This window comes from Anastrepha ludens, chromosome 2, assembly GCF_028408465.1.
Source record: "Anastrepha ludens isolate Willacy chromosome 2, idAnaLude1.1, whole genome shotgun sequence".
Lineage (NCBI taxonomy): Eukaryota > Metazoa > Arthropoda > Insecta > Diptera > Tephritidae > Anastrepha > Anastrepha ludens.
In genome coordinates, this window is record NC_071498.1 from 154,581,695 (window position 1) to 154,653,783 (window position 72,089).

A 72,089-nucleotide genomic window follows, 5' to 3' on the forward strand; every position below is an offset into this window, starting at 1 on the left:
ACAAAAGATAAAGTGCTAATCCGCACTAGAAAGAATTTTCTTTAAACCAATCAAAAAAAACAAAGAATCCATTTGTCTAATATAATTTACATAGTACGACAGGAAATTTGCTGCGAAGCGAATTCCATTCGTTCTACGTAAAATTCTTTGTAATCACCTGCAGCACCACAGAAAGTGCAATGAACAAATTATAACGGTATTAGCTGTAATATCATCTTGGTCTTCAAACTTCGAAAACGAGCAGTCCAACTAACCAAGCAACAGACAAACAAACTAGTTTTGATGTACTTAACTTGCCAGCTAGTCCGCATAATTTGCAATTCCATGCGCATAACAATTCTGACTTTGTAGCATTTGCTTCGTTTTTTTTTCTTTTCACAGTACAACTATGCAGTGCGCTGTGAGTCCATTTGCTCGTACAGCCGGTTTTCCATTAACTCTGCCAACAACAAACACTTTCTTTTCGACAGCTACACAAAAGAGTATTTGCTCACGCACACAAATGAGTTTACAAACATACTTACGTACTTGCTTACTTGCTTTTGCTTACACTTTTTGTATAGGGTTATACAATGCGAGCGTAGATTTTATTTTATAAATAAAATTTTCTTATAAAAAAAAATTTTTTTTTTCGAAATATTTTTTTTTATATCATCTATGATATTTATGGATGCAAAATAATATTCCTTAAACGCCCACCACGACTCCTTCGGAAACACAGAATGCCCACAAGAAAATATTCCAGAACTACTTGGAACAATTTGCGCTGCATACCATTTATTCAGCTCTAAAATCATCCAGAGCCCATTGGCATAGGTCCTACTTTTCTCGTAGTCCTCGAGAAAAAAGTCCAGAGGTGTTAATATGAAAAATCTCGGCGGCCATTTGACCTTTTTCTTTCGTGAAATAATACATCCACGGCACTTCTTTCACAATTGCGTAATTTTTTCATGCGTTGTGAGGCAAGTGATAGGTAAGGTGAGGTAAGGCCGCCCTAGCCGAATGGGTTGGTGCGTGGCTTCCATTCAGCAGTGCGTAGAATCGCAATTCCATTTCATAGAAACAGATTTTTCTAATAGCGATCGCCTCTCGGCAGGCAAAGGCAAACCTCCGAGTGTATTTCGGTCATGAAAAAGCTCCTCATAAGAAACCATCTGCCGTTCGGAGTCGACTTAAAACTATAGGTCCCTCCATTTGTGTAACAACATAAATACGCACACCACAAGTAGGAGAAGGCTCTCGGCCAAACACCTAGCAGAAGTGTACACTCCAATTATTTATTTATTTTATTTCATTTTTTTTATTTTATGGCAAGTGCCATCGCTCTGTTAAAAACTCACATTATAAAAGTTGACCCCATCTAATTTCTTCTCCTTCTTCTTCTTCTTCTTCTTCTTCTTCTTCTTCTTCTTCTTCTTCTTAGCCTCACAGTCCTTGGTGAACCATTGCTTCCTTCACAGCTTCTTGCCATCGATCTCGATTTACAGCAACTTCCCTCCAACATTGCACGCGCATTTTCCTAAGATCAGCTTCCACATCTTCTAGCCACCTTTTCCTCGGGCGCCCACTTTTTCTTTCATCGATTGGGCGAAGATCTAGTGCCTTTCTCGTTGATTGCTCCCTTAGCATTCTAGCTACATGTGCCATCTAAGTCATTGAGACTTAATAAATCTTATTCTAGTTTCTTTCTTAACTATGTCTTGCAATTTCCCATCCAATTTAGGTCATAAAAAATGTGTTACAACAGCGTCACCATTTGCGAAGAACTATTGTCCGATGAAACTGCCAGGCCACGAAATACGTGAAATAGTGAATAATATTTTTTTCTTGAATGCCATGTAAATTTTCAATATCCCAACTGTCGCAATTTTGCTGGTTATTCACTCAGGCACCCGGTTATGTTCACCGAAAAAATGCCATAATACGCGAAATATACTTTTTGCAGAAAGACCACTTTCTCAAAACTCTTGGATCACTTTTACGCATTGTATCGCATAGCCTAAATTTTCTGAAAAAAAAATACAAGTAAATAGAAGCAAAAATTGGCATATCAAAAATAACTGCTGTCAAAGATCTGCATCACCCTTGAATCACCCTATAGTTTGGCTTTGTTAGAAGTGTGCGTTCCATAACGAACTTCATTGACTGCCACTGGCTTACACATACATATCCATGTATTTATGATTGTAAGGAAACTGTCACTCTCTAAGTATGGTAGCTTAGTATTTCGAATGTCAATTTGTCAGGTATTCAAAAGACGACTTACCGTTGAATTTTAATGTGCGCTTGTGAATCATGAAATATTTCACTTTTGCTGTAAAGATACGTTTGCACAATACATACACAAGTATATTACAAATGTGTGGAAGAAGAAGAAGACGTATTTATATTATATATACAAACACACATGCATATCTGCCTTATTATTGTAGAATGGCCACCGGTTGTATATTTGAAAGGCGTGTTTGAAATTTCTTAACAGCCGATAGGTATTTATGGCTGCTAGAAAACCGACTCGCTGCTTACTGTGATTGAAATATTGACAGTTTTCTAAATACAAAAATAGAAAAAGTGAAATACTATATCGTTACATACAAACATATGTTATTAAATTTTTCGGAGACTTTTCAACATATCCAACAACCATGATTTAGTAATCAAATATTCTGTATTTAGTGGCAGTTCTGTTTTCAGTGTGAAATTTCATAATCCTTAATCCATTGCCTAATTCCTAAGGATCTATACAGCTATGTCAGGACCTATTATCGCCTATACATAAGTGGACTCTTCGTCGTGGGAGTCAGGAGGACCTTATCGAGACTACAATGCACTGGGGTGATCTGTTGCACCCGAGCTTTTTCGATTACTTCAGGGGCGGTATTAGATACTCTGGTTAGCTTGATGTTTTTATCCAAAGAGAAGCATTGACGGCCAACTGCAGGCTAAACCACAATGGGTATGGGTACGGCCCCTGTCCGGCATTGGACTAAAGGCATGGATTACGATCCATCGATCCTCTCCGCGCCCCTGAACTCCATGCTATCAGGAGTCGTACTTGAAAAGAGATACAGCGTACTCAGAAAATGAGCCCGGCAAGCACTGTTTTCGCATTTTCACGGATGGTCCCATGACCGAGCACCGTTCCGGCTCTGGTGTTTACGTGGAATCCAGCGAGACAAAACTACACTTTGCTTTTGGAATCTGTATTTCAAGCGGAGGTGTATGCTATTCAAGAAGCGATAAACTTTTTTTTGGAAAACATGTATGTGTCTGCAGCATAAGCAAAGCTGGGATCATGGCCTCTGCCAGCCCTCCAACAACTTCTAGGGTAGTTGAGTTCTGTAAATCCAGGCTGCACTATTTCGGTAGACATAGTATCCTGATGCTAACGTAGGTCCCGGCACACGTGGGTATCGCTGGTACAAGATATCTGTCTCTTTAGCTAGGATACGTTCTGAGGCCAACTTCTTTGGGTTGCAGCCCGTTTTGCTACTCCCTTCTGCAGCCATTAACGCTATAGTTAGCAAGCAGGTTACTTCAACCTACAAGCAAGCTTGGCACGCTGAGAGAGGCCGCAGATGAACAAACCTGATGTTAATTGTCATGTCCGACCGACTAGCGCAGATCCTCCTGTCATAAATCAGAAAGGACTGAAGACAGCTGGTTGGACTAATCACGGGCCACTATCTATGGGCAAGGCGCTCAGCAGACAGTACACTCTGCCCAACACATGGAGAGGAGGATGGGATGCCGGACCACTTTCTGTGTATCTGTACGGCCTTTGCTCTGATCAGGCTTTAAGTCTTTGGCACTAATGTGTTCAGATTTCTTCCGAGGCCGGGCAGATTTAAATGAACAATGGACTTAATGTTGTCTGAGTGCTGTACTAGTTAGTTGTCCCCACAAAAAAAATCTTTTGTTGCATTTAGAAGTAGGAAGAAAAGGGAAGAATATGATCGCCCTCTGCGACAATGATAGTAAAAAAAGAGTAGATATAGTAAGAAAAGTAAATAATAGGTGCAATGGCGAGCAGAACTGGCAAAACGTTTGCGAAATTCATGCATTTTTGATTGCTGTAGAGTAGTTTTTTTTTAAATGCTATCAAATTTTCGAGTCAAGTGTATCATTTATTGAGAAATGAAACGCTTTAATTCAAGTTGACAAAATATTGAAAAATAAAAAACATATTACAAAAATAACAAAAAAGTCTATTAACCCGAATTTGCTTAGCAATAATTTGTATTGCATAGAACTTGATATTAATATTTTGTCCACAGACCTTTAGCCTTATGGATGCTCTTTGTCCGTCCTGTTATGCTATCAAGCATTTCAATAGTTGAGTGTGGAAGTGAGCGAGTGCCAATCCTTCTGAACACTTTTTCATATTCGTCAATGATCTTTGGGTCCGTTTTATCCCACTCGAAATGGTTAATACGGGTCTCCTCAATCAATGGTTAATACGTTTCCAGTCATCAGCACTCCAGGGTTTATACTTGCTGCAAAATCTCAACCGCCTCAACTGGGTAGCAAATGGCGAGTAATTGTATTATTGCATTAAATACGATTTACTACTACTATAATATAGACTATATATACTACATTTAAAATACATTTTATTACTATGTATAATAACAGAAACCAGAAGAGTGAGCAACATTGCTGATTAATTAAGAAGCTGATTTGTTTCTGCAGAAGCGAGAAAGCTGCTTGAATACATAACCTTTTATTATTGAATCATATCCAACTTCTATTCAAATATCATTAAAGGTTTGCCAACGTAGGTTGTTCATTGCAAGTTGGCGGGATTGCCGTACATCGAGTCAGTACTCATGACAGCCATCAGGACCGACCAAATTTTTATTTTTTATTTTTTTTTCATAAGAAAAAAATACGCTTAAGAACTTGTCACTATGTACAGGTTCGCTGGACTCATACCAAATGACTTTATTTTCGGCCAAGATTTGGTGGACTCTTCTTCTGGATGTGTTGAGATCTAAGTGAGTTTTGCTCTTCAGGCAAAACATTTTTCGATTTAAACTGCTAGATGCCAAATTTCCCGCTTACATCTTTAATTCATATTAGAGCATGATTCAATAATTAAAGGTTTGGTCAGTAAGCAGCTTTCTCGTTCCCTCTTGACAAATCAGCTCCCTTAGCAAGACACTGGGTTGCTAGCTTTAGAAATGTTTAGTAAAAGTGGAGGAAAAGTAAAATTTGTAGAAAAAACATTTCATTTTCAAAATGGTCTGCTTACGAGCAACAACCAGCTAAAGACTTTTTATCGGTATGTCAAGGACTATAGTATTTAGTATGACATGGAATACATACCGATTAAGTCAGGACATGATAGAGTAATTGAGGCAATCCGAGATCGATAAAAGGAGAATTTTAAAAGCTTTATTTCTCTTTCAATGGATGGATGAAGTGTCCAGAGGAGGCTTAGCGAAGTACAGTACCAGCATGAAAAATCTCCTCATAAAAATATCTGCCTTTCGGATTCAGTTTAAAACTGTAGGTCCCTCCATTTGTGGAACAACTTCAAGACGCATGTCGCAAATAGGAGGAGGATCTCGGCCAAACCCCTAACAGAATTGTACCCGCCAATTATTTATTTATTTTTAACGAAATGGTTTCATATTGGCGAAACTTTACAATTTCGCGATCGGTTTTAAATTTAAAAATTAATTCACAAAATAAAAACTTGGATTTAGTGAAATAATTTCTTGTTTTAATATCAGATTTAGCAATTTCCGCTAATAACTTCCATTTGTACCATTATTTAAATTCAAATATTAATTAAAATTTATTTTTTAAACCGTTCGTTGTTTGCTTCCATTTAAGTAAAAAAATACTTTTTTGCTACCATTTTTACCAAAACGGATTTAATTTGTTCCCCTTCATTCACCTTCTTAAATACAACCTTTTGTAAGGGAGTGTCAAAAATCGAATGTCACTAGTGAGCAAACCTTTAATAATTGAATCATGATATTAGAGAATCTGCCAAAAAGCTTAATTGTAAGATAACTAATAGAATTTAAAAAAAAAGTTACAAATCTTATTTTTGTATCGATTCCCTATAGCGGCTTTATCGGCAACTTTTGTTCCAGCTTCATTTAAGCCCTGTATCAATCTGCATTCCCCCTCCAATGGTTGGTTGGTTGGTTAGAGTGGTGATTCATCCAGAATCCAACTAGCGCTTCCGCACCATTTTGTTGCCACAACCTCGTTACCAAATTGTTTAACAGTTATTTACAGCAGGACTATATCCAGTCTGTGCGGTTTAGGAACCTTATTAGGTTGTTGACGTCTAAGCCAGACAGCTGCTCGAGACTCTCGAACAGCGGATTGCCCAGGGTTGACATTCTGTCCTTCCATAGGGCAGGGCATTCACAGAGAAAATGGAAGATTGTTTCTTTTTTCTCCGGTTGTTTACAACTATGACAGTATGTGTTGTGAGGGATGCCCATTTTGGCGGCTTGTTCTCCGATAGACCAGAAGCCAGTTATGACTGCCGTAAGTCTACAGGTATCCCGTCGTTTCATGTTTATTAATGTCGACGATTGCTTGAGGTTGTAGGTGGGCCATAACGTTCTGCTGATTTTGCATTTCGTCTGGTCTCTCCATCTACAATCTGCAATTCGAAGGTATTTTAGGGAAATTGCATTCTTGACCGCACCTAGTGGAGTGAATACTGGTACTGCAAGAGCGCTATTCATGGCAGATCCCCCTCTTGCCAGTTCATCAGCTTTTTCGTTACCTTCTATGTTCCGGTGTCCCGGGACCCAAATTAAGGTTACGCTATGGTTTTCACTCAAGTTGGTGAGGCTATTCCTACTTTGCTCCACCACTTTAGAGGTTGTTATAGTCGCATCCAGCTCCTGGATTGCAGCTTGGCTATCCGAAAGAATAGCGATATTGCCCTTAAAAGAGAAATCTGCGATTAGTAACCTACAGGCTTCCCCAATTGCTAGTACTTCCACTTGGAAGACGCTACTGATATTAGGGAGACGCACAGCTTTTTCAATTCCAAGTCTCTGAGAATATATACCAGCTCCGACACCACAATCCATTTTACTGCCATCTGTATAGACTGTGGTATCGAAGTTGTTTAGAGAGAATCCCTTATTCCATTCTTTTTTAGATGGAAATAGTGTGGCAAAATTCCTATTGAACGTTACCATCGGGACGATGTAGTCAGTCCTCACCGAGGTTAACTGAGTTTGTCGCAATAATAGACTAGCGTGACCATAAGTTTTTTCTTTCCAGCGACCTGCTTCATTTAACCTAAATGCACTCATGGTTGCCGTCTTCTTTATATGTAGGTCTATTGGAATAACGTGTGTCAGTGCATTGAGAGCCTCTCTAGGACATGATCTGATTGCACCGACCGTTATTGCACAGGCTGATCTTTGTATTCTGCCGAGTAATTTGGTATTGTACTCTCTCTCTAGAGCTTTCCACCAAACTACCGAGCCATACGTTAAAATTGGTCGTATAACCGCCTTATACAGCCATAATGTATGCTTAGGTTGAAGACCCCATCTTCTTCCAAGCATACGTTTGCAGGCATATAAAGCAATTTCTGCTTTCCTTACCCGTTCTTCGACTTTTAACTTCCAGCTAAGTTTGGAGTCCAGAATTACTCCTAAGTACTTTGCACTGGTTGATAGTGACAGAGTTTGTCCGTTGATATTTGGTAGGGTGAAAGTTGGTACCTTGTATCTGGTGGTAAAAAGCATAAGTTCTGTTTTACGCGGGTTTAAACTTAGCCCACATCCTGTGGCCCAAGAGTTAAGCTCGCCTAACGCCCTTTGGATGATCCCACTGATCGTATTTGGACACAGTCCTGACACCATTAGCACCACATCATCAGCGTACGCCACCACTTTTACCCCACCTCCGTCAAGTTTTATTAAGATTTTGCTGATCACACATAGCCAAAGAAGTGGAGATAATACTCCCCCTTGTGGAGTGCCCCCGTGGACCTTCTTGGTTATGTTGATATTACCCATATTAGCTTTGATGATCCTGGTTTTTAGCATGGAGATGACCCAGTTACTAACGCAACTGTCCACCTCCAGGTCTATCAACGCCCGTTGGATGGCATCTGTGCTAACATTGTTAAAGGCGCATTCGATATCCAAGAATGCCGCCATGGTATAATGCTTGCTCTCTAGAGAGCCCTCTATAGTTCGGATTACCTCGTGAAGCGCTGTCTCCGTAGATTTGCCTTTAAGGTATGCGTGTTGTGCAGTTGATATACCAGAGCTCTCCAAAGAGCTTCTGAGGTGCATATCCAAAAGTCTTTCAAAGGTTTTTAACAGGAAAGACGAAAGACTGATTGGCCTGAAGTCCTTCGCTGATTCATGTCCTCTTCTACCTACTTTTGGTATGAAGACGACCTTGACTAGTTTCCAGCTATCTGGAATATGGCCTAAGTTTAAACACGCTTTAAAAATTTCCTCTAGCCATGGTAGGATACAGTCCAAAGTTTCCTGTAACATCTTTGGAATGATCCCATCTGGCCCGGAGATTTAAAGGGTGAGAAAGATTTGATTGCCCATGCAACTTTTTCTTTGGTAATAATTTCATTTGCAAGATGCTGTGGATTATATTGGCTCCGCCTAATGTTTCCCCTCTCACTTTCGTAAGCGCTGCATCCCGGAAAATGCGTGTTTAGCAGAAGCTCTAGCGATTCCTCTGCTGTAGCAGTCCAAGTTCCATCAGGTTTCTTGACCCAAGAAGCCATTGAGTGGTCTTTGGAAAGAACACGGCTGAGCCTAGCAGAATCCCTGGTGGATTCGATTGACGAGCAAAATTCCCTCCAGCTCTCTTTTTTGGCGGCCCTGATTGCCTTTTTGTACTGTCTCCGACTTTCTCTGTACAATTCCCATTTTCCCGTCGAGTAGCTGAGGTTAAACGTTGATCTAGATTTTTCCCTTAGTTTTAAGAGCTCACTGCTCCACCAAGGAGGGTGAGTTTTTTTGCTAAATTTTATGGGGCAAGACGTTTTGTAGGCCCTACTAAATGCCTTTTCCAGTGTTATGACCCTACTCTCAAGGTTTTCCGTGAGAGTGATTTGAGGGATAGGAATCTCTCCTAACCTATTGTTTACTGCATTTTTGAACCTCTTCCAGTTGGTTCTTAAAGGATTTCGATACGGTAGGGGCGGATCTACCTTAAGATCCAAATCGTAGAGGATCCAACTATGATCAGAAAAGGACCTTTTATTGGATACCCTCCAATTATCTACCCTTACTAAGCTATTTTCAGACAGTAGAGTAAGATCAATCACTTCCTCCCATCCTCTGAAGTACTCCGTACTAGGAAAGGTGAAAGTGGGAGTGTTACCCCTGTTACATACCGATAAGTTAGTATTAATAATAAAATTATATAAAGACTCACCTCGGTCGTTTGTCTCAGAGCTTCCCCACAACGCATGCCTCGCGTTGGCGTCGCATCCGAGTAGCAGGGTTTTGTTTCTGGTTCCTTCAAGCACAAGCCCACAAGCCTCCTCGGGCGGTGCTGGCCGATCATGTGCCATATAGATGGATGCAAGTGTGATGCTGACACCGTCAGCAGCTTCCACCTCAACAGTCGTCACATCCTGTGAACTATATGATGGGATTAAAAATATGTTTAAGTGTTTTTTGGCTACAATACATGATCTAGGATTACCTTGAGTACGCTTATAGTACAGATTGTAGTTTCTTCCAGGGAACCCCTTCACCTCGTTGCTCCGCACCCAGGGTTCCTGGATTAAGGCTATGTCAACGTTCTCCTCCCCTAGGATAACGGTTAGGTTGTCCGTTGCAGTTTGTGAATGCTGCAGGTTGATTTGGACAACCTTTAAAACCATTTTTTATTGGTTTGCTTCCGCAGGTTCGGCGTCATTTAACTGCATGCCAGTCAGCAGTTCGCTGGTGCCGTCAACCTCATCCTGCTCCTCCTCCGGATTCGCAGAACGGAATATCTTCAGCTGGGCCTTCCGTATGCCAAACCGAAGTTTATTTTCCACTTTTTGCAGTGGTTCAAGGCTCTCTTCTGTAATTTGAAGGAGGAACGACACGCTGTGCTTTTGCGGAGCCTCCGCTTTGATGATCGACCAATCGGCCATCGGCACTGCGCGGTTGTGAGCCTGGAGATAGGGAATCAACTGATTGGCTTCAAACTCCATGTTTGGTATCCAGATGCGAGCCCTCGGCCTTCGTGGTATCTCGCTAGCTGGAATGAGCTTGAGCCTCAAGCCATCCCAGCTGTTCTGAATTTCGCCAATCGCTTTTGTCCGGAAATGCAATGAGTACTGGTATTCACATTTGATTACCCGGCAACCGCGAACCACTTCCACCGAGTCGAAACCTGGCGATTGACCCTCCAGGTTCGCCATGACATGGTCGACGATTATGCCTCAATCTCCGACCATTTTTCAAGCACAGGTTTGCCGCGGTTGGAAGTTTCGTCCACCAGTGCCATTTGAGGGTGGTCCCGTGCCACCTCACTGAACTGTTTGGTTAGTTTGGGGACAACCGCACCCTGATCTGAGATCTTGTGCTTCTTTGATGCCCTTTTGTTTTCGTCTTGCGAACGGTTACGTTTTTTGGCCTCTGTCTTTCGGGCGGTTTGGAATGCCAGATATTCGTCCACCACCTTTTGACACCTTGCCTTGTCAGCCTCATCTTTGGGATGAGCTTTACCTTTGGTCTCGTTCTTACGAATCCTGCCAAGGATAGCGAGAGACCTCTGGTAGAGCTTGTACCTTGATGGGCCTTTATTGGCGCGCTTTTGCCCCATGGCTTTAGCGGATGTTGTCGGTTCATTTTTTGTTGTTGGCGTGCTGTGGCCCACAGCTTTACCCTCAACTGCTTCCTGGCTAGAGGCCAGGAGCTCATCCTCCGTGGAAGATCCGATCCCCAGTTTGTCATGGGTGACCGATTGCTTGTCCTGTCGCTTAGTTTGTGTGTCCGTTTGTCTTTCCGTCACTTTGTCCGTCTGTTTCGCGCCGCTATCCGATTTTTGTTTTTTTGTTGGTTTCATTATTCTGGTTCGTACGGTCACCTGCCCCGCCTAAGGGGCTGCGCATGTCGCCATGCGCGGTGACCAAGGAGGAATTAGGGGAAATAGCCGGTCGACCATGGCAGCGCCCCATACCATGGCAAGGCCACCGTTACAACCTGAGGCGGCCTGATATCAGGAGGGCTCCGTTCAAAGACAGCCTTGTTTAGTCCCCCGGCTGCCAAACCCACCCAATAGGCACGGGTCGCATCACACCTTGGGTTGAGGGAGTTTTTTTAACGAAGTGTACGTCTTCGGCCTGTGTGGTTCGCGGGAGACCTACTCTCCTACCTTCCATATCTGGGAGGTGTTCCCCTATCCACCACCTGGGGACGCGCCCTCTAGGGATAAGGGGGCGTCCATAAATTACGTGAGATGTTTAAGGGGGGGAGGGGGTCGAGTCAAATCTCATCTAATCTTACGTTGGAGAGAGGGGGGGTCTCGGCAAATATCACGCAATTTTTTTTCTGATTGAAACAAAAAAATTGTACATGCTTAAGATTTAATCTCAAGCGTAATCGTAGTATGATTAAGATCATTCACTAATTCGTTCGAAAGAAAATAATTTCATTCATACTTCGACGTTATACATTACTACTGTCAAACCACCATATTTGTTTTATACCAAATAGCTCAATTTAATCTGAATTTGCGGTACAGTGTAGCCCGTCGGTTGTTTTCGCGCCACTATGAGCCGAACGCCCTATCACTCAGGTTGACGTTTGACAATTCCGGACTTTAAAGAACATGACGGAAAATCATTTGCTCCATTTCTAATACGCGTACCAATTCAACCGCTGAATGCCTTCATCAGCACGCCTATTGATCTCTATTGCCCAAGTATACGTGATGATTTAGAGAAAATATGCTGCAGTACATGCGATATTTACTTCGCATCTATCACAAGAGCTGCAGAGCACAGGAGAGCAGCTCACATTGCACCAGCTAAGTAAGCGCGTATGTTCCGCAAAGCGCGACCCTCACGGATTATCACAAGACGAGCTAATGAGTTACTGTGCGCAAGCGTCAACGGCTTAGAGTGGCTAGATTAGAACGAAGTTGAAGGAGTACATGATTTTACTGAAAATCATATGAACATGTTGGTCCCAATAGTCTCTCTTGAAACCGCCCATGATTCTCCATGGACTGAATGAGAGTAGATATTCTTTTTTTAATCGCAGTAGTTACGATTTAAGTCTTCTATTGTTAAATTTTTATTACACTTATAACTCTTAGCAATATTGATTACTAGTCTTAACTAGTAAATAAAAGCACGAAGCAAATTTTTTTTCTTTTTACAATAACAATCCAACGCGTTTACATAAGAAACCCACATTTTGAAAAATCTCACGTGAGTTTGGGGGATGGGGGAGGGGGTTGAATAAAATCTCACGACATCTCACCAGGGGGGGAGGGAGGGTCAGAAAATTGAAAAAAACACCTCACGTAATTTATGGACGCCCCCTAACAGGCTCCCCCAATAGGTGCTACACATTTATCATAAAGCTCACTTATTGTGTAAAAATTATATATTGTAGATACATGATTAGTAATGACAAGGGATTTTTGACACTCTTTTATAATGGGTTGCATTTACGAAGGATTGAAAAAGAGTGGAAAAAGTACGCAAAGTAGCTAATTAGTACTGTGATAAAAAATTAAAGAAAAACGTACCCATATAGATTTAAAGCCTATTAAAACAAAAAATTAAGTTGTTTTTTATCATAAAAGTACTGTTTACTAAATTTTTGTTGTCTGAATGGATAAATTAAATTAACTTTTTAATAAATCGATCACGATTATTTTATGATTTTTGTTTTGAAATTTAGAGTCAAATCATAGATTCATACCAGTTAAATAGAATTTCCTTGTGCAGCTTGGCACTGATTTAATTCCTACTGGAGATTAATGCTTAAGTTAATGATAACCGGCTTTAGAAGATTTAGTGCTAAATTAAAAATACTTGAAGTTGGGTCGAAAACTAAGAATAAATATAATATCATTTTCAATTTAAAAGTTGAAAGAAGATTTTATTGAATCAGATTTAGGAGATAGAGGAATTACAGATTAATTCAAATAATGTAAATGTATTAAATATTAGTCATTTCATAATTCTAATTTGACAAACTAATAATATAAATTTAACTAATTTTTAACACACTTTTATTAGCTCGGGTTGTATGTATGTGTGTATGTGTGTGACGGTGCATTATCGTGTATGTAACGGAATCTTTGAGCTTAATTTCCACTGGCTTCTAAAAATCTGATCGACTTGGAATTTTGCACACCTATTAAGGACCGATGACAATGCAATAATTTGAGAAAAGTTTTCCATTATCCTTATTAGGATTGCCAGGATTAATATTTTCTTTTTTTACCTGTGGGCAAAAAGTAAGGTGAATTTGGTTGTAAAATGAAAAATCTTTTTTTATTCTTGTAAATCAATTTCATCCCCTTCAAAATAATCCCCTCTCGATGAAATACACTTATGCCAACGATTTTTCCAATCCCCGAAACATGCCAAATAGTCCATTTCCGGTATAGCCATCAGCACCTTCTTCGATTCAGCTTTTATATCCTCAATCGACTCGAAACGCGTTCCCCGGAGTGGTCTCTTGAATACGGTGGTTGCGGAACGATATGCGTGGAATTTTTGGCGAAATGGTCACGAAGAACGAGTGCAGTGTGAGAAGATGCATTATCGTGATGCAAAAACCAAGAGTTGTTGGCCCATAATTCTGGTCTTTCTGGATGAATTGCTTCACGTAAACGACGCATAACGCTCAAATAATATTCCTTACTAACAGTATGGCCAGGTGGAAGGAATTCATAGTGCACCACACCACGATAATCGAAAAACTGGAATCATGACCTTTATTTTTGAACGACTTTGACGTGCTTTTTTCGGTCTGGCCTCGCCTTTAGCACGATATTCGCTTGATTGGTCGGTTGTTTCAGGGTCGTAAGCATAAATCCAAGTCTCATCTCCCGTAATGATGCATTTGAGCTTGTCCTGATAGTCTGAAAGCATTGTTTCACACACATCAACGTGATGACTTTTATCCAAGAAATTGAGAGTTTTCGGTACCAAACGAGATTTGACTTTTCGTAGGCCCAAATGGTCTTTCAAAATGGTTTTCAGAGATCCTTCTGATATTCCGATCATATCAGTAAGGTCTTTAACAGTCAATCGACGATTTTCGAGCACTAACTCCTTCACTTTATTGACGTGTTGGTCATCTGTTGACGTCGATGGTCGTCCGGAGTGCTCCAAGTCATCAACACGTTTTCGACCCTCTTTGAAGTCTTTGTACCACTTATAAACATTTTGCGACATGGTCGAATCACCAAATGCCTTCTGCAACATTCTTAACGTTTCCGTAGCCGAAATTTCATTCCGCAAACAAAATTTGATGGCACTTCTCTGCTCAATCAAATCAGACATTGTAAAAATCGAAAAATGCACTCTTGGTTGTTTGGTAAACACAAGCGTAAATATATTACTGATAATGACATTCACATGAAAGTTGGCCCAGATTTTATTAACAGTGCTGCCAACTCATGAAAAAATAACTAGAGCGAAATTTTAATCCCGCGACCTTTGACAAATAAATGCACCTTACTTTTTGCCCACAGTAGTAGATTTTCTGTAGAAGAGTAAGAAAGACAGAGCTAACGCGCGGTCTGCGCATGCCTGCACTCTCCGAGTTACTCTTACTGATTTCGGGAGTCTACGACTTACTCTTTCGAATTCGAACTTGCTCGGGCACGCGGCACTGCAGTACGAATAGCAGGCTAAAACCTTTTCAGGGTAGTTGCAGTCTCACTTTGTCTAGTCTTTACACATGCGTAGATACTACAAGTCTCATACACACAAATTTACTCTATTCAGTATTCATATAAGATGAAATAATTTTCATATAAGATGTAATTTTGTTAATTACAATAAAATAATCAAAACATGAATTTTGAAATTATTTTACGGAACAAAATTGTGGCAAATAAAGAAGAAATTTATCATTACCATAATTTCATTTATAAAATTTTATCGATTAAAGTACAATTCACAACAAAAATGAACTAAAAAAACCAAACTGGAACTTTACATCTCGTTTTGATTGTGTCAATATAATCCACGGTCTCCTTTTTCTGTGCTGAGAGTATCTATTCTGTGCCAATGCTGGGATGCTTGATATAGTAAATATTACAATCATTCTATTGGCAACTACCTATGTACAGAAGGTTATGAAAGTGAAGCAAAATGCATCCCACGCTTTTAACTCTAATTTGAATTATTCTATTTGTGTCTTAATTTTTGTTATAGTTCTGTTCTGAGGTAGTTGACTATGACTGATCGTTCGATTTGCTATTACTTCATTGTAGGTCTCTTTGTCATTAAAATTTATTTTCTACTTTTTAGTTCGATTGGCAATAGAAGCGTGTTTTTTAGTTTTTTTAAACTCTTTTTTATTTAGAAATAAGGTAATTCTTTAGTAAAGTAATTGACCGAGATACATACTTTAAGGGGTTATATAGAGACAGGCCGAAAAAAAATTTCCAGAATTTTTTCTGAGAAAACCTTTAAATTTATTGGTCTAAAAATTTCTACACACATTGTGTTATCTCTTAGCTGTATTTTAAGACTAAGTAATAGTAATAATATTTATTTGGAAAGGAGCTACCGCTGATCTCCTATAGCTCCTCTCAAAAAAGGCGTTTTGCGGGGACCACTAAATCTCTGAACTGGATACTCTGAAACTAAAAAATCAAACAGATTTCTTTAAAGTAATGTGAAATGTAGTAATTAATCGAATGAATAAGCAAAATAATTTTTTTTGACAAAATGGCGGTTTCTCAAAAAAAAAAACAAATTCGATTTTTTACCAAAATTTCGACTTTAAATTGTTTATAAAACAATATTTTTCGTTGAGGAAAAGTCTGCCATTAATTACTAAAAATAATATTATATTTAAAAGCTCGTGTTAAAATTTGAGACTAATCGGTGTACCCGTTTCCGAATAATGTGGTTACCGACTTTGGAAAGACCATTTTGAGAAAAACGCATTTAAAATTTAGTAGCATAAATTTCTTAGATAGGATAATTTTTTTTTAACCTACATGGAGTTGTCTATTTCAGGACCATATAATACACCCTCCGCCGCTTCGGCAGCTTTTATTAACTCGAGCTGATGTTGTCTGCGGGTTATTCTTCCATCTCGGGTGCTCTCACACGCTCTGAGATCGGAAATGATTTCCACAGTTTTCGAACCGGCCAGATGTTGGGAGAGACATTCCAAATCAGTTGATCGCAGCGCTCGTTGTTGTTTTGGTTAAAGCCTCCTACACATCATTCCAATAAACTCTCACTGTTGAGATCTGTACAGCCGCACCTTGAGTTTGGTCTGTCCGGGGGATCGTGTTGAGGGTTTTCATCAGTTGAACAATAATGATAATATGTGGTCCAGATAGCATTATACATTTCTTCAACGGAATCACAATTTTGTTCTCGACTTACGTATGTTAAGAGATTTTCCCATTTCTCTATAAGACTTCATTTTTACGAAAAGATTAGAGAAAAAAGTATGAACGAACTCTCAAGGCTTGGCTGCTTATACTGACTCTTAAGCATTTTCTAATTAGGGAACAGAAAAATAAAAATTTACCTTTCAGGCATAAAAAAGCAATGACACACTATTGCCTATGTATCTAAATACATTAGAAAGGAACATTTCCAATGGGCAGGTGCATAAAAGCAACAGCGTTCCAGGTACGCGCTGCATACATTAAGAAAATAAAATTAAAAAAAATCGATTTTTTGAAAATTCTAACTATTTATAACCCCTAAAAATCCAATGCGCACTGATACGAGTGTGTGATTGCATATATCCAATTATGCACTTATTTCCTCTGCACAAATTGATGACAACTAAGATGAAGATTAAAGCAAAAGTCTTTCATATTGTAAATAAATCAGAAATGGAAATAAAACAGCTCCTCGTCGACGTGCTTGAATAGCTCAGCTATTCTTAAATCGTCGGCTACATCCATATTTATATGTACTTACCTGTATACGTGCATGTTAGGGCGGGTCGATTTAAAAATCGCTCATTGCTCTGTGAAAATCGTATTCTAGGGATCAAAATAAGAAACTTTGCCGAAGGAACCATACCTCTAAAACGAATTCTGATGTCCCCCAATTTTGGTCGAACGAAAAATCCAATCGAGTCCAAATGTATGACCGACCCCAACTAACTTTGGACGGCCGATCCACCCATGCCAGTGGCACACTCCCTGGGACTTCCCTGGGGGGTTCCCCATACAATCATTTCAAAATATCACCATTTTTGGCCTTTACATGAGAAAAGAAACTAAAAAGTTCGACCCAAATTGGGGGACATCAGAATTCGTTTTAGAGGTATGGTTCCTTCGGCAAAGTTTCTTATTTTGATCCCTAGAATATGATTTTCACAGAGCAATGGGCGATTTCTTTGCCTCCCCACAAAAGAAACTAAAAAGTTCGACCCAAATTGAGGGGCATCAGAATTCGTTTTAGAGGTATGGGTCCTTCGGCAAAGTTTCTTATTTTGATCCCTAGAATATGATTTTCACAGAGCAATAGGCGATTTTTTTGCCTCCCCACAAATCGACCCGGCCTAGTTCATGTATATAAATTTACTACCCCATCTTAACATTTTTCACTTTCAAAGCTCACTGATTGTGAAAAGTGTTTATTAACGTAGCAATATAAAAACTTTTTCGCATGGCGTTGAATAACAAAGTTGCAATAAATATCAGAATATCGGCAGGTACCAATCGATTTGTATTCAAACGCAAGAAGATAACTTTAATTAGGGAAATTTTGTAAGATACTTCCACTCAATTACTATCCACTTAATTACACTGTTCTATTAAATAACCGGATGTGGGGCACAATAAGCGTTTGGAAAAACAAAGGCTTTGTTTTTGAAAATAGGATCACTTAGAATGATGCTAAGAAATAATCTTCCGCTATAAAATAAAACTTCGAAATAAAACCACGGGAAGCAAGTGCACAGTTATTGTATTATACGGCCGCTCGTCACGCATTCTAAGCTGCGGGTTGAGGCTGGTATATAAAGTACTTATATGTTTATATTTTATCACACTTTGAACTAAGGCACTGCATGCAAACATTCATTAGTGCAAAAGTTTGCATCAGAACAATTAAGAGGGCATAAAACTAACTAAAAGAAGATAATATTCCTCTTAATAAAAACTTTCTATAATACACCTACTTACTTGTATATTAAATCGAATTGAATATCTAAGGGCATTGCACAAACTTTTGAAAGGGCTTCATTTCTGCGTATTTCTGATAGAAAAAATCCTGCTTTACTTAGCTGTGGCAATCCGTAAATTAGATTTGTGGGGGTTGGACAAGTACAAGCACTCAGTGAGGAGACTGTCGTCAGTCAGCAAACGTAATATACACAAATAGCATTTGCTTTTAGCAGCACACCTCATTTATTATAAATAGCCACATACAATTCGCCATTGTAAGGAAGATTGAGATTCGCAGTGATGTGGTAACGAACTTCATAACAACTTTGTGGGTATTTTAACCTTGATAAAGCACAATCAATGAGCATTCAAGTAAATTTCGTTTGGAATTACCTACGGCCACAGAGAAAAATTAGTGAAGAAAACGAAAAAGAAATTTCATTGAAATCGAAAGCAGCCGATTCGCGTAAAGAAAAGAATCTGGGCCATTGAGCCGTGATAAGCAGACATAAACTCACATAAAACCAAACGCAGCAGAATGCCAATTACCTAAAAAGGTTATGGCAGAAGACATAGTTTGCAAATACCGTTTAACAACAACTATGCGAAGAATTTGTGAGTTAACTAACTTGTGCGTGTATGTGTATGTGTATGTAAGTGTAACTGTCATTAAGGAACACCGGCAAATTTTTAATGAACTGTTGACTTTCATGGCCGCAAATGCAGCAATAAATTCAGATAAGCAGTTAAGTGATTGTGTGTATGTGTGTGTGTATGTGTAACTGGCAGCGCACAAATTTATGAACAAGAATTTGGAACAGGCAATTCGTTGCGTCGGGGTGTGGCGGCGCGGAGTGCGCCCGACTTCGGATTTGCGGCGAACGACTAGTGGCCAACAATCATAATTGAATAAAATCACGTACGTGCGCAAGCGAGGAGTATGAGTGTATGCGTGTGACACATATACGCATGATGCATATTAATGATAATAAACTACAACAACAATTTTGCTCAAATAGGACATTTGATACGAAAATATAGTTTTTAAATGTTTGTGTTTTTTTTCTATTTAGTATTTTTTTGGTTTTTTTGTTAAATTGTTGTTGCCACGCATGGGTAAGCGCGATATGAGTTGATGGCTTCCCTTTCATTTGACACAGGAATAACAACAACAACAATAAGCCACACACAAAACCAGCCAGAAGTGACAAGTCAAATGGCCGAAAGTAGAGAAAGACGAGGAAACCAAAGAAGGGCAAAGAAGTCACGCAGACACTGAATTTGGCGCTTGCGGCTAACAAAAGTGCGACACTAGCTATTTTTATTGTTGTTGTTGTTGGCATTCAAGCTCATTTTGGAGAAGAAATTGTATTGCTTTGGGAATGTGTGTCGAAAAAATCGAAGGCAAGCAACGGAAAGTGCGTCCAAAAATCGAAATCGACCGACTGGCAGCAGGCGGCGGGCACTCAGTGCTGGCGGCGGGTGGGTGCTGTCTTAGCATTGCGTAGTGACCAATAGCGTTAGCAAAAAACACTACCAACAATAGCAAGCGCAGTGCTAGTGGTGATTTGAATTTTGCTTATTTGTAATGCAACAGCGCGTACTTGCCGCTTCACCATTATCCAACCCCCGGCCTCCCTCTATCTTCACTCAACACCTTCTTTTCGCCAAGGCAGGTGCGTGGTGTTGTTGCACACGTTGGTGTTTGCATATTTTCTTGCTTTCCGATTTCTAGTAGACCAAATAGGAATTGGAAAAAGTTGGAACTTTTTCGGCTACGCATTGCCTAAGTCGCTGCGACAACATTTCACATACGCCTCGATTTTAATACATTTGAATTCGATTCGCTGCAAATCGATTTGTTAGATTCACCTCGTATAAATACTCGTGCTTGGCACTTAGTCAATCACAAAACAATTTCAACCTTCAAACGGTGTGTGCTGTGTGTGATCAACCCACAATAAAACGGATTAATTAATTAGCCAAACATAAAATTATAAGAATTCAAAACTAAACAAAAACTACGAAAATGTGTTCGAAATTCGTTTGTGTCGTACTCATCGCCTCCTTCGCCTGCTGCGCTGTAGCCTTGCCCTCACAGCAACAGCTGGATAACAGCGAAAAGGATGTTATTGCTTTGATCGATAGAATCGACAGTGCCGAGTCGATGCCACTCTTCGCTGGCCTGCGTGTTGAACGTTCGGAAACTGGTCGCTCATTCGGTGTCTCATCTAATGGCGTTGAATCGGTTGAAGATCGCGTCGAACGCTATCTGGCCACACACGAATTGAACATCGGCCTGACCGGCGATGAGGATGAGGAAACCGAGAGCGAATATGCCGGCCGTGCCATGGAGGGTAAGAAGAAATTAATTGGCAATAAGTAAAAAATACTAAAAATCAGTGATTTGTGGCTTGAAAGGGAGAAGCGAAAGCAAATTATTAATGAAAGTGCAAATTTATGAATTGAAGTGAATTTTAGAAGTGTTGAAATTCATTTAAAGTGCATGAATGTTTTAGAAAAGCGCTATGGACTGTGAAGGAGTAACAGAAAAATCAGTCATTAATATGAAAACAAGGTGTGAAAAATTATGTTTTGATAAAAGATAAATAATATTGCAGCTTTGGTGCATTCTCAACTCATACTATTCAGATACAAACAGGCTGGAAATTAGTTGTGAAATTAAATGAGCGACTTTTTCATAATAGAAAAAAAATATTGTATTCACTCGAAAAAAGCTTATGAATGTCTTTTTAAATTAAGACAAAATAAATAACTTAAAATATAAAACAAAACAATCAACTGTTAAAAAGCCGTTCTTTGGGTCTCTATAAAAAAAATTCAACATTAAATATTGCTTGAATAATTTAAATTTGCTTTGCTACTTAAAAAAAATTATTCATAATTTTTCACTTTGATTTTCAATTCATAAAATAAAACACTTAAATATCTCAGCGTGTTGTTTACAAGACAAAACTAAAGATTAACAAATGTTTATATAATAAAAAGAATATAAAATTTAAAAAAAATATAATATAAAAATATTATAAAAAATATATTTATAAAAAAATTATTTTTTATAAAAAATATAATATAATTTTTTATTGCTTAAGCAAATTTTATTTTTTTTATTACTAAATTATAATTATTAGCAGATTTAGTAATAAAAATATATTACTTTTCTATAAAAAAATATATTATTGTACTTTTCTATATCAAAAGTATAATAATACTTTTACTATAAAAATATTATTTATTATAAAAAGTATAATAATACATTTACTAAAAGTATAATAAAATTTTTTATTTTATTATTATTATTATTATTATTATTATAAAGAGAAACAGATTTCCATATAAATAAAGGATTTAATATAATAAAAAATAATATTATAAAAAATATAATATAAAAATATTAGTTTTTTATAAGAAATAGAATATTATTTTTTATTATTTAGGGAATTTTCTTATTACTAAATTTTAATTACTACTAGATTTAGTGATAAAAAAATACTAGTTATAAAAATATACAATAAAAAAATGCTATTCTAAGAAATTAATATTAATAACAGTAATATGTTTTATAAAAATAATATTTCTTATAAAAAAAAATAGTATTTTTATATTAGATTGTACTTTTTATATAATATTTTTATATTATATTTTTAATAATACTTTTATACTATTTCTTTTTATTATTATAAAATAGCAAAAAAATTAAATTAAGATAATAATATATTTTATATATTTTTTAAATTGTTTTAATATTTTTTATAATATGTTTTTTTTTTTGCTAAATGCTGGCAGTTTACTTTTCTACCTTTGACTTTTATTATTATTATAGTATTTTTCTAACTTAATTCACTTAGACAGTTAAGTAATGAAAAAACTTAAATTAAATAATATTGTACTAATTCAGTAATAAAAAAAAAAATTTTTTTTTTAATAATTTCCTTTTTATTTTTTAATTTTACTTTTACTAGTTCAGTAATAAAAACATTTACTAATACTAGTTCAGTAATAAAAACATAATTATAATTATAATATTTTTAATTTTTATAATTTTGTAACATTTTTTATAATAAATTTTTGTTTTCTAATTTTTTCATTTCACTTTTCTACCTCAAAAAAATCCTACTTCATTTTTTCTATCTAATCATTAATATTCATTAATTTTATGTTATAACTATTATTTCGCCTTACTATTAGCCCGCCTTATAACTATTGGTCTAATTTTGGTTTTTTTTTATTAGTAATATTTTCTTGATTTAATTCACTTAATCAGTATTTGAAAATTGAAATTTTCAAAACAAATATTTTCTCTTTTCATTTTTAAAATATGAGTTTAATTCACTTAGTTAGCATTTTTCCATTTTTCCAAACAGTTTTTACAATTTACAATTTTTTCCAATTTTTAAAAATTCACTTAGGCAGTATTTGAAACGTGAAATATCCACAGCTGATATAATAAACACAATTTTAAATTTAAAAAAATTAAAAATTACTTGAGCTTCGGCACTTTCAAATTTCATGCGTTAATTTCAACTAAATTTAGAATGAGTTTTTAATTAAATTTTGTTTTGTTTTTGTTTTTTTTGAGAAAAATTCAAAAGATTTTAAAATCTTACAAGCTGAAATATAAAATAAACCAAATTTTAAATTTTAGAAGATTAAAAATTACGTGAACTTTGGCACTTTCAAATTGCATGCGGTAATTTCAACTAAAAAGAGAATCCGTTTTTATAAAAAATTTTTTTTTATCTTCATATCTGTTTTCGACTTTTTCACAGTCACAGAAAAATTCCAACTCTCTAAACTTTAACCACTTTCTTTCAATACACATTGAAAATCCTTTTTTCTTCTTCTTCTCTTTTGTAAGTCCAATTTTTTGCATATTTTTCTGTCGTTAACATAGTTCGAGAGTTTCCTTAATACTTATCGAAGCGTATTTAACCACTGATTTATCAGTTTATTGACATTTAAAGTAAAATGCTCTATTCGCTTATCTGTTCCAAATGGAATTGGCGCAAATACATCCAAAAAATTCTATCCCTTAATGATCCAAAAATGTTTAACAACTTTTCTCTCATTAAATTTTTTGTATCTCTTCTGTGAACTCATTAGTTGCCTCCTCTCTAACTTAAACGCTTTTCGCAATCAATGAATTGAACTCGGAATCACACACATTTTAAATAATATTCCACTTACAACATTTTTGCCAAACCTTTCAACCCAACAAATGCATTGCTTTCATACACGCAACTGATCCAATATGACAATGAGAATCTATGCAAGAACCACCACAAAAACTCGGTTACGCGTCGCTATTGTGACATAAATCAATAGTAGAGAGAGGTGAAAAAATGCAATCCAAGAACCGCTATAAATGTCGTCGCCTACTTGACGCCGTAACACTACAACTACAACAAACAAGTTCATTCACCAATGTGGCACCATTTCCAGCATAAAACTCTGTAATAATTTTTATATGCTGAACTTCGACATCACCTTAATTGAGTAATATTCATAACGGTAGTTACGGCATTCTACACCTGCATGTGCAGCTTGACTTTACTGCAGTTCCAAATGCCAATTAAACACATACACACACATAGAACTGTGTGCACACCAAAGCTGTTAGAAAATAGAACGTACGCAATGCCCGACCACAGAATTGTTGCTGTGTGGAGACGCTTTTGTCTGCTGTGGCTAGTGAAAATTATTTGATGGGCCTTATGATGAGGTCTTGTAGCGCAATATGCACGTATATGTACATAAAAACATATCAAGTGTGTGAGTGATCAATGTGCAATTTATTGCTGCACAAATGGCATTCACCTGCTCGCCTGTATGTATGTGTTGCTAATGCAAATGAGCACAAAAACCTCAGCGCCTATGTGCCATACACAGCATCAAATGCCGTTACCTAGCAATGCATTGTTGATTTAGATTAGCCCCTTTTTTGTCTTCTCACTGGCTGAAGACCTAACGATGCTGATTGCAATCATACAGCCAAGCTTATCAGCTTTTGCAGAATAGACACACACACACATACACAAAGGAATTGTAATCTCAATGCAGCTTTTAATTGCGATCTTTGTTTACCTGCTTAGCTTAGGGGTGAGGAGTACGCACAAAATCCCAAGCCAAAAACTTAAACCAGGCAAGAAGAGATAAATCTAATATTTGTGGCTGTTTTCCTAATAAACCCTCAAAGGTTAAACCTCAAGCAGTGATGTGAATTGCTTATACACATTTCGGTATAGAGATTCGAATCACTAAAACCGCTAATTTTTTTTTAAAACCCATGTAATCCATATTGCAGAACTAATTTTATTTGTGGAAAAAGTTAAGTTATAGCGCCATAGAGCCTTTAATACAAAAGCATTTAACGAAAATCTTATCAGCACACAAACACACACATATATCAGAGCAGCGTCCAACTGCAAACAAAATATGGCAAAGGGTTGTTAATAAATTCCACCTTTTTTGTACCCTTACAACAGCTCACTCAGCTTCATTCAACCACACACAAGAACTCGCATTTACGTATCATCATTTCATTTTCCTACTTCACTTACGCTCGAAATCCAATATATTCGTGCGCACACACGCACGCACACATAGATTTGTGCTGATGAGAGCTTAATAATAACTTTCAATCTTGACTGTAAGCAAGTTTTATATACTCGTATACATATTTCCATGTATGTGCCCATGTTTGTATGTGCATTGGCAGCTAACCGCATGGAATTTATATTCTTGGCATGCAAGCATCCTGCTACGCTCAGCTGCTTATCAGCAAGTCCTCTCGAGCTCTTTAGCATTTCGCATATGTGGCCGCAACCACTTTTGCCTTCTGGTTTTTAACATCATTTAAAGTTTTTGCTCATAATAAATAAATAGTTTGGCTGAAAGGAGTTTGAAACTGACGCTATCCGCATAAGTTTTGACTCTTGCCTTTCCAATGCTTTTCTGGCGTAAGTGCTCTGGTGCTTTGTTACGAGTAGTGTAATAGAGGATAGTAATGGCTTCGGGTGCTGACAAGCATATTTATAAGCTTTTAACCCCTGCTTTGGCGCATTCATTGAAGAGAGAGAGCGAAGGCGGAAAGTGGATATTTACGTGGAGTATAGAGATTACATGAGGAGAATTGCTGCTTAACCGCAACCTAAATAAATTTAAATGAAAAATATATTCGAAATTTGTCTGAGTGGAATATTAATATGAGGATGCTAATGGTTTTTTTTTTTCTTTTTTTCTCCTCACAAGAGCTTTCTGATTTTAAACAAAATATCAGAAGAATATTTGAAGAAAAATAGTATGACTCTTTGTGAAGCTTTTAAATAAATAAATAGATTGAAATAAAAAAAATAATAAATTAATAACAATAATTTATAATAAATCAATTAACTTAAAAATAAATTTAAAAAAAAAATATTAGACCTTAAATAATTTAAATTATTAAATAAGAAAACTTTAAATTTAATAAATAAATTTAAATACAAATAGTGAAGCTTAAATAATAATGTTTAATAAAAAAGTTTAAATTTACAATTTTTAAAATAAATCATTTTCATATTTTTTCATAAAGTTTAATAAATAAATAAAAAAAAGTAAAGTTTAAAGTTTTTAAAAAAAATGTTCCATTAATAATTTTTTTTGTGCTGAAATATTAAAGTTTAATAAATAAATAAAAATAAAAATATTATAGCTCACAGTTTTATAAATAAATTATTTTCTTAAAATATTTTTTATGCCCAAATATTAAAATTTTCAAATATTCACGTTTTATAAATAAATAAAAAAAAATAGTAAAGCTTACATATTTTTTAAATAAATTATTTTCATTAACAATTTTCTTTTTGTGCTCAAATATTAAAGTTTATTAAAAATCGAAAAGGTAAAGCTTGCAATTTTTTAAATAAATTATTTTCATTAAGAATTTTTTTTGTGCTGAAATATTAAAGTTAAATAAATAAATACAAATAAAAATATTATAGCTCACAGTTTTATAAATAAATTACTTTCTTAAAATTTTTGTTTGTGCCCAAATATTAAAATTTTTAAATACTCACTTTTAATAAGTAAAACTTACAGTTTTTTAAATAAACTATTTCCATTAAAAAAATTGTTTGGGCCAAGATGTGACAATTATGACCCAGCCTAACTTCCATTTGCCTACCTAAAATGCAGCCAACAAATGAATTTGTAAATAAAAAGCCCATTGCTTTGCATTTTACCCAAATCGCAAGAAACCACACCTAAGGCGACTTTTAGTGCCAGTTAACACAAACATTTTCCAATCTAACTTTTATTAGCAGTTCTTCATTAAACTTCACCACAAACAAGCAATTTTCAGTAAAATACACTTTTTTGAGTAAACTAAAAGGTTGGCTGCGATGATCTGAGCAAAGGTGCAGTTACGCGCTGTTAAAATTGTATTCAACGTTTTGTGGTAGTAAAGGAAGGTGACGAGATCCAGTGAAAAACAATGACACCATCAAAAAAACAAAACAAAAGGAAAAAATAAAAGTTTAAGCAAACTCAAATTGGGAAAACGAAAAGAAATTTAAATTGAATTTTTACAATTTTCAAGCATCTTAACTTTAACAGCAGGCTAACCCTATTACAGCTATTTGTCCCCAAAAAAATATAGTACATTACTAAATTCAGCGCAGTTGCAACTTTTTATTTTATGTGTTGCAATTACTTATACGCGTGTAGTTGTGGGTAAATGTGGGGAACTTGAACTGCACTTTGGAAACTTTTTCACATTTTTTTTTATTTTTCTCGACGCTCTTAAGCTTCCACCGCATTATAACACCTTACCATGACACCAAAGCTTCTCACAAGCATTTGCAGTTTTTATCCGCAGTTGGCAAGGCAACAACTTAGCTGCTCATAAAGCGGGTTACTGCTTTCAAAGCCACGAAATCTTACTCAGGCACCACTGTCGTGCCGCATGACACAACTTTCTCTTTCACTTGTGCTTTGCTCCAAGCCAAAGTTGTTTGTGTATATTGAACATTTTTGGCTCCTGACTTTGCACCTGAGTTTGCTTGCATACTTTTACGTTGCTTGCACAGAAGCACTTTCACAAACATACGCTGATGCACCACACAGAGTTGCCAGTTCGAAATATTGTCTAGTACCAAAAAGTCTCATATATTTATAAGCACTAGACGAAATCTGATTTATAGACGTATTATAAAAAACGTATAAACGTATTAAACTTGCTCACATTTACATATAGATATGACAAAATTTCAATTTGAAAAGAAGTTATTCTTTTAGATTTTATGCCAACTAAATTTACTGAATTCTAAGTATGAAAAATTTACTATGATAAATTTGCTATGAACTATGAAAACTATAGCGATAAAGTGTTTCCTATGTGCACTCAGGCGCTAGCCAACAATTAAAAGGAAAAGAAGAAAAACATTTTCCAAAAAGATAGAAAAAATCTTAAAAATATAATATAATAACTCATTTTTAGCAGTTTGAACTAACATTCGCTGGTTTAAACTTAGTTTGATTGCGCGAAAATGGCAGCACTGCTTACACCGCCACTTTCTGGTGCAGCATTTGCTACCGCACCAAAAGTATAGCATAGTTGCAGGCGCGCATAATTTAGCACTTTCATGTGTCGCTCGCCTACAGTCTGCAAACGACTTTAGCTAATATTTGTTGAAAGATTGCGTCTTAAAGTTTAATCTTATGGTAGAATACTTGAAATTTCTTTATTTATTTATTTTTTGGAATTTTTAAATTTTATTCAAATATTCAAAATTCGTTAATATCTCTTGCCCTTTCGCAGCATTTACTAATTCCCATGCTTTGTCTACTCTATGCTTTCCTTACAGAATCCCGCAGCAAGAAAATGAAGAAGATGCTCTTGCCCCTGCTCCTGATCTTGAAACTGAAGAAGGCTGTACTCTGCAAAATTGCTTTCAGCATCGTCAAATTCATCTCGCTCAAGAGTTTGGCCATTTCCATTCTGGCTCTGATCCTCGCTGGTGCGTAGTAGCTCAAAACATGAGCCGACTGCAACATTTATATTTTTATATAATAATTTTTTATGCATTCTTTACTCCCACTTAGGTGCCACTTTCTTCAAGGACTTGTTGGGCAAGAAGAAGGAACACATCACCACCGCTTACATCACCGGCAGCCCATTGAACGCTGAAATCGTGCACTCCGACTGGAACCGCAACGGCCAGGCTGCTGCCTCTGACTTAGCCTACAACCAATATGGCTTGGCTCAACCCTTCTAAGTGCATACAAGCACAACAACACAAGCGATTCGACAACGGCACAACCCGCCGCTAGAATATTTCTAGCTCTCCTATCCCATTCTCCCGCTTTCTTTAGCTTTCTCTGCCTCTATCGAATCTATTTATTTCACGCAATGAAAGTTGATCACTTTTACCCAAATGCTTTCCATTTCTATCGATCAACATAAGAATGACTAAATTTTAGTTTATTTATAAAAATCTATATTTATAAATATTTATTTGTAGTCAAGTATTTAGTTTTTAATTAGTGAAAACTATGCGATACCAAAAAAGTCAAACAAAAGCAAATGCAAAAAAGCAAAATGCAGCAATGCAAAATTTAAAAAACACAAAAAAAATAATAAACAAAAGCGAATAATATTTATTTCATCAAAACAAATACATATAAATAATTTTCTTATTTATTTATCTTGCAAAGAGTCAAATACCAAAGCCATCAATTAAGTCCTGTTTGTGGCATATGAACGCGCTGAGGCATGCAACCGCCTTAACGCAATTAGTTAAGCAATCAGTAATGTAATAGTCAACGCGAGAAATATCAAATATGTCTTTAATTACTTATTCATTAGTAGTAATTGATTTGTTTGAATATATGGAATTTATTTTTAATTAATTGCTTGCAATTAAGTTAAGCTCAGGTTCAGCAAATAAAATATTTCGCAGCAGTTAAATAATAGCTTTATTCCTCACAGTTTCTCCTGTGAAATATTTTGTAGCAAATCGACAGAGTGTTGCTATGGCACACACACACTCACCCCACACACGCCACTTAAAATCATTCAAATATCAACCAAATTTCCTTCAGCCCTTTCCGCAAGCATCAGATTTAATTAAATTAAGAATTTATGTATATTTTTGTAAAATAAACGCCCAAGCAAATGCAATTGAATAAAAATAATTCATTAAATAAGCAAATTAAATCATTTTCTGCGAAGGGCGGATGTGTAGTCGCAATAGTGGGTACGGTTGCCAGTTGGACTATGCTTCGGTGCACAGAAGTACACTTGACTGAGAATACTTTTTGATTACCATGCAACCAGAGGCACTTGTTTTTGCATGTCATTCAGCCGTTCATAGAGCAATCACGACGTGTCCAGCGTGGAAATTTTAAATTTAAAATTTCTCCCTAACCGCTGAGCGTATGAGCTGCAGGGGCCGCGTTAGCTTCGTTATTCGTACGGCTTATTTGGTCACGATGTTGCAGTGGATGGGTAAGCAACATATGAGCTTAAATTACTACTGATAATTATTAAAAAAAATTTTAAAAAAAGCAGAAATTTAGAACATTCATTCTTTGACACCGAAAAGTCAAGCGGAATCGCATCACAGATCGCATTGAATTCTCTTAGTGTGCGGGCAATAAGAGCATTACGCGCATAATTCGTGTTAAGAAATCTAAGACGAATGGGTATGTATTGCGCAGAGATCTAGTAGGAATATGAAAGCGAATTAAGAGAAATCAATAAAGAAATCAATTGAAATCCCACGGGAATTATTGGAAGGGATAGGATTTGAGAATTTCAGCGAACTGAGAGTATATTTAAGGAACACCAATTGTACACTTAATTCAATTCTCAATTCTCTAAATTGCAAATTGGTGACAAGGCCTCCAGAAAAGTCACAGTCGGGTGCAACAGCTCGCCGTAGATTTTGTTCACTTTACAATATTCGACGTTTATGTGGATGCCCCAACTAAAGATTCGATTCGTTCGTAGGTATAAACGTTTCGGGTAACAAGTTCAGAGGCTAACAACCCACGACCAAGGCTTAGCCGGACATCGATAACAAATGAAGATATTGAACTTGTTGCTACCAGTTTGCACGATAATCCGTGTCATTCCGAGCTTCTTCACACGAAAATAATGACAATACCTAGAAAACTACTCAATGGGGATGTATTCGCATGTTGGTGCAAGCACAACCGATTGTAGAGTAGAAAGGAAAGAAACAATAAAAAGGAGACACTTTGAATTATTACGCAAACAGTGACGCTTTAGTGAGGTTTATAGCTCGGCGGAATAATCGAACGTTACCTATATTGCGGTGCCTATCTGCCTGTTTGAAAGTCTAGCATCTATCTCTGAACTGGAGCTTGAGTGACTCATAAAATTCACGAACAGTGCGTACATCTTGAGTGATGCATATTTTCGCTTAATAAAACCAACAAAAGGACTCTAATCTGGCACAGCTATGGACCAAATGGTCTCAGCGTGGTTTCGGTCAGCCAGTATAACCTCACTTGGATGCACCTACCAGTCTCGTATTGAGGAACAAAACGCCGTTACCGACAGCAGTTCTCGTGCTCACCAACGTTGATAAATATATCCAAGCTGAAGTTGCACAAAGGTGGCGTAGTATGTTATCCAAACGACGCAACTCTCAAAATTGTGAAGAAGAAATTTTATGATTCCGTTATCTCACTGCGATGGTTAATCAATTGGACGCCACAATCAAGTGACTAGACAAATCCCGATTGGTTTATCTACGGAAACGTCAAGTCTTTGGGCTACGCTGACAAGCCAACCACTTTGAACGAGCTCGAGGCACTATAACCAAATAACACAAATGGATCTTGATATTTGACTTCATGTTTCCCAAAAAATAAAAAAACTTCGATTGCCTTCCAAGTTCAAATATTGACACCTTTCTTTGGATGTGTATCAATAATCGGAAACCTTTTGTCAGCATCGTAAGGAAGTGGTTATTATTTATTTAAAACAAACAACAAAAAAGTAAATTTCGTTGAAGGGTTTAGTAAATAGTAAGTAGATATTTGGCAACACCAACAGCTTCGTTAAAAAGAAATCTTCAAGAGGTATGGTAAGAATCTTAAAGTTCGTTTTGTGAAATCTTATGTATGTGTGATCTGTGTTTTTATATGGCACGGAATGTTGGACACTCAAAGTCGCAGGCATGAATAGACTTGAGGCCTTCGAAATATGGATTTTTAAGCGAATTTTGAAAATTTCGTGGACCGATCTGGTAATAAATTATAGCGCTTTTCAAAAACCACACAGGCTTGCGGGACTCAACTTAATAATGGTGCCCACTTCAGCTTTCCACGAAGCTTATTGGGGGTTGAACCAAGCTCTTACTTGCCCTTACTTGCGATGTGCGTCTTAATGTCGTTCCACAAATGGAGGGGCCTACAGTTTTAAGCCAACTCCGAACGGTAAATGGTTTTTCTTTTTTGGTATGAAGATCTTTTTCATGGCACAAATAGACTTGGTAGTTTGCCAAAGCCTGCCGAGGGGCGACCGCTTTTAGGAAAATCTTTTTCTTTCATTTGGTGCTTCGTGGCCGAGGGTTTCGAGTCCGTGCACTTCCGAATGGTATTTATGCACCAGCTCATTCAACTGCGGTGTTCGAAGAGACCGAGAGAATTTTTTAAAATAGTGCAAATAGTTAGAGTAGTTAAGGAACTCTATTTTAATTTGATATTATCAGCGAAAAATGCAATAAAATTTCAGCTCACATCTTGATTGACTCACTTATTAAGCGCTGCTACCTAGTAAGTCATCTTATATGGGAGGCTGTGCTAAAAAATTTAAAACCTCAAAGTTCTATTACAGGTAAAAAGCATTTTTTATTTAAAAATTGTTTCATCCAATGCCAAATGTATCTTAAAACCTTATTTCTGCTACTTGGATCCAAAATAGTATTCAAAGAAATACAAAAATAAAAATTATGCGAAGTCTGCCCTTTCACAGCACTTGTTCAGCCCCCTCTTTATCTAATTTTCCCCAATTTAGTGAATGGGAATTTATTGAAAACAAATTGCTTACGTTTAAAATATTTTCGTTTTCTTTTCACACTGACTAGCCTTGTTTCTCCACAATATACATATGTATGTGCGTATGTATGTACGCGTATGTGTTTTGATTGCTGATAGTAATTACTTAAGCATCGATTGTCGATTTTCATGCTTTCATTCACTGCGCATCACCCATTTTCCCATGCAGTCCAATGTGAACTAATTATATATTATATTATATTATTATATTTTTTTTTTTTGTTTTTTGTGGTCAATTGTAAATATTTTATTGAGCCCCTAAGCAAAATTTGTCAATATTTAGTATTCCGAAAGTTGATTTCCAGAATTTTGTTTCGCTGCACTCAACTTTTAATATGCATACCGAATGGTGAGCTCATAAGCTCTTATTCAAACAGATAAAATTACTTTTCTTTTACTTACTTTATACTACTCAACAAATTTCTATCTTTTGAGTTAATTAAGATCGCGCTGAATATCATTCTTTGATATTTATACCTATAATAAAACTACTTCATTCCCATGACAGTCGGTTCTACGTTACCGGAATGACCCGGATTTATATCCGGCCAAGGACTGTTACTCCAGCAGTATTCCCGTCCATGTATGGGAAATGTTCATGCTGCAATAACAACAACCTAAAAATACTTCTGTACATTAAAAAAATGCTCTATAACATCTCAGTTCCCAGTTAAAAAGTCAAATCTAAAATCATGATTTTTTCAGAAACAAAAATACTCGCTTTGACGCTTCTTAATGGTTTAATCAAAACGGCATTATTCTTGATGCAGCTGGCTTTCCTCTAGTACTGGATTTCAGAAGCATCTCGCATACGGTTCCAATAGAAATTTCGCGCATACTCGTAGTAGGCTAACATCTTTCCGGTAAGACTTCTCAAATGCAGCATTATTTTGATGACAGCATTCTCCGTGCTCATCATTAACTGGAAACGTTTTTTCCGGAAAAAGTTCAAATGCGAATATAGAAAATGCAATTTTAATGGAGTGTTGCATTATATTTTATTATATAATAAGCAATCCAAAAAAACTTTTTGTACGGCAATAAAAACTTGTTATGCTTATTTTTCCACATCTCTAAGAATAAATAGAAAAGATGAATCTTCAATTCTTTTTTTAATGTCTGTGCCAACGAAAGCATACTCTTTATTTTTTGCCCCACTAAGCTTGAGAATATTTTGTTCGAGATATGGAATGCAGAACTATCTTAGATGGCACATCAGCGGTGAAAATACCTTCAGACTATGTCCAAAGGAAAGAACCGGTTTTTTCTTGTAGGTTCAAGATATATTTCGTTCTGCTTTTTGCTGCGTAATAGTCCCACTCAAAAGCTATGACACCAGTGCTAACTCAGGTTAATGTCGTTCGAGACTTGCCCATAAACGCAACCAAGCAAAAACGAGTGAGAAGTACGCGAAGCGTTTTGAGGCGGTATTTTTATGCACGCATTCGAAAGGGACGAAATTATCTTATGCCGCGGCTGTACAAGTAATTAAAAAACCAGAAAAGTTTGTTGTGGTGGGGAATCAGCGGTATAAAATGTTAATGACTTTTCCGAGCGCGGCTTGAAGCGAGGGACGACAACAACAGGATAAAGTGATCGTCCAACTTTTTAAGCGGGACCCTTCTTTGCGATTACGCCAAGCAACCACAATTCTTGCTAAAAAGGGAATAGATGTGAGTATCAACACTATTCGATGGCGACTGAGGAGGCAAACATATTCTACCGTCCCACATCATCAAAACCACTGCTCTCAGAAAAACACATTGAGAAACAACAAAACATATGTGGGGAACTATGAAAACGCCTCTTGCCTGATAGCCAGTCCATGATTTAAAGCAACTCGTTCGTCAAGTTCGCAAAATCTAGTTCTGTTTGTCGACGAGCTACGCAGAAAAGCTGATTCATAGCATGCCGAGAAGATGCCATTGAGTAACTGCGACTCGTAATTGTGTACCTACTTTCATGTCAAAAAATGTTAAATATATATCTTTTATACTTCATGAATAGTCGCAGTTCCTTTTTTCTGACACAGAATATATATACAATAAAGGGAGTCCTTCTTAGATGTTTGGCAGAGCTCCTCCTCCTATTTGTGGTGTGCCTGTTGATGTTGTTCCACAAATGGAGAAACCTACAGTTTCAAACCGACTCCGAACGGCAGGTATTTTTTATGAGGAGCTTTTTTATGGCAGAAATACACTCGGAGGTCTGACATTGCCTTCCGAGGGGCGACCGCTATTATAAAAAACTGTTTCTTAATTTTTATCTTTCACCGAGACTAAAACCTACGTTCTCTCTGAATTTCGAATGGTATCCCATTCAGCTATGGCGGCCGTCCTTACGTTAAACGAAAATTTATAATTAACGATAAATACAAACATACAAAATAAATTATATATGCGTATATACAGCCATGGACAAATAAATAGCACAAATGTGAACCTTATATGTTAAGCTAAGTTTTTAGTACGAACTCTGCTTTGCTCAAATAAATTTATTTGTTTACATTTATTACCGTTATTAACCTTACATTTATGCGAGGAATTTACCGTTTTTTTTTTTTCAGTGGAATTTTTTGCGTTATATTTTATTTATGCTTATTGTTGTTTTGAAGTCGACACAAAAATAACACAGTTTAACTTGTGCAGCGGAGAGTAAAGCTTTAATATTGTTTCAGTTTCAATAAAATTTTAAAGTAATTACTAAAAATGAGACGTGGGAAACGTTGCACACCGGAGAAAAGAGCTCTTATATACCGTATTAGTCAAAACGGAAAAAGCTATGCAGAAATAGCTGTAAGGATGATGTGCTCTCGGAAAATGGTTTATGATGCCCTTAATTTGGTTCAGAGAGATTCATACTATCTAAGCAAAAGAACGGAAAGAAAACCAAAGCCGCGAAAAACTGATGTTAATGTGGATAGAGCTATAATACAAGAGCAAAGCAGATCCTTTTAAGTCAGAACGGCATATTATGATTGAAATAAACCAAGAATCTGGTCTACAGGTGTCCAGACAGCTTGTAGGAAGGCGAAAGCTGTTTGGCCGCATAAGCAGAAAAAAACTACTTCACTCAAAAAGACATATCAAAAACCGACTTGCCTTTGCAAAAGTCCACAAAGACATATCAATTCAATTTTGGAAAAAACGTACGATACTTTGGAACGACCAAACCAAAATAAATGGATGGTGGGAAAACTATTGTACGTCGTCCAAAAAATCAAGCGGTAAATCTTACATTCACAAAAAAGACAATTAAACACGGCGGCGGAAGCGTCACGGTTTGGGGAGCTTTTTCCTGGCATGGTGTTTGGGACGATTGTTCGCGTAGTGGGTAAAATGGATTGATTTCGGTATCTGGATATACACAAGAATAAAATGGAGCCACTTGTGTTTGCGTTTATGCCATTTAATTGGACACTTATGCAGGACAATGAACCAAAGCATACTGCAAAAGCAGTGAAGCAATGGCTCAGAAGAGAAAAAATTAATGTACGGGATTGGCCGGCGCAGAGCCCTGATCTCACTCCAATAGAAAACTCGTGTAATGACGTTAAGGTCAAAATCGCTAACAAAAATTTAAGAAATTTTGATGATTTGTGGGCCGCAGTTGAGGAGGCTTGGTACTCTATTCCAAAGGAAAGATGATTCGAAGCCTGTAGAAAGCATGAAGTGACGGCTTGAAGAAGTAAACAAAAACGGGGGATATAGTACAAAATACAAATCTGATAACACAATATTATTCCTTAACTATCTGATTTGTTTTTAGGATGTGCTATTTATGTGTCCAGGAGGTTTCGTTAGTTATCAACGTGTTCGTAAACTAAATCAGAACTGACATTCTTTTTGACCATTTTTTTTTTTTTGTTTTAAAGTGGAAGTAAACAAGATTTTCCTTTTTTATGTTACTTTTTCCCCAATAAAAAATAATTATTTAGAAACATATTCAACTCTTTGCTTTCAAAGTCTGAATGTGCTATATATATGACCATGGCTGTATCTATATATATATTTTTTTTTTTTTAATTTTGTCTGGAAATTTTTCACATTTTATATTTTATGTGTCACAAGTCGACAAAACTTGCTATTTTCAATATTTTTAAATCTGAAATTGACGAAACAACTACCACTGGATTACAAATCTCATTCAACCTGTGTATAACTACTTTCAGCGCATCCATACTTGCATATTTTTTAGTCCTCACCTTGCTCTCCAAAATGGACCAGATGGAATAGTCCATCGGATTTGCGTCTGGCGAATTCGAAAGCCATTGTGTGGACGAAATAAAGTGTGGAACATAATTTTTTAACCATTCTTGGTTCACACGAGCTTTATGAGACGGTGCCGAGTCCTGTTAGAACATCCATGGTCTACGACCGAAATTTTTGCGTGTCCACGGCTCTAAAGCAGCTTCTAAAACTTTTTCGCGATAAAAAGTCGCATTCACTTTGACACCAGGTTCGATAAAAACGGTTGGAGAGAGTCCATCAGCGGCCACTGCGGCCCACACCATTACTTGCGATGGGAAATTGCTTCGAGTGGTCGTACGTAGGCTCAAATTCTCGTATGAGCGTTCGGTCAAGTAAACATGATCGTTTTGAGTGTTTATGAACTGCTCAATTGGGGAATTTTTTTCATCAGAAAACACAATGTTAGGAAACTCGCCACGTTCGTGCAAGCGCAACAACTCCTTTGCTGTTTCGCACCGAACTTTTTTTTGCTGGGGTGAAAGATCGTGTGCCTTTTGGAATTTGTAAGCCTTGACCTTGAGCTCATTTTTCAATATGCGTCGAATGCTGTCTTGCGATATTTTCAGTTCTTTGGCCATTTTTCTTCCACTTCGACGTAGATTTCGTTCAACTCGAGCCTTCACTTTCCGAACGATTTCTGGCGTTGTTGCGGTTTTTTTTTGTCCACCTCCATAGCGTTTTGCAATGCTACCAGTATCATTGTAACATTTTATAGTACGATACACAAACATTTTATTCACTTAGAGGTGGCTGAGCTCACGAACAATGGCTGGTTGTGATTTCCCAGCCAAATATAACGCTTGAATTCCATCACAGAAAAAAAAATTCAACTAAACTGAGACGCAAATGCTTTTCATGGCTTATAAACAATATATTGGAACAATTTTGACGTTGATGTCATGAGCTGTTTTATAGATACAAGCAGTGCGAAGTTGGTAACACTTCATATCGTTCACCCTGTAGATGTCAATGCATTCCATTACAATCATTCCCAGGTTTTCTCTAACCACAGTCTCCACAACTTTCTAAACTTCATCAACTGCGCCGATTAGTTTTAAGATACTCATCCGTGAATTATGAAATCCAAACAGCGCGAGTTACAATTTGAGTGTCGAGTCTCTTCTAAATTAACCAGCGTGCGATGTGTTAATTTGTTTGAATATCAGGTGGTTATTTCGGCGCTCATAAAATGACAATTAAAGCGCCTTTTTTCTTGTTACCTGAACCGAACCAACATACAAAATCGAAAAATATGCCTCAGCATGCAATCCTCTTCTTTGCATTTCTAGAAGCGTTGTAATTCTGCCTTCATTAGCATTCATGCTAATGCTGTTTACAACAATTCATTTTCTCCAAGTTTCTTCTTTGCTGCTGTGACATTGTAATTAGCTAAAAATTACAAAAAAAATATTTACTGTACTAAGTAATGTAAACACATAAATCACTGCGATGTTATAGCCTCTTGTGGATCCGTTTGTAGTGTCCGTCACAAAATGTGGTTTCGAACGTTGGAGGAACCCCATAAAATGCGAAAGACTACAACGAAATAAAAGATTTCTTTAGAAAGATGGAAGCATAAAATAGTGGAGTCAGTCGAGTGCTGGGTATGTGATGATTAGAGTGGGTGGTTTTGTGAAGACAACATTACTTAATTAATGCACCCGAGTGAGGGAGCTCAGCAACTCGTTGCTAATGACTGTAGCTTCTTTCTGATGACATTAGTAATCATATTGGCGGTATGACGTTGATTTGTGGTTGAAGCGACCGCTATTAAAGCTTCTGTTAAATAACTGCGAAAGTATGTTCCAGTAGTGGCCGGGACACAGTGGCCATATTCGGTTCAAAAGCGTGCATATGAAGAGCTTGAAAAAATAAATAAAGTCTGCGCTTTTTCACAACATTCATTTATTTTGTATACAATTTATAGCTGAGACTCGGTGAAAAATTTGTATGTGAGAGCAACACCAAAGTTTTGGCACTAGATTCGACACCAGCGAATATGATTATTCTTCTGCCTTGATTAGCGCGATAACCGCATACGCGATTTTGGCCGAGTTTAACCAAGCGCGCCAGTCATTTCTTTCTTGTGCTAACCGACGCCAGTTGGACACTCCAAGTGAAGCCCAGTCCTTCTCTACTTGATCTTTTCAACGCGGAGGAGGCTTTCCTCTGCTACTACCAGCTGGTATCGCATTGAATACTTTCAGAGCCAGAGCGTTTGTATCCATTCGGACGACATGACCCAGCCAACGTAATCGCTTCTTCTTTATTCGCTACGACAATCACCGTTGCAAACGTGCAAACGGCCAAAAAACTTCCGCAGAATCTTTCTCTCAAACACTCCCAGCGTCGCTTCGTCGGATGTTTCCATCGTCCAAGCTACTACGCCATACCTTAGGACGGGCATGATGAGTGTTAGTTTTGTTCGTCGAGAGAGGATTTTACCACTCACTTGCCTACTTAGTCCGAAGTAGCATTTGTTGCCAAGAGAGACTCTCCATTGGATTTCAAGACTGACATTTTTATCGGTATTAATGCTGGATCCTAAAGCAAGTCACTTACAACCTCGAAATCATAATTTTAAACAGTGACGTGGGTGCCGAAACGACTGTTTGTTTGATGTCAGGAGTTACTTCATTTTGTCATTATTCACCACGAGACCCATTCGCTTGGCTTCATTTCGTGCTGTCGAATGCAGCTTAGAAATCGGCAAAGAGATGATGTGTATCGATTCTCCTTTCATGGATATTGTTAAGACTTAGCGTATTGTGAATATCTGATCGATTTGTTGATTTTACAGGAAAACGCCCCAGTCTTGAAACTTTCTTTAAGCCGCCGGACTTTCTGGTAGAATTTTCTGTCGTTATTCCCAGTTATTAGCCAGTATCTCAAGCCCCTCGCACTCACGCATTTCGGCCTCCCTTTTGTTCTGTCTGATAATACGTCTCTCCTCTTTTCATAACTTCCGGTAGCGATCCCACATGGCTCGCGTTCGCAGCGTGTTTCTATAGACAGCACCCTTTCTTTCCGCGGCAGCATGGCACTCCTCGTCGTACCAACTGTCATTTCGGGCTCGCCGGGCTCCAATTTCTTCTTCGGCGATGGTACGTAAAGAACGAGAAAAGTTGCTCCATTGGCCGTGCTTGCTCTCCGAGATAGTACTGGATAGTACTCTCCGAGAGCAGAAGTGAGAGTCGGGCGTTGAATCGTCTAGCTGTCTGTTGCGATTGTAGCTTTGCGATGTCGAACATTCTTTGTGTAGTTAGACGTACGAAGTTTTCTAATGCTTCCTGCAATATTTTTTGGGGTATATAGTAAAGAGCAGTTGAGAGAGTGTGCAGTCTTGTTGGACACCTTTTGATATCGGTATATTTTAAGTGCTGTCGCCATCAACTATCCTCTATCATCAACTAAAATCGCGCTGTTTGGTGATACTTAAATTCTAAAAACCGATTAGCCCAAGCTAATGCGCATAATGTGCGGTGGCCGTCGTAGTCGAATGAGTTGGTACGTGACTACCATTCGGAAATCGGGAGCACGTAGGTCCGAGTCTCTATGAAACAACAAAATGAAGAAAAATTTGTAATAGCGGTGGCCCCTTGGTAGGCAAAGGCAAGCCCCCAAGTGTACTTCTGCCATGAAAAAGTTTTTCATAAAAAATATCAGCCATTCGGAGTCGGCTTAAAACTGTAGGTCCCTCCATTTGTGCAACAACATCAAGACGATGCCACAAATCGAAGGAGGAGCTCGGCCAAACAATTATTTATTTATTTTTTATGAACGTTGATTTTAGCCAGTCTAAAGGATGTTGGCCTAGATCATATACATAATTGAACAATTTTACTAGCAGTTGTAAATTATCCTCATCTATAAGTTTCAGAATTTCAGATGGAATTTTATCAGGGCTTTTAGTTTTATTTAATTTCATATTTTTAATAGCATTTGCGATTTCGGAGATATGTAGGCTGAACTGGATTTGTTTTTCTTAGAATTTTATGTAGAATCGAGTATGCGCGAACCGATGTCGAAAAAATCCGTTGTATTAACATAAATTATTATATATTATTATTATTATTTATTAACAAATTAAACTAAATTAATTACGTTTATATTGAAAAAGAGCAGGTGGCTCTCCAGTCGGGATGTGTTGATGTGTGTCAATAGTGTGGCCAAGAAGTATCCGGGAGAAATTTTAGTTGTATTTTCCCTACGCCGGTGGGTTGTTGTGGGGGTACATGCTCTCGGTTTATGGTAGTGTAGTGGTGGTGGGTGTAGTTTAATTTAGTTGGCTCTAGTTTCGTTCTGGTGTTGAGATATCGTTTAATAGCTGGCAGGATATTTCTCTTTTCGCATGGGGGACCTTTTGTTTTCGTTGCTGATGAGGCTTGTTTGGACGCACTGTCTGCCATTTCGTTATCATGAATTCCTATATGGCTCGGTATCCAAAGTAAGCGTAAGGCAAGGGGGCTTTGCCAATGAGCGTATCTCTTATTCTGCTAATGGTGGATGAATTGGATAGCGGGTTAAGAACTGTTTTGACCATTTTCCAAGGCCATGTTATTGCATGACAAACCGCAACAGCTTCTGCAGTAAAAACAAATGAACAGTCCGGCAAAGTTTGCACCCGTAAAGTGTCTCCGTTCCTGTCAACCACTGCAAAGCTGGCTGGTACGTTATCATATTTTGAGCCATCTGTGAACCACGAGGTTCAATTGTCATACAGTAACCCACCATAATGTGCACATATGTAGTTATAAATCACTTTTTAGGTTTTAAAAATTCTTTGAAATATTTCATGCACCAGTGTAATTTGCCAATAAGCCCACTGTGCAGTGCCGTTAGGCGCACTGGTGGCAATTGCGTCGTTTAACTGTGCGTCAATGCAGCACGCGACAATTGTTACTACTGGTATAATACATACATACATATGTAATTATAAGTGGCACAGCTACGCCTCCACTCATCCACCAACATTTTACACAACCCGGCAACTTCTGTTTTATTTTGTTTTAACGAATAGTTATTAGCCTCATAAATGAAATGAAAATCCAGCTAATTTTTTGGCATTCGAAGTTAGTAGATTTAGACATTAGCAGACAATGTTTTGTCATGAATTGTCTGCGCGCATTATTTTCCTTTCTTTTACTCATTTTTTGCTGCTCGCTTTTCCATTTTATGAGCTGAGGTTTATATCTTTTCAAATTCCGGCACTTTCTCATTGTCAATGTCGCAGTTTTTGCTTAATTATTTTAACATTGTTCGTTGCGGCCTTATTTTATTGCAGATTTATAGTTCTGGTAAGTGTTTCCGACGATGATTTATTTGCGTTGTTTTAGTTCGTTATTTGCGGTTATGGTCAAGGCTTGCATTTTCCCCTTAATTCCCATACTGTGGGAATGTATGGATGCGTGAACGTCGAGATGCATGTGTATGTTAATATTTATGCGTTACATATGTATGTGTATGTGTCGTCGAGCGGAGCAAGTGCTTAAGGGAAAGTGCCAGTAGGGCGGTTCGAAGTGAACCGCTGCTCCTTCTTCTTTCTCTCTCTCTCTTTCTCTTCTTGCCATCTGCGCAGCAACTAAACTTTCATTTTCAAAACGTCGACTGTGAGTCCGGCACTTTACTATTTGGGTGGTGGCTTTAGTGGTTTGGACTGACCACCCAATCGTATACACTTCACTGAATTTGGAAATGTACGCTGCTGTCAATACTTTGGTTAATTATGTTTAATTGTTGTTGTGAATTTTTCATTTTCATTTTTATTGCCACTGAAGCATTTTAGTGATTCTTGACGGTAATCAGTATGCCATGCACTGGAAAATATGCGTGAAAGAGAATTCGGTATCAGAGGTATATAAAAATTTAATTTTAACAGTTATTACGTTGGTATTAGCAAAAGTGGCTTCGCTCTGCTTCTTACCCCTCCAATTCTGCTTTAAGCTACTGCCCCGAAGCGAGCGTCGCGGCCAACGTGAACGCGTATCGCGCGATGTTCCTTTCATTTGCTGCAGTTCCGCTATGTGCCGCCACAGTGAAAGGGAATCAACAACAGCTGGCCGCTGCTGCTACCGTAAACATTAGCACTGCTGCTGCTGCTGCTGCCACTACTGCTAACTATTTACTTACCGCAGCATTTTAGATAATTTCGTTTCCAGCATTTTGCCGCAATTTCTGTATTGCATTTTTAGTATCGTATAAAATTGAGATCACTCCAAAGTCGATCAACAGTCGTTGGTTAGTAATAGTGTGGCATACAACAGCTGCTAGCCGCTACACAAAGTCAGTCATATTGAAAGGTTATACACACATACATACACACGCGCGCTTGACATGCTGCCACGAAGGACTATGGATTATATATTTTATTTTGGATTTTTTGTTTTACTACTAAAATGCACGGATGCAGCCATTGTGCCCAACTCTGAGGACACCATAAGTGAGAATAGCATCAAACCACCGCCCGCGTCACATCTCACACCTTCGGAAACAGCGAGCACGAACAGTAATAAACATGACACGATGAAACGTGCTTTTGAGGAGTGTCGCACACAGTTTAGTTGGATGTGTTTGAAAATTGAATTTGTGAAAATTATGGAGCGCCTGACCGAAAAGGATGAGCTTTTGTTGGTGCCCGGCATCAGTGTGGTGCGAAATGTGAATGCGTCGGAAGTGAAGAGCAACGATTTAATGGCAGGTTAGTGGTAAAAGAGGAGAGAGGAAGTACAGCACGAAAAGTTGGGACATTTTATAATAAAAAGCTTAGAGTGTACTTGCAATTCCGCGGTTGGGGGAAAAAGGAGCAAAGCAAACAAAGCGCACCAATTGGAGTATTTTTTAATAAGTTAGGTGAAAAAGAAGAGAGTGGGGAAACAAAAAAAAAAGTGTTGGCGTTTTTATAACACAGCTAAAATTAGGCTAGAAAAAAGCGGAAAGAGGAGAAATAAAAAATGAAAAGTTGTTGTAAATCAAAAATTGGTCGAGTTTGAAACCAATTAAGCCATTACAGGCTGCACATCACAGCGGTGAAAGTGTGAAATCATTTGAGTTAGAAACTAATAATTATGTGCTATTAAAATTTCACTATTTGTTCCTCATTTGGAAGCGGGCACATACTTTTTTAGTTAAGATCAGATTTTTCGGATAATCGAAGTTTTGGAGATATTCATCTCTGATTCCATGAATTTCAACGATGATTTCGGTGCATTTTTGATATATTTATTTAGTTTTCGGTGGTTACTGGTTACAACCATCTCTGCAACGCGTGAACAACTCATGAACTCTGGCACGAGATAGACAATCATCGCCCCAAATTTTGTTTTATCAATTCAAATGTTTCGGTTAACGTTTACCAAAAAATTTCTTTGTTCGAAAATCTTTTTTGTACCGACGCTTTAGACGCAATAATTTCGCTTCAACTGAGCCGAATGTCACCAAGCTTTCACTTGAGGTCAGCTAGGGATGTAACTTCCAATGCACAACCTCATTAAAAAGGTAGCGCAATCAAAAACATTTATATGACGCCAGTCTTGTTTATTTTGGACTTCAACTTGTAGGAATAAGAGGATCAAATATAATATGCCACATTGGCTTAGAAATTGTTAAATTTTGTTTTTTGATTTTTTATATTTTTGATTTATATGTGATTTACTATTTCATTAGTCATATTTTAATAATTATTATTTTAATTTTTATTATTTACGATATTACTTATCTCACCAAAAGCTACTGATACCAAAAGAAAATTTGCGGCATTATTTCTATGATGAAAAAATTATGAAATTAGTTAATTGAAGAAAATTATGCGGAATGCATATTTAAATTTGATTTTAATTATCAATGAAAAAAGTAGCACTTCCGCACACAGAAAAGTATATGGGCTTACTTTAAAATAAAAAAGAATTCACCGCAGTAATATTAATTTATAATCGCTCATTTATTGCCAAATTATAAATTCGTTCACTTACTGGTTATATGTAACAGAAAAATTTTGTTGAAACTGAAACATTTGCGCATCGAAATTTTCGAAATAAGTGGAGAAAGAAGCGATTTGGCATAACTATCCCTGTACCTAAACAAACGAGAAGTAGCATGAATTTAAAAATAAAAAATAAACCTAACTACAGTGCATTACTCTCTGAGTGCCATTGTAATGGAAGTAGTCCGACAAAGAAGTCAAAGCTTGTGATCAGTTTGAATAACATAGTCTGTATAGATTCCTTGGACATAGTGGACAAACAGATATTATCGTTAGGGGATTTTTTTCAAACAACCCATTCCAAACTTGAAACCAAGCCTTGCCTTGTAATCTACTGGCCTAACATTACCCGCACTATTTCTATTCTTATGCTGTTTTGTTGCCTCTGCTTAGCATCAGTTTTGGTATCAAGTGTAGGCTGTTTCGTATGCCCTTATTTACTCTCTCTATAGCGATCGTGATTCTCGAGCTGGTTTTGCTTGTACTCAGCATTCGCACATACATAGCGCTGACTTTTGTGTGCATTCGAATACTTAACTTACTTGATGAGTGTAAAATTTTTGGCCAAGGCGCTTTTCAAAGGCTTAACTCAGTGTAAAAGTGTATATGTCTGAAGCTACATTTCTTAATCACCTAATTCATAATTACATTTTTATGAGTTGAGCGATGTACTATCTGTGATAGCATTGGTATATCTCCAATTAAAATTAGTAGACCTCGTCCAAATCTTCCTAGAAGAAGCGATGACAATGAAAGATATTATAAGATGGTGGATTCAATGCTTCCTGAGGTCAGCAGTGAGAGCTTATAATTTGCCTTGTATCCATTAAGAAGATATATACTACTGTGGGCAAGAAGTAAGGTGAATTTGGTTGTAAAATGAAAAATCTTTATTTATTCTTGTAAATCAATGTCGATGAAATACACCAACGATCTTTTCCAATCCCCGAAACATGCCAAATAGTCCATTTCCGGTATAGCCATCAGCACCTTCTTCGATTCAGCTTTTATCTCCTCAATCGACTCGAAACTCGTTCCCCAGAGTGGTCTCTTGAGTTTTGGGAATAGCCAGAAGTCACACGGAGCCAAATCAGGCGAATACGGTGGTTCCGGAACGATATGCGTGGAATTTTTGGCGAAATGGTCACGAAGAACGAGTGCAGTGTGAGACGGTGCATTATCGTGATGCAAAAACCAAGAGTTGTTGACCCATAATTCTGGTCTTTTTAGACGAATTGCTTCACGAAAACGACGCATAACGCTCAAATAATATTCCTTATTAACAGTTTGGCCAGGTGGAAGGAATTCATAGTGCACCACACCACGAAAATCGAAAAAACTGTCATCATGACCTGTATTTTTGAACGACTTTGATGTGCTCTTTTCGGTCTGGCCTAGCCTTTAGCACGATATTCGCTTGATTGGTCGGTTGGTTCAGGGTCGTAAGCATAAATCTAAGTCTCATCTCCCGTAATGATGCATTTGAGCTTGTCCTGATAGTCTGAAAGCATTGTTTCACACACATCAACGCGACGACTTTTTTCCAAGAAATTGAGAGTTTTCGGTACCAAACGAGATTTGACTTTTCGTAGGCCCAAATGGTCTTTCAAAATGGTTTTTACAGATCCTTCTGATATTCCGATCATATCAGTAAGGTCTTTAATAGTCAACCGACGATTTTTGAGCACTAACTCCTTCACTTTATTGACATGTTGGTCATCTGTTGCCGTCGATGGTCGTCCGGAGCGCTCCAAGTCATCAACACATTCTCGACTCTCTTTGAAGTCTTTGTACCACTTATAAACATTTTTCTGCGACATGGTCGAATCACCAAATGCGTTCTGCAGCATGCTACACGTTTCCGCAACCGAAATTTCATTCCGCAAACAAAATTTGATGGCACTTCTCTGCTCAATCAAATCAGACATTGTAAAAATCGAAAAATGCACTGTTGGTCGTTTGGTAAACATAAGCGTAAATAACAGGTGGCGCAAAATTAATCAATTATGGAAAGATTAATAATATTTGCAAATATCGTCCTACGGCAATAATATTTGACACTTGTGAGCTAGACAGCTGCAGCATACAAATAGACAAGCAATGGAGCACGTAAGGGTCAAAATAAAGACTTCCGTCATTCAAAATAATTTTTTTTTTTTTTAGTAAAAAGTTGAATGGTTAATTTTGCGCCACCCGATTAATTTTGCGCCCCCCCTATATTACTGATAATGACATTCACATGAAAGTTGGCCCAGATGTTATTAACAGTGCTGCCTACCCATGAAAAAAATAACTAGAGCGAAATTTTAATCCGGCGAAGTTTGACAAATAAATTCACCTTACTTTTTGCCCACAGTTAGAAGGCCAAAGAAAAGTGAATTTTCCTGAATTTTTTCTGAAAAAACTTTTAAATTTGTTGATCTAAAAATTTGTACACATATTATGTTATCTTTCAACTGTACTTTAAGACTTAATACATATTAGTAAAAATATATATTTGGAAAGGTGCTACAGCTGATCTTCGGGAGCTTTTCTCAAAAAAGACGTTTTGCAGTGACCACTTTATCTCTGAACTGGATCCTCTATAATTAAAAACCCAAACAGATTTCGTTAAAGTAATGTTAAATATAGTAATTAATCGAAGGAATAAGCAAAATAAATTTTTTTTACAAAATGGCGGTTTCCCAAAAAAAAAAAAACAGATCGACTTTTGGCCAAAATTTCGGCCTCAATTGTTTATAAAAAAAAAAAAAATTATCGGTGAGAAAAAATCGTCGAAGCTATTTAAGAAGCTCGTGTGAAAATTTGAGACTAATCGGCTTAGCCGTTTTCGAGTAATGTTAGTCACCGACTTTGAAAACATAATTTTGAGAAAAACGCTACAGAGTAGCAGATCTATACTCTCACTGTCTTTTGTTTTTACTGCAATTAATTCACTGTTGAGTTCTGTTACGGAGAATTCATTTTCATTTGGCTACTAAAACTCTGCGACCTCGAATTATGCGCTTAATACTCCTATTGCCTACTCACTAAGAGAATTCTATGTGATCTCGATTACTATTCGGCTTGATTTTTCTGTGTCAAAAAAAGAATTATATGAATTTTTAACCTCTTGTTTCACTTTATTTAAAATTTTTTTTAGTAATTTAGACTCATATTAACATTAAGAGGATCAAAGTCCATGCCTTCTCTGTTTTTCAATGCCGGACAGGGGCCGTACCAGTGTGGTGCTGGCATAGGTATTATAACGCATTACCACGGATGACTCCAGGACCGAGCACGGCTCCGGTTCTAGGGTCTATGTGGAATCCAGCAGGACAAAACTGCACTTTGCTCTTGTAATGCATGCATCTGTGTTTCAAGCGAAGGTGTAAGCTAATCAAAATGCAATGAACTTTGTTGTGGAAAACAGGTTGAGAGGCAGGTCTACATGAGTCTCCAGTGACAATCAAACTGCGCTCATAGCCTTAGACAGCCTCCCAACCACATCAGAGGTAGTCGAGTCCTGTAAATCCAGGTTGAACAATGTCGGTAGACATAATAGGCAGAAACTAACATGGGTCCCGGGACACGTGAGGCGAACTTCTTTAGGCCGGAGCCCGTTCCGCCTCTCTCTTCTACAGTCATCAAAGCCACGATTAGCAAATGGGTTACTACAACCCACAAGCGAGCTTGGCAGGTTTAAAGAGGCTGCAGATGGACTAAACTGATGTTACCTGTCATATTCGATCAACAAATCCTCTGTCATAAAGCAGAAAGGACTGCAGACAGCTGGTTGGAATGATGATGGGCTACTTTCTGTCTACTCTGCCCAGCTTGTGGGGAGGAGGATGAGACGGCAGACCACTTTCTGTGCAGACCACCGGAAAATCAGGCTTGAGGTCTTTGGCACTGATGTGTTAAGAATCGACTACCTTGGCTTCTTGGCAACACAATATCTACTCAGATTTCTTCGGAGGTTGGGTAGATTAAAAGAAAATTAAACGGGAATCCGAGTGTAGTACAATGGACTTAATTGTAGCTGAGTGTAGACCCGACAAAAACCAAAACAAAAAAAAACAGCTTTAAGAGGTCTGTAAAAACTATTATTATGTTTTAGATTAGAAATAAATAAATAAGACGAGAAGCTCATTTTTGTAGTGAGGAAAATAATTATCAAAAATTCAATCAATGAGAATTTCAAGCGGCTTAAAAATTGCATTTCGTTCTACTAAAAATTAATGGGTCATAAAACTGCGTACCTAAATTTTTTTTAAACTCCGATTAAAAAGTTTGAAATTTATATGAAATTTTTACGAATTTTTGCATCGATTTTGTAAGTGTGAAACTGAGATTATTACTGTATATATATTACAATATATATATATAGTCACACACCAATACTCCCACTTTCAGCAATACGCACTCCCTTACTCATTCTCTCCGAACCTCTCCTGCCTATATTCCTCACATCTCTTCTTCACACTGCTGAATTTGCTTGAAATTGAAACTGAAATTTGAATTGGTCGAGCGAAGGAGCACCAAGAAAATTGGTGGCTCCTAAAACACTCAGACTAAAACGCTCATTGTATTTAAAGCTCTGGCAAGAGGGTAGCTAGTCAAGGAAGAAAGGAGAAAAGTATCAGAGAAAGAGATAGGAAAGAATAGAGACAGAGACAGAGGTAGTTAGTCCTGTGAGAATTTTCCATATTCTTTGCTAAATCTGTAAATATCCTCTAGTTTTAGAGATCGAATGGTACTCATTCTCACGACATCGGAACCCAAAACTCGTAACCGCGCTCTAGCAAAGACAGGTCACTCACAGAGAACTGAATTTGCTTACTAAATAACTTATTTATCCTTTAATGACATTTTCTAAACCAATCTATTTCATAACATGTTGTTACATAACAACAACAACAAATTACATTTTGACTCTCATTATTAGTTTTCACGCTCATATTTGTTAACTTTCATCTCTCTTCTTATGAGAGAAGTTTGTTAACTTAGTTGTAAGGATTATTTAACCTTGGAAGTTATTAATAAAGCTACCATCGAAAAGAACGGATTAGTATTACATCCTTTGTTACATAACGCACTATATTTTAAACAAAATAAAATTTTAATAAAAAAAATAGCTAAGTAAATAAAGAAAAGCTTGTCGATGTCAATAATTTCAGGGCTGCAGGCGTATTGCTGCGCAATGAAGGCAACCAAACTCTAAAAGACTTCGCAAAACAAGCCGAATTTATTACGGTCCGCACTTTAAGCATTTATTTAAGCATATAAATTTAAGGGCATTAAGGAGGAAATCTAAAGACAATGCGACTAAGCTTGAGTTAAATATTTTTCGGATTTTTTTATAAATGAAAGATAGTTCGCAAAAGCTATCTCTGCCAATTTTATCCTTAATTTTTCATCAACAAACTATTTTTTTTTTTATTAAATATTTGTATCAATTTTTGTACACCCACGCTAGGTCCGAGTGGACCTTTTTCCACTCATATACCCTCAAGAGATGAGTAGGTGGGGTGTAACATTTGGCGGCAAGGCATGGCAAACATGTGCACGGATAGCTCGAAGTTGGACGGAAGAGTTGGTGGGGGAGTATTCTATAAGGAGCTCCCCATTAAGCTCAAATTCACGCTTCCGGACCACTGTCGTGTTTTTCTAGCGGAGGTAGCCGCAATTAAGGAAGCCGTGGATTGGTTGCTTACTGCGGTAATTACCGCTGAGAAAGTAAACATTTACTCCGATAGCCTAGCGGCAATTAGAGCCTTGGGCTCGTTGTTTGTGCATTCGAGATTGGTTAGGGAATCTCTGGCTTTTCTCTCGATTGCATGGGAATACTTCGATATCAGGCTCATTTGGGTTCCCGGTTACAGCGGCATAGAGGGAAACTGCTGGGCTGATGAGCTGCCTAGACAGGGAACGTTGGAAACGGTTTCGCTGCGAAATGAGAGGATTGCGGTTTCCTTAAGAACCTGAAATCTGCTCCTCATTTCAACACCTTCTTCTCAGCTGCTCTACTCTCGTCTGGCAAAGATCTCGACATCTAGGCCCTCATTTTTTCGCTACGCCAGCGGATATATCGGGATTAAATATTTTACATCTGGTGAAGTTCATCAGTTGCTTGTTGCTGCTAATTATGTACGTAAATCAGCCACCGTCGGCGTCGTCGTAAGTGCATGCGAATCATCCTCTAACCAAGGCTCCTTCTTCCTTCCTTCTCCGTTCTCCTTTCCCCTGCATGGCATCACAACGGACGAATTTTGAATATTTGTCCAAGTGGGCCCCAAGATAAGGCAGCCTAACCTAACCTAATCTTTATCCATTTTTTGGTATACTATAAGTACAATACATATACTATAAGTACAATACATACATACACCTAAATACTATTTTTTCTTTTCTCTTCTTTTTCCATAGAAGTGGCACGCAGCTACCCCAGCGATCCCAACTCACGCCTAAACGGTTACATTGTGAATAAACTGAGTAGTTTTCTGCAAACCCATTATTTACGCTTCAAATTGATCGACACCGATACAGTGGCGGAGGCGCGCTCGGCTTTGGAAACGGGACGCAAGGGCAAATTTGGTAAAAAGGGCGGCATGGAAGCGCTCATCGCCGCTGGTCTCATGATGAAAGGTGGGTTCATAATTAAATTAAGCATTTTTTTTTTGTTAAATATATTTGCAATCACCTCATCAGGTACACTCATGGCTCTTGGCATGGGTGCCGTGGCATTGATGGCTGGCAAAGCACTCATGACGGCCCTCATGGCTCTAACGCTTTCGAGTATATTGGGTCTGAAGAGCTTGGCATCCGGTGGCGGTGGCAAGTCGACTACATACGAAATAGTTTCGAAACCTGTATACACATCAAGTCATTCGCACTCCTACGATGAGGGCCATGGCGGAGGCCATATGGGCGGAGGTGGCCACAGCGGCAGCGGTTACGGCGGTTATGCACGAAAATTGAACTTGGCTATGCCAAATCATCTGCAGTAAGAAAATACGATTTTTTTGTACATCTTTACGAAAATTATAGTATTTAAGCAAGAATAGTTTTAAACTAGTATTTATTAATTTATTGGACTATGAATAAATTATGCAACTGACTATTTATTTATTAATTAGCATTTGTTTTTATTTACCTCCTTGGAAAATTATAAAAGATGGTGTAGTAAAAAGCCGCACAGAGGTTAGGTAAGGTTAGAAAGGTTGCCTTAAAGCCTATCGTGACACTTGCATTTGATAACCAGATATTTTAAAAGATTCCCAGATCGCACTGCTATTTGGCACGGCTTCTTTCAAGTGTACGACATTCACAGTGGACGTGTTGCACCAACTCAATTTCTTCTTCATTCTCACAAATCCTGCAGAAATCATTTTGAGGTACACGCATTATACTGGCTAGGGTGCCAATAGAGCAGGGTGCCCGTTGTAACACTTGTGAGGATGCTAATATTTATTCTGGATCCAAGCAGACATTTTGTCTTTTCAAGATTCAGTTTTGGCCAGAGCAGTTAGTAGTCAAAGACCACCTTCCACCACCTTGGTTTCCACGATTACGCTGAAGTCAATCGCAGTAATCCGCTCCTTCATTTCCCTCCACTCCAGAGTGGCCGTAGTCTCAACAAAGTGTGGAGTTGTTGGATAAGTTAACAAGCTATTTCATACACCAACCGATAACAACTTTACCAAAACAACTCTGCTTCGTTATTCCCTCATCCCTTCGGTTGCAGACAGAGTGAAAGCGAAGCCGCAGATGAATTGCTTGCGTTGCGCTCATAGTGCAAGACGAACGAGATATAATAAGAGATGAAATAGATTTGTCTTCAAATGAGCAACTGTTTCTAAATGAAGGTCTTGAAGGTGAAACTCAAAGAAAGAAGAATTTATTAACAAAATAAATTTGTCTGGCAAATTTCACCAGGGATCAGTTCTAATCTCTGGCTTTGAGTGGTTTTTCATTGGGAGAGGCGTGAATCCAAACAGGCAGGATTGGATCGAGGGGAAAGTCTGCACCGAAGCATGCACCTCTGTCTTCACTGACGATTCCAAGATGGAATCGGAAATCCGACTCCGGGGGTTTTCTCATAACCAGCCAATATTTCAGTCCCTTTTAAACTGCCGAATACTGCTAGTGTTTTTCAAGCAGAAGTCCTTGCGATCCTGCAGGCATGCAAAATGCTTAGGGAACGCGGGAGCGAGGGAGATATTAACATTTTCTCCGATAATTAAGCCGCGATCAAGGCTCTGACGACGCCATGGTGCAGAACGAAGCTAGTAAAGTAAGGAGGAGATCAAATATCTTGGGTACGCAGGTAACATTTCTCTGATCTGGGTTCCACGTCATAGGAACATAGAGGGAAATGAAATTGCTAATGAGCTTGCCAGGAAGGGGACTGAATTGGACTCAGAGGCCTCCTATCCGGTCAGCGGCATACCCTTGGCAGTTGTCAAAGGGGAACTGCACAAACTATTTCTCAGAAAACCGCAGAAAAGGAGCTCCAATTCTTCATGCACTATTTCAAACACCCTTTTGCCCAAGTACAATACTCGTATACAGAAGACTCAAAAAGTCCTTTAGACTCTTTGTCATTCAATTTCCAAACTCGTAGCTGTATTTACCGGGCACTGAGCGACGGACACACACGCGGAAAAGCTAGCTTTAGGACCCGCAAAAGGAGAATCGAAAAAAACCACCTTGTCGTCGATTTGTTGAATTTGGAATCCCCGCAAAACTAATACGGCTATGCAAAATGACGCTGCTCAATGCCAGCAGCGCCGTCAGAATTGGGAAGGACCTCTCCGAGTCGTTCGACACTAAACCAGGTTTCAGAGAGGGTAACTCTCTGTTTTGGGACTTCTTTAACCTGGTGTTGGAAAAGATCGTGCAAGCCCCGTAACTGAATCTTTCAGACGCAATTTTTCAGAAAAAGCGTACAATTGTTGGCGTATGCCGATGATATTGGGTCTGGTGGTGAACGAGGATAAAACGAAGTACCTCCTGTCTTCAAACAAACAGCCGGCGCACTCGCGTTTCGGCACCCACGTCACTGTTGACCACTATGATTTCGGGGTTGTATGACGCAGAAGCTTGGACGGTAGCAACATCCGATGAGGCGTCCGCTGGAGTGTTTGAGAGATCAATGTAGGCGACGGAACAATGAACTGCATGAGCTTTATAACGATATAGACATAGCGCAGCGGCTCCGTTGGCTGGGTCATGTCTTCCGAAGAGTTACGAGAATTACGAAATTTTTGGTGTTACACAATTTCTGGATAAACATTTTTAAGATGCCATATTTTAATCACTCACATCCCGTACTAAGGCGTACGGCAATGCTAAAAACATTGACATTTACAAAATAAAATTTATATAAGGGTGGAAGTATCTATAGCAAGACATCCGAAATTATTAGATTGGAAATCACGGCAAAATATTTTTTAAGCTGAATAGAAAACGAATTTTTTCTTGTTACACGAAAAAAACGGGAGTCATCGAAAAGAAGCAAATATGTAGAAACGATCATGGGCAATAAGGGATACTACCATGCAAAGTGTTGGCCAATTGAAGATTTGTTATGAAAAAAATATTATTTATGTGGATTTTTGTATTTTTTTCTTTTTTTATACGAAAAAAATTGCTTCAACTTAACGTAAATTTAAAAATAGGGGAAACTTGTAGGTCACCAATCGCAGACTTCGCTTTTAAGGACAATATCACTTTTCTTTCGGAAACCCCAGCTACAATCTAGGCACTGGATTCGGTTACAACAGCTACTAAACTGGGGCAACAAAGGAGGAATAGCCTTGCCACCTTAAGTAAAAACCATAATGTTACCTTTATCTTGATCCCGTTGAAGTTGAAAAAACAGATGATCTGACCGTCGCATTGTAAGCAACCAGAGAAAAAGGAAACGATTTTCCGTTTTCTCTCTGAATGTCCTTCCCTTTGGAAGGCGGAAGTCAATCCTTGGCAAATCATTATTCGCCACCCTATTAAAGTTCTTAAGCCGCACAGACTGGATATGGTTATACTTTAAATAACCGCTAAACAAGTTGGTAGCGAGGATGTGGCAACAAAATGGTGCGGAAGCGCTAGTTGGACTCCAAATTAATCACCACTTCAATCAACCAACCAGTACATAATGAAAAACAAAAACCGCTTAAGCATCACTTTCTGTTTTAAAAAGTGGGAATTTTCAATATGTACTTGTCTTCCGTGTAAAACAATTTGTTGGCAGAGGCGTTTCAATACGCATGCGTATCATTAACACACAGAAAAGTGGCATTAAATGATAGCATACATTTAGGCACTATTTACTTATCAAGCGCCCGTAACAACACAATTCAAAAGCATTTACTCTACTAACAAAAAGTTGACGGTGTGTCTGTAGTTAGCCGCTATCAAAGAGTGCAATAGTCATTCGTAGGCTCTGTGATAACTCACCGTTGAGAAATTTGTATTCGAAACCGTAATGTGTGAGCACCAGAGATAGCAGACTATATTGGTATCTCAGTTGGATCGACTAAGAGCTCAATGCACCGGGCGAAAAGCATTTTGAGAAAATTGAAGCGTAAAAGAAGTATTTACAGAAGGAGCTGCAAGGATTCCAAAAATTAAATTTAGATATGTTAGGTTTTGTGCGTACTCAAAGCTCATTGCCGCGCGCTGCAAAAGAAACTTGTTCTTATCTCTCCTAAAACCAATTTGAACCGTTCAGAAACTTTAAAGTATTCCTGATTTCCACCGAGCTGAACGCATTGAAAAATTATTGTCCTAAAATGGTTAATCTGCGTTTAGATAGAGCAAGGCAGTGGCATAGAAAGTGCAAAATATCTGTTCCATTTCCATATTTAGACAGCCTGTCATGTGCCTGCACGCCATCCTCTGGGCGATTGTGTCTATTAAACAGTTCCCCCTTATAACGGAAATTAGCGTGCTAAGACTATGCTTATTATGGCTTAGCAGATATTTTGAGCGTTTAGCATTGTCGGTGGGCTCATTGCACCATCTTTTGTTCGTTGCTCTTACAATTTTCTCAAAAATAAGTAGTTCTCATGTCTGCAGGGGTATACCGATGTGATTGTCGGTGTACTCCCTATTTTATCGACATTGAAGTTAAATCTCGATGTAGCAATGGAACCCGTGTTACCTTTCCCTCATGTCTTTACCATACCCGTGCCATCTTTGGCTTTGAAATGACTCAGTGATCTCGTTAAGAGATGTGCAGTATTTCATGGCTTATTTAGAGGTTTTCAACTGCTTTATGAGGGATTTAATGCCGCCTGGCTATCAGTTAACATTTAGATATTACCTCCAGGTATCGCATCACACTGCACCAGTGTCCAGGCCTTAATTACAGCCACCAAATCAGTCGGAGAAATACTGCCGGTGAGTCGGGAGCTGTCGAAGGAGGTCTCCAGATGCTTGAAATGTACACTTCCGCTCACCGCTCTAATCTTTGAGATTTGAGCCATCTGTGTATTCATGGTTGGGATCATTCTATTTTAGAAAGTCCCGTTTCCACTCTTCTCTAGAGAGTAGGAGAATCGTAAACGTTGTGATGACAGCTATAGGATGCATATCTACTGAGATACGCGGATGATATAGCGGTGGTCATACCAGCCCGGGACACTGAGGATGCTAGGAGGAAGCTGAACCAAGTTATGATAAGGACGTGAATATGGCTTGAGGACCACAGCCTGGAACTCGCCAAACATAAGACCGAGGTCATCCTTATGACACGGCGTTACATGCATGACGAGGTCAGCATGCAAATAGCCGACAGGTCCGTAGTGACCCAAAAAGTAGTGAAATACTTAGGTAGTCATCTTGACTGCAGGCTTGCTTTCTTGGCCCAGATATGGCATGCGGCTAGCAAAGCAGCAAAGGTCCCGAGTATGCTAAGTAGATTAATGGCAAACATCTGTGGGGAATTGTTCTAAATGGCAAAGCCAAGCGCAAACCACTCGAGGCTGTGCAGCGAGCAGCGGCACTCAGACACTGAACCGAGTCGCATATGAACTATGAAATTTATTCCATCAATAGGCAAATGAGACCAAAGAAAATTGGTGGAAGTGAACTAATTCTTAACTTAGTTCCCCACGAGACACGGAAACTTCCGGAGATTTCTATATCACATGGGCAAGGTAAGCGATCGGAAGTGAATATACTTCAACGTACTAAACACACGTTTTTCTTTTGTAAGTTGTGACAGATGGCTAGAGCAAAGAGATGATCGGAGGAAGCAGATTAGCAACATTGCGCAAAGCAACATAAATCTCGAGCCCGAGGACGGCTGGAACGCGGTAAAGAAATATATCGAGAAAGTACTACGGAAAAAATAGATAGACCGAGGTCAACAAAGCGAAGCCGCACAGATAAATACATAAGAAGACGAGCCTATAGCATGAAAGCTGGCTAAAAATATGGGGAACCCAGACGTGGGTAAATAGAATTGGTCCCGAAATAATACAGAAAACAGTCCAGGGAATGATGTCTCCCCAGAAGTAGAGGAGGGATTGTTTTAGTGGCCACCCCACTCGACGCGGTAGACGACGTCAGCGAAGGCATTTTGAACCCTACCTCACACACCAAAAAACACAAAAAATGGCAGCTATAGGCGGCAAGTGCATAATCGACAAGTTCAGGAAACTCCGAAATAGCCATTAATATCTTATTTGACCACTTGCTTAAGGTGTTCGATCTTATTGAAGCCCTGCCAGTATACTGGTAGGAGAGGAGCCTTTTCATGACAGAAATACACTCAGAGGCTTGCCATTGTCTGCCGAGGGGCAACCTTTATTAGAAACAATTTTCCTATTATTTGATGTTCATGCACGGAGATGCGAACCTACGTTCTCTCCGAATTCCATTCGGCTACGGCGGCCGCCGTAGGTTTAGTGATGGAAATCAAATGAAAATACCACAAGAAATATCGAGGCATGATTGAACTATTTTCGTTTTATTGATTAATTCCTGTTACTTTTTGAATAGAAGATACAACTTAATGTTAGATTTGTGCAGCGAATACAATGGCAATTCCAAATGTGATTTTGGTGTCAAAACATACGACAGAAAAGTCGTACGCTAGCCATACCGTGAACTCAACTATCAACGATCGAATGAACAGTAAAAGAAGTTAGACAAAAATGCTTCAACTGATAACCAGTTGTGGAAAAAAGTTGCAGCTATTAAACTAATAAATGCAAGAGCGAATAGGTGGCTTCATTTGAGTCTGATAGATGTATGTATGTGTCTATGTATTATGTATATGTACCAATATGCTCATATTTTCGATAACTGTGAGATTTCATTGGGTTAGCTGCTCTCTCTTCTTTTCTCTCTCTCTCTCTCTCGCTATCACTACTTTCTTCACTACATTCGCCAAAAGCCACCCAAACTCCATGGACCACAAACATAACAGCTCTTTTGCCAACATGCACGATCATGTACATATGTATAGCAGAGACACCATGCAAGAACAACAACAACAAAGTATGCACAATAACTAACAGCTGGCTGTCGGAGCAGCCATCATTTAAAGCTGCAATTTGAAATAAGAATTCTCGAGTTTAACAAAATAAAGTGCGGCAAGCGATTTGCAGTCAGTCAGACAGTTACTGGCAGAGGCAACATGAACAAGCCAAACTGAGCAGTCGCTAAAAGAAATTCACAAAAAGTAGGCAAAAGAAATGTTAAGTGTTTGTGGGCAGGACAGACGCTTTTTTGGGTGTGTGTGTTTCGAATGATTAGTGCAGATAATTTACGAGGTGACGGTTTGATGAAAAGGCGATAGTGACTAATACTTAGACAACGGTAATTAGTGACGAGTGTAACAGAAAAAAAGGAAGCAAGTAAGCGAAAATTGAAAATAGAAAAACGAAAAAGAATTGAAAAAGAATGTGCGAAGTGCTGATTGAAGTAGTTAATCGTTGGTGAATGTTTAGACGCACTAAATGAATTTTCAAAACGATTTAAGCTGGTTAACTTACATAGCTGGCGATTTATGGCAATTGAGCTGACAAAGCCATAAAAGTGGAAGGTAATAATTGATAATGAAGCATGGCGTACATATGTATGAGTATGAGTATGTGTGTGTGTGTTTCCGTACAGTGGAGAGCGAAGGGCTGTTGAGATTTTTGAATGGTAACATTTTGTAGAGTAAATCACTGATGAGAAATTTTGAAATAGAAAGACAGGTGGAATATTTGACTGAAATAAGTTTGTATGCGCTCGTAATAGGCGCTTTATTAGGTTTTATTATAATAAATGAATGTAAACAATGCTGCGTTCAGAAACCAAAAAATAAAAAATAACAAAAAAAAATATAAATATAAAAATAACAAAAAAAAACAAAATATTAAAAAAATCAAAACAAAAGCAAAAAAGCAAATAAAAATCAGATCAGTGAAAGCAAGCAGTCAGTCACAGTACAGCAGCTGACCCAGTTACCAAAACTGTTGATTGCAGAGTTGGTCAATACACTTTTGCATATAATTGGCCAACAATTTTCGAGTGCAATGAATTTTTATAGTTGCTTTATAATTTTCATTTACTCTGCAAACTGTGATGGTCATGGAAGCCTCTGGTTTTTTTGCACATTCTCATTTAACTTACATATGTATGTGTATATGTACATTAAATGTAAATTGTTGATATAGTAAAAATCGCTTGCTGCGGCACGGCCATTTAAGTCGCACAGGAAATGTATAAATGCATATTGCATGCAAAAAACCGGTATGCCACATTTATAATTTTTGTTTTGTTTTCTGAATTAGTCTCATACAAAAGTGAAATTTTGGCAAAGTCAGTTTTTACACTCTCATACAAAAATCGCACTGCAAAGTGCAACAGCGCAAGGGAAATCGCAGTGAGTTGCATATAAAATGCAGAAAAAATAAATAAAAAATTAAAAAGAAGCAATAAAAGCGAAAGAAAAAAAGTTAAAAAAATTGTACGCCTTTCTTTTAATTACATTCCGTTCCTTAGTGGCTGACAAATATGTTTATGGCTTATTTAATTGCACGCACTTCATTTCATTTTAATTTTTTTTAACTTTTTTTTATCTTTTTTTTTACTTTTTTTTACCCAGCAGAAAAGAGGCTGAATTCTGTTTTTTTTGTTCTGTTTTTTGCTTCTTTTTTGTTGTTATTTTTAGCTTATGCATAATTAGCGCATGCGCGCCAGCTCTTTTCGTTGGCGTTGCTGTCAGTGGGCGCGCATTTAAATTTCATTGCACGTTCATTACACTGCAGTGGCTGCCTGACTGCTCGGCTGGGTGTTGCTTTGCGGCTTCTAGATTTGTATCATATTGCGCTCTAATACACAAATTATCTATTACGGTAACCAGTCGTACATACAAACATATGAACGAATAGGCTTTTATGTTTTTTTAATATTTTCATAATTTTGTGTCTCAATTTACGTACGCACCTTGACTTTGATATGTTTGCACCAAATGTATGCCGTTCTATAAACGGTCTTGATATATTGATAAGAGTTTTTCTCAACTTCATGCGAGGGTCGTTTGAAAAGTCCGTAAAAATTAAAAACTACTTAATTATTTGGGGTAAACCTTTTTTCGACCGAATGGATACAAACGCTCCGGCTCTGAAAGTATTCGATGCGGTACCTGCTGGTGGTAGCAGAGGAAGAGGAAGACCTCCTTTGCGTTGGAAAGAACGACTTGGCTTCATTTAGTTTGTCCAACTGGCGCCGGTTAGCACGAGAAAGAAACGACTGGCGCGCTTAGTTAAACTCGGCCAAAATCGCGTGAGCGGTTATCGTGTCAATTAAGAAGAAGAAGAAACCTTATTTTTATTTTTCGCCACAGTCTCCTTTTAGGCTTATACACTTCGTCCAACGCTGTTATGACCCCTTCCGAATAATATGTAGAATATGACCAAGTCTGAAAAAAAGCCATTCGTTTCTGCAATCACTTCCTCGCTTGAATAAAATTTTTTTCCCGCCAGCCATTTCTTCAAATTGGGAAGCAAAACGTGGTACGAGGGTTCCGAGAGAGCCAGGTATGGAGAAAAGGGAGGATATGAAACGAGTTGGAATCCTGTTTACATTAATTTTCCCAAAAATGATAGAACCAAAATTGCGTCCACCAGAGAGTGCATGACGTCAAATTAGCTGAGTTGTGCAGTGTTGCCAACCATTTGCTCTTCGCAATAAATTTAGTGCTTTTTTATACTCAAAATGCGAAAATTTTTGAGTTTTGTGTTTGTTTCCATTTTTTTAACTTAAAGTTACCGAAACTGTAAGTTAAAAAAAAACTATATTATATTATTAACCAAAATAAGGTTATAAAGATCACTGAGAAGTTTTTAGTGCTAATGAAAATTTGTTGATTCTTTTAAAATTTGATATTTTGAAAGTGCAAATTTAACTTTTTTCTCCTTTTTAGGTTAAGCAAGAATATTAAACCCTATCCGCCTAACTCTTCTTAACATTGAAAACATTTTTACATATTTTAGAAAGCGTTTGAGTTTACTGAATGCGAATTAAAACCATAGAGGTGTATTCGTTTCTTCCGGTCCTCACTCCTTAGTGGGACATAGGGCATCAAGAGGTGTATTCATAGTAAAAATAAGAAAAAAAAATACCAGAAAATACTGAAGAAAACTTAACGACATTTTTACAAAAAGACTACCTTATCTTGTTACATAACCTCAAATATAACAAAACAGTCGTTCTCTTAAAAAACGAGTTTCTCTTAACGAAAAACTCATAAATTAAATTGTACATAACCATAAGACATTTATCTAAAGAAACAAAGAACGCACATTTTAAAGACATTGTGTCACGCATACAACATTCTTTAAGCAATTCAATAAAAAGTTGATATTTTTTTCTTGAAATAGGCATTTTAGTGCGTTTTTATATCCAAAGCTAGGGAACACTGCAGTAGCGAGAGAGAGAGATTTGATTGCTGGAAGGAGAAGAGTACCAACTCTGCGACCAGATGTTAAAAAAAGTAAAGCTAAATAAAACTGCGTGAATTATTGAACTAATTTTAAAAAAAATTTATATTTTACAAAATTAAAAACATTTTAATTAGAACAGGATAGAAAAATGTCATGACGAAAGAACTAAAACTCCGAGACTAAATAATAAAACAAATGCTAAATCAAGTTACGAAAATGGAAACGGGCCATACTGGTCACCAATTGTGCTAATATGACGTCACTCATTGTCAAATTCTCAGAGAGCAAAGTAACCGTACCATCACTAGCGCCATCTCATTATTCTTTCCATTTGCGAAATAACGTCAGGCAAATTACCACCACGACCACGCTTACAGGACAATATCCTTTTCATGAAATTTTCCATAACCAAATTGCAAAGCGGCTGCCCTATGTCCTCGATAGCCTCACGAATCCCTCTTTCACCTGGCCCCAACGAAAAAAGTCATAAGGTGTTAAATCACAAGATCTCGGTGGCCAATTGTGATCACCACTTCGAGAGATAACGCGGTCCGGAAACTTTTCCCATAAAAAATCAACGGTTTCGTTACTTGTGTGGCACGTAGCGCCGTCTTGTTGAAAATAAACATTGTCCAGATCAATACCATCCAATTCCGGCCATAAAAAATCGTTGATCATCTCTCGATAGCAATAGATAGCACCTGTTATTGGAAAGCCCTTTATTTGGAGGGAAACTTAAACACCAAGATTGTTCAAAATCAAAGCGAGTTTTGAAACACTTATAACCTTTCCTTTCTTTATTCAAACTGAATTTATAGCCCATACTGCATAACCAAAAGTTTTGATATTCTGACTAAAAAGTTGGAAAATTTAATGAAAATCTAATGAATTTTTTCGAACTTCGTACAAGCTTCAGAATATTGGTTCCTATGGCTCTTGTTGAAAAATGAACTATAATTTTATTCAAAACTAGTTAAGATTTTATTCAAAAAATTAAATGTTACAAGGGGTGCTTTTCCCCCTCCTGCCTACTTGGAAAGATTGCCCTAGCATGGCTCTCAAACTACAATATGCGGTTGGGGAGACCTGTCCGGAGCTCGGAGAAATACGGTGTTAATTGCCCAAAAATGCTACAATGTCCCTTGAGAGATTGCCTTCAGGGGCCAACTTCCTTTAAACTGATCACACTTTGAGCTGCAATGGAAAGAACGTAAAAGTCGATGGGAAATAAGTGCAAAACGACATTCACGGCAGCACTGGGGCAAGTTCTACATGGTCCGGTAATGCCAATGCATGCAGTCCTTTGCACCCTCCCCAGTTTAGTGTTATAATAGCCCTTCCGTTATATGTTATAATAGAGCTTCTCACCTAACCAGGCATCAATACGTTAGAATTGGTAGATCTACTATGTTGTACATCCACAGCATGACCTATGGCTTGGTTCCTCATATTTTGGCTAACATAGATTTGCAGGAACAGAAAGCTTTACTGACCTTCTTTGCCCGATTTTCAATGTGTAGCTTCCAATGGAGTTTGGAGTCATGTATCACTCCAAGACATCTAGCTTTCGATGAAAGCGGAAGAATGTGGTTGTTTAATTTGTGATGTCGAAAGTGTTTTTTCCAGTAAATAGCACCAACTCCATTTTGTCAGAGTTGACTCGGCGGCCGCAACTGGCAGCCCAGCGACTGAGTACATCTGCGCCGAAGCTTGCACCTCTGTCTTCACTGACGGTTTCAAGATGGAATCGGGAGTCGGAGAACGGGTTTTCTCTAAATTAGCCAATTTATCTATCTCCTTTAAACTGCCGAATACTGCTGGTGTTTATCAGGGAAATGAAATTGCAGATGAGCTTGGCAAGAATGAGGCCGAATTGGTGTCAGAGCCCTCCTACCCGATCATTGGCGTCCCACTGACTGCTTCTAAAGAGGAACTGCACAAATTATTTCTCAGGAAAACGCAAAAAAGATGAATCTCCATTTCTTCATGCGCTATTTCAAAAATCCTTTGTTCCCAGTACAATATACGGAAGACTCAGAAAGTCTTGGGGACTCCACGCCATTCAATTCCCAAACTCGTAGCTGTGTTGTGTAGCTGGACGATCGGCACACACGCGGAAAAGCTAGGTTTACCATTTAACTCCCATTGCAGAAGCAGGGGGGAGCTTTCAGAGAAGGAGCCTATTGAACACTTCCTCTGTAAATGTCCGGGTTTGGCAGCTAGACGCCTAAGCTCACTGAGTACTCTTTTCTTCGACAGCCTGGGGCAGTGCGCCAACCTATGTAAATCCCATCAATCTTATTCATTATATCAACAGCTCTGGCTGGCTGTGGATATCTGCCTGTTGTAGGTCTCACAATAACATCAAAACGGCGCTGTAGTGCGAATTGGGCAGTGCCAGTGTGGTCATTTCACCTAACTACCTACCTAGGGGTGCTTCTTTTCGACGAGTATACGTTTAATATTATTTATTGTATAGAAAGCATTCTTCGTGCAGTTAATTACGCTGAAGATGCTCCACAATATTATTTATGGAATAAAATTTCATTCATGATACTTAGGTTGCACCGCCGTATCACCTTAATGTTAACAGTACTGATCTATATTTCTGGCCGCACTGTCTAAAATATTCGTACAATTGATCCAACAGTCCTTTGGCGGGCCAAATTTTCTTTTCTAAAAAACAGTCCAAACCGATACGATTCTAAAAGAGATCTGCATTTGAACTCCCTATAAGATTAATAATATTATTTTTTTATTATTAGGTTTTCTTTTGTGGTGGTAAAGTAGGGTTTAAAATGCCTTCGCACTTACAGCTACCGTCGTTTGCTGCATCGAATGGTGTGCCACTAAAACAATTCCTCCTCCTTTCCTCCTGGTTGTTTCCTCTGCCTCGGAACTACGGTAGCATTTCATCGAAGAAAAAGAAGATCCAGTAGCCGTTCTTATAAAAACTACCTCATCTACTTCCCCTACGTCCAGGATCGCCTGTTTTGGAGCCAGCATCATGCTATCGGCTCATCTTCTGATTAAATAGGTAGATTAAGGAAAGCATATCGGTTAAGCATCTCTGTCCATATCAAGTTTTTCGTCACGCAGCACTCGCTCTATGTACGCGCCAATAAGTTGCTAATTTTGTGCGCTGTCTACCAAATTTTCGATGACGTTGTCTGCTCCTAAGGGACTTAGCCTGCCTTCGACAGCTTTGCGATCTAATTTCCATCTCCGTTTCCCCTACTTTGTTTAGATATTTGCGTAAATACGCATGTCCAGTTAGTATCTGAGTAATATAGAAGTTCTCCTCTCCAAACTGGCTCTGATATCATTTACCTATATTTGACAGAAGTCTCGCCGTCCATCTACCTTTCGTCTTTGACTCCCCGCACTCTTGTCATATTTATAGTGTTTTTGTGCTCTAATTTGTTGTTTTGCGCTATTATTACGGGCGCATGTGGGGTCCACTATGGCGTTTGTCGTGGCCTTTTTAAAGATCCATAGTTATCTTCGTTCTCTCGCTAAAAACTCTATAGCTATAGTTCCGCTAATGATGTGTACTGCTGTGTCCGCTCTTACTTTAAATCCGTATAGTAAAATAGATTCCATGTTGCCCAAGAGCAACTTCCGCCTGCTCGCAACGGGGTCTCCGATCTTAGCCATTAATCTTGATAGCGCTGAGATTGTTTTGGCAGATTTTTCAGCTGCATATTGGATTTGTGCCCAATAAGTCAACTTACTGTCGAGTCTGATGCACAGATATTTCAGCACCTTTGAAGTCGTTACGTTCTCTGTGTAAATCAGCATTGTTACTTTTAAAGGTATGCGCGCTCTCGTAAGTAGGATGAGTTCTGTGTTTTCGGGAGCCAAGCTAAGGTCGTGCGAGTCGCGTCATGCCTTCATCTTTATCATTGTGTAAGTCTACGCCTTTCCGCATCCACATCACGTCCAGTAATAACTGCTGCAATATTATCAGCGTATCCTACAAGATAAGAATCGTCGGGTACGTTGTTGCGAGGATAACTAACGTTCCAAAGGTCAGGGCCTAGAATTGGGCCATATTCAGCATCAGAGGTCAATACTTTTGTCCGTTGTCCTCTTTTTGTGTCGTAGATGAGTATGCGATCTTTAAGGTAGCTGCGGATCATTTTCATCAAATGTTGAGGTGTTTCAAAAAAAAATTTAAAGAAAACAAATTTAAAAAAATGCAAAAAAAAATTATTTTTAAATGTAAAACATTCGAAAAAAATTGTAAAAAAAATTTAAAAACAAATAATTCTAAAAAAAATTGTGAAATGAAATAATTCTAAAATAATAATTGTAAAAAAAAATTGTACAAAAAAATGTAAAAAAAACATATTTATCAAAAAAATTGGGAAGAGAAATATTGCTAAAAAAAATAATTGTAAAAATAAAATCCCCCAAGGCGTCAGAAGGGTCTATAAAGATGCATTCATATTCTGATTTGCTTTAACTCACTTTGAAATAGCCAAATACCCGCCTTTTACACTAAGAGTTAAACAGATTCAACCATTTAGACTGCAACAAATACGTAGCCTAGAGCATTTAAAGATTCACAAGTATGCATACGTATATATAAACGTTTTTTTTTTGTGTGTTTTTGTTGAGTTATATATAAATACATAAATGCTATTACCATTACTACGTATTCCTCGCTTAATTCTATTCTCAGAAGTGCTGAGTATAACAAAACAAACAAAAGCCATTTAATGCTAATGGAACCCAGTGCTAATAGTAAATCGAAATATTTTAAGTTCAGTGAAAGTGCAAGCAAAGAACGAAAACGAATTGATCTGCAAAAAGTGAGGCATAATCCGTGGCAGATAAAATCATTTCATTCTCGCCATAAAATACGGCCGATGGACACCTAAGCAAATATGCGTGGAATGAATGTGAAGAGAAAATGCGCATAAAACCACAAAAGCCGGTAAGAGCAAAATATAGTACGAGTGGCAAAGCAAAAACACTAAAAGCAGAATGTGAGAAAAGAGCAAAATCGAGCTAAAGTGAAGCCAATTAGAGGCAGATGAAATTTGTTGTTTGCATTCGAACAAATGGAGGCAGCTCCAACTAAGAGCTTCATTCAGATGCAAACGAATACTTGTGTTTATACATTTATGTTCATGAGTACATATGTAAATTTTTTTGTAAGCAATCTCCGTCTGTCATGCTAGCCACACCTGTCATATCGAGCGCCATGGTGATGACGCGCTTCGCAGTGGGCGCAGTGACAGCCGTTAAATGCCTGAAATTTTCGTGTCAAGTGATTATAATAAATTCCACAAATCCAAAAACGAAAAATGCAATAAACACACTTGCACAGCCACTCATACATAAGTACTCATTAAAAATATGAACTCCATTGAACCAACTGCATGACTGAGAAGAAAGTGAAAACTATGAATGGCTTTACGTGCAACGCTTAAAAATAGATTTGTGTTGTTATTTTTGCTCACCGGTTATTGGCAGCTGAAACGCTTGCTGCTTGCACATTGCACGTGAATTTATATTAAACAATTAGTCAATGCAATGCCAGCAAAATGCAGCACTTTTCGTCTGCCGCTGCGCCCACCTCCACACCATCCGCCACAGTCACACTGTTGCCTGCTGCATTTTTTGTGTGCCTGCTCACTGAAGCACGTTCACGTTTTATTGCCTGCATATTATTTCGTGAAAATGAATATTTATCCTCTTATAGTTTCTTTTCCATTCTTGATAACCAAATTAAAATTGCCAAACTCGGTGTGTAATGAAATTATGGCTTACCGAAAATTGCACTCAACACGCAATGGCGATGGAATACATGCAGATAATTGGAAAAATTGTTGACATTGCCGTCAAAAAAAAACACAAATAAAGGGTCTTTCAAAAGGGACGCCAAGGTGAGGTTAGATATATCTGGATGATCTGAATAGATCTCACATAGAAAACAAAGGTCCGTGGTGCTACCAGTGTTGTTAGAGTGGTGCTAAACATAGTTCTCGTGTTCATAGTTTTGCATGGCTTGGCGAGTTATAATAAACAGTTTAAACTTTTATCCGCCATATCCTGCAGAGATGAAAAGTATACCGATCCTAGGTAGTTGCAAACGAGCTCTGCATAGCGCAGGGCAGTAGCAAAGGAGCTGTTCTAACGTAAATCTTTCTGCTTCGCATAAGTTACACGCGTCGTTCTGGATCAATCCCATTTTAGCTGCGTACTATGGAGTGAGACAATGTCCCATTAATACTCCAACCAATATTTTACATGCCTTCTTTGAAAGGGATAAAATAAAGTTGGTTGTTTTCGTGTTGCAAGCTCGTCGCATTTTTTTGGCGGCCTTGTAGGAGGTCAAGGCTTCCCCTATAGACTGTGCTTCCAGAATTAGTTCCCATTCTAGTTCCGTCTTCAAAACTGAGAGTAAGATATATGTTCGACGTACGCACCCTAAGCAAGCCTGTGCCTGCTTTAGCCAGCTCGTCAACTCTCTCATTTCCCTCTATTCGCTTTTGCCCTGGTACCCAGTAAATTGTGACCTGTATATTCTCGCAGAGCTCATCCATTTTGCATCCACAGTGTTCCACGCTTTGCAAGCTAGGCTTGCAGCCATTTTTTCTGTGGTTTTGGTGGGTGCGATAGGGTTCACAGGCTCGCACTTACAGCAAAACCGTCGCTACTGGATTCAAGTGGTGTGATCACTAAAACAATCGCTCCTCTTCTTCTTAGAAGACACCCTTTCCCGGGACTACTTTCTGCATTACTTCGAGAGAGCTCAAAACAGCATCCGTAAAGGGCCAATTCTATTCACTCACGTCTGGGTCCAACATGTTTGTAGCCAGCTTTCACGCTATAGGCTCGTCTTATTGTGTCTCTATCTGTGCGGCTTCACTTTGTTGCACTGTGTCGGGGTTTATCCTTTTTTCCGTAGTTCGCTCTCGATGTATTTCTTTACTGTGTTCCAGCTGTCCTCGCCGTTTGAGCATTTTGCTGATTATGTGTTTGGGCGCGATATCGCCAACCTGCATATTCCTCCGCGAGCCCTCTGTCACAACTAAATCAAAATGTGTGTTCAGCATCATTGTTCAGCGTTTCACAGTATGTGCACTTGGGGTCGCTTACCTTGCATATGCAGTATAGGTATCTCTGAAAATATCCGTGGCCCAATGTGAACTGAGGAAGTAATTCACCTCCAAGAAGTTCCTTTCGGCGCATTTGCCAATTAATGGAATAAGTTTCGGCGTCTATCTGCCACTCGGTATATTGTCCCATCGGCTTTGCCACCGCACCATAGATCCCACGAATCCATTCGTTCCCAGGCCATGAGAAAGACGGGTATCGACAGCCATTATTGCTTTAATCGCAGCTTGACTATGGAAGAAGATATTTGTGCGAGTGTCGAAGAGAGTAAGTTCGAACGCTAATTCAGCCGCCTAGGGATGCAGCATAGATCTCAGCTTGATATATGCTTCAGTGGTTAGGAAGCCTGAAAGGCTTTTGAATATCAAACTGAGAGAAGAAGACAGCCGCCCTACTCCTTCCGTAATTGTGGATCCATCTGTAAAGAAATTTTGTGCGCGGTTATCGGATTCTAAACCCTTCTATCAGCCATTCGGCTCTATTAAGAAACCAAAGGCCGCTTGCCAAAGTTCACTTATGGAATAAGGTAGTCTGATCATCCGTTTATATCCTGTATGTTACTGTGATCAAAAGGCTTTTGTGAGAATTGTCCAGTCATTCTCAGTCTTAGTGCAGATCTTTCGGCTAAGTTTCTTACTACTAATTTGATTGGATGCCAGTCGAGAAGTCTTTCTATTGTCAAGTCTTACCTAGCATTCTTCTGCATGCATATAGGGCATTAGAAGCTTTCTTTGCTCTATCCACAATGAAGCCTATGTATTTAGTTCATGTTTTAAGGGTTAATCCAACTCCTCCCAGCCTCGGAGGTGACCACTCAGGAATCGTGTACTTCCATGCAAAGAGTACTAAGTCCGTCTTATCTGAATTTACTCCCAGTCTGACTAAGTCCGTTCACTTGTAGTTTTCTCTACGCGTCCTTGTGAGTATTTCACTCATCGTTTGAGGACACATACTTGAGCTGATAACAGCCAAGTCATCAGCATATGCCACCAGTTTTGGTCCGCTATCCCCAAATTAGATGCGAATTTGATTCATCACTAGATTCCAGCGACAAGGGGAGAGCACTCCTCCCTGTGGATTCGCTCTCTTTGCCTTTTTTGAAATTGTACTGGACCTTCATTCGGATATCACTACATATTCGACAATTCAATAGACTGCCTATCCCGTGTCAGGTTCTACACGATTCGTAGTAGGCCCTCCATCAAAAGGGACGTCTAGATGACAGTAGCAAATAATTTTTAGACGGCAGTTTTTGTATGTCATTTTTGACATTTCTCAAGTAGACAGAAGTACAATTTTATTCGTTAGAATAACGCGTTAAAATCATTGAAACTTATTAAGGAAATAGTCGGTCTCTAACAACGACATATCGCAAAATTCGTTGTTTTTTTGATGGAAATAATCGGCCGAATAAGTCGACAATCCACAGATTGGTAAAAAATTTCAAGAAATTGGTTCTGTCGAGGATAGAAAAAGGACTGGCAGACCAAAAACTGGACGCGCTGATGACAATATTGCTGCTGTAGCGCGAAGTATTGCTAACCAACCTTCAACACTGATATCTCGAAATTACAATAATTACTGTCAGCAGACATCGCTATAGACAACTGACTGAGTATTTTTTGTAACCCAATTTTAAGGAATGTACATAGATCATCTTAATTTTTAACAATTTGGAGCTACCACTTACACAACACGGAAAAACATTATATTAGGTTGGGGAATAAGTTCGTAGCGTTTTTACCGAAAACTTTTATTTAAACCAAAAACAATAATGATGTCAGTAAGTTAATCAATTATATTTCCGCGGTAGCTGTTTACAACCTCTTCCCACCTCTCGACAAATTTGTTGACGCCGTTCCGCCGAAAATCGTCTGGTCTGGTGTCAAAGAAGTTGTAGAGCCAGTTTTTAAGGACCTCTTTGTTATCGAAGGCAACGCCCTTCATATGGTTTGACAGGAAGCGGAAAAGATGATAATTGGTCGCTGCAATGTCCGGAGATAACGGCGAATGCTGAACAACCTCTCATTCGAGCTGTTGGAGTGCGGCTTTGACGACTTGTGCAGCATGGACCTGGCGTTGTCGTGAAGTAGTAAAGGAGTAAGGTTTGGCCATGTCGATCAGGTCTGTTCAGTCCATCAGCCTCAATCACGCGATGTAGTTGAGCAATGTAGAGCTCCTTGTTGACCTTCCTTGTTGGCATTCTTCGAGCATTCGAGCATTTTCCAGTGCACCATAGCCTCCCAGTCCCACCAAATACCTAGCATAATCTTCTTTGGACGAACATTCGGCTTGACTATTGGCTTTGGCGTATCTCCTGGAGCCATCCACCCCTTTCTTTGCTTCATATTGATGTACTCGTATAGGCACCATTTCTCATCTCCCGTGACGATTCGGTACAAAAAGTGCTGTTACCGAGATGCTGAGCAGCAATTTGAAGGTAACTTTCTTTGTTTTTTTCATTGAGCGAATTAAGCACCCAAGTTCCCAATTTTTGGGTAAATCCCTTTGAATGAAGGTGAGGAGAATCTTTTTAAGATCGCAGCTCATTTTTTCCGCCATTTTCCACCATTAGCCAATTCACGACTGGTTTGGCGACCGTTCTCCTTCAAAAGTGATTTGAGACGTTCTACATCGAATTCAGAGGGTCTTCCGCTGCGGGACCTGTCATCGCCCTCAAAGGCGTCATTTTTGAACTTTGCAAACCATTTCCGCGCTATATAGGTACTCGCATATGACACCTTTTTCATACACGTCACAAATGTCCCGGGCTGCTTCGACTGCTTTTTGACCTCGACGAAAACCAAAGAAGAGCAGGTGTCGAAAATTTTAATTTTTGCCTCCTGTGTAGTCCATTTCTAAGCTTCAAACGTAATGAGAAATAAATAACTCCAAAATACAGTTAAAATAATTTTGTAGAACAGAAGGAGTTCTTTCGAATGAATACTTATCCTTTGCCAAACAGCAAACAAATCGTTATAAAATGAGAGAAAATATAAAAACGCTGTGAACTTATTCCCCAACCCAATATTACTTACTGCGCTCTAAGCTTCCGGGTCGATTAATTTCACGTAATGGTGACATAAACTGGCCACCTGGATCATGCGATCTAACTCCACTATACTACTTTTTGTTGGGCTTGTTGAAAATTAAAGCCTATGTGAATAAGCCAACAACGATTCCAGAGCTGAAACACAACATTCGGATTGGGATAGCTGAACTCATTGCAATAATGTGGGGGCGAGTCCTTGAAAATTTTAGTTCTCGTAAAACAGCCTGTAGACGTGCGCATGGTGGACATTTAATTGATATCTTTTTTTACGAATAATTATTAAGAGTCATATTTAGAATAAAAAAGTTAATCCTGAAAAAAACTAAATTTGGCATATTTTATTCTAA

At 38.1% G+C, this 72,089-nt stretch overlaps 3 protein-coding genes across 3 annotated transcripts; 2 read left to right on the top strand and 1 right to left on the bottom strand.

Moving 5' to 3' along the window:
- Positions 1-9,862: 9,862 nt before the first annotated feature.
- Positions 9,863-10,387, bottom strand: LOC128855432 (uncharacterized). The gene has a single exon (XM_054090329.1). It carries the CDS (start codon positions 10,385-10,387, stop codon positions 9,863-9,865), a length of 525 nt encoding a protein of 174 aa, XP_053946304.1.
- Positions 10,388-20,279: 9,892 nt separating this feature from the next.
- On the top strand, positions 20,280-29,476 carry LOC128860094 (uncharacterized). The gene is made up of 3 exons (XM_054097353.1): positions 20,280-20,669; positions 28,179-28,331; positions 28,417-29,476. The coding sequence occupies exons 1-3, from the start codon at positions 20,342-20,344 to the stop codon at positions 28,587-28,589; spliced, it is 654 nt and encodes a 217-aa protein (XP_053953328.1). The 5' UTR covers positions 20,280-20,341; the 3' UTR covers positions 28,590-29,476.
- A 13,510-nt stretch (positions 29,477-42,986) lies between these two features.
- LOC128860100 (uncharacterized) lies at positions 42,987-51,620 on the top strand. The gene is made up of 3 exons (XM_054097366.1): positions 42,987-43,350; positions 51,040-51,258; positions 51,322-51,620. The coding sequence occupies exons 1-3, from the start codon at positions 42,987-42,989 to the stop codon at positions 51,618-51,620; spliced, it is 882 nt and encodes a 293-aa protein (XP_053953341.1).
- The last annotated feature ends 20,469 nt before the right edge of the window (positions 51,621-72,089 follow it).

What these genes read in the sequence shown, in the direction of transcription:
- LOC128855432 (XM_054090329.1), bottom strand. Translation starts at nt 10,387, where the DNA reads ATGGCGAACCTGGAGGGTCAATCGCCAGGTTTCGACTCGGTGGAAGTG.
- LOC128860100 (XM_054097366.1), top strand. Translation starts at nt 42,987, where the DNA reads ATGCTGCCACGAAGGACTATGGATTATATATTTTATTTTGGATTTTTT. An exon ending in GAGCAACGATTTAATGGCAG is followed by an intron (nt 43,351 to 51,039) that starts GTTAGTGGTAAA and finishes CTTTTTCCATAG; the next exon opens with AAGTGGCACGCAGCTACCCC. An exon ending in CGCTGGTCTCATGATGAAAG is followed by an intron (nt 51,259 to 51,321) that starts GTGGGTTCATAA and finishes TCACCTCATCAG; the next exon opens with GTACACTCATGGCTCTTGGC.
- LOC128860094 (XM_054097353.1), top strand. Translation starts at nt 20,342, where the DNA reads ATGTGTTCGAAATTCGTTTGTGTCGTACTCATCGCCTCCTTCGCCTGC. An exon ending in TGCCGGCCGTGCCATGGAGG is followed by an intron (nt 20,670 to 28,178) that starts GTAAGAAGAAAT and finishes CTTTCCTTACAG; the next exon opens with AATCCCGCAGCAAGAAAATG. An exon ending in TCTGGCTCTGATCCTCGCTG is followed by an intron (nt 28,332 to 28,416) that starts GTGCGTAGTAGC and finishes ACTCCCACTTAG; the next exon opens with GTGCCACTTTCTTCAAGGAC.